The sequence below is a fragment of the Rhea pennata genome, chromosome 2 (assembly GCF_028389875.1).
Source record: "Rhea pennata isolate bPtePen1 chromosome 2, bPtePen1.pri, whole genome shotgun sequence".
Lineage (NCBI taxonomy): Eukaryota > Metazoa > Chordata > Aves > Rheiformes > Rheidae > Rhea > Rhea pennata.
In genome coordinates this window covers 141,311,825-141,383,019 of record NC_084664.1, presented here as the reverse complement: position 1 = coordinate 141,383,019, position 71,195 = coordinate 141,311,825, and the positions used below count along the sequence as shown (strand labels likewise).

General features: G+C 41.8%; 2 protein-coding genes across 5 annotated transcripts; both read left to right on the top strand.

Moving 5' to 3' along the window:
* Positions 1-14,095: 14,095 nt before the first annotated feature.
* On the top strand, positions 14,096-28,973 carry NDUFAF6 (NADH:ubiquinone oxidoreductase complex assembly factor 6). The gene is made up of 8 exons (XM_062568346.1): positions 14,096-14,185; positions 15,088-15,210; positions 19,060-19,116; positions 20,629-20,731; positions 23,415-23,548; positions 24,525-24,626; positions 28,251-28,307; positions 28,821-28,973. The coding sequence occupies exons 2-8, from the start codon at positions 15,124-15,126 to the stop codon at positions 28,947-28,949; spliced, it is 669 nt and encodes a 222-aa protein (XP_062424330.1). The 5' UTR covers positions 14,096-14,185; positions 15,088-15,123; the 3' UTR covers positions 28,950-28,973.
* An 11,258-nt stretch (positions 28,974-40,231) lies between these two features.
* Positions 40,232-59,257, top strand: PLEKHF2 (pleckstrin homology and FYVE domain containing 2). 4 transcript variants are annotated; one of them, XM_062568341.1, is made up of 2 exons: positions 40,232-40,327; positions 56,946-59,257. In XM_062568341.1, the coding sequence occupies exon 2, from the start codon at positions 56,960-56,962 to the stop codon at positions 57,707-57,709; it is 750 nt and encodes a 249-aa protein (XP_062424325.1). In that variant the 5' UTR covers positions 40,232-40,327; positions 56,946-56,959; the 3' UTR covers positions 57,710-59,257. The 4 variants fall into 4 exon arrangements, with proteins under 4 accessions (XP_062424325.1, XP_062424329.1, XP_062424327.1 ...); XM_062568345.1 differs by lacking the exon at positions 40,232-40,327 and adding an exon at positions 40,930-40,991; XM_062568343.1 differs by lacking the exon at positions 40,232-40,327 and adding an exon at positions 55,539-55,603.
* The last annotated feature ends 11,938 nt before the right edge of the window (positions 59,258-71,195 follow it).

The following is a 71,195-nucleotide window of genomic DNA, read 5'->3' as shown; positions in this document are numbered from 1 at the left end:
GGGCCATAAAGTAACTTTCTAACTTTAGAATAAAATAAGAATCACCAAACTCACAGTAACTGATTTTTATCTTTGCATCAGGCTGCCTAATGCTCAAGTATTTGCTTGGGAATTAGACTGTGGAGCTGAATACTTAATATGGGAAATCACAACACCAAAGTGCACTAGCTTCCTTTTGTTAAAGAGAGGGTGAGGGAGAGGCAATGTGGGGGCAGGAGCCAACAAGAAGTTCCCCAGCCTAGCATTTCCAGTCTGAGCATTGACCTGCATTGACCTGCCTCCCAAAACTGAAACTCTGCCATACTGATGCAGAAAGGATTACTTCCCCATGGTTTTAGTCGTCAATCTTCCAACCTAAAGCTCTTTCTCCTTTAAGGTTCTCAATAATTCTTCTGTTTCAGCAACCAGAGAATCACCATAAATCACCTTTCTACATCAGCACTTTTCCCCCTTCTGTGCTCTCTAAGGGTGTTTTGTCATTGATCTCATTTGCCCTGCAACTCTTTTCACTATTTTAGCTGCATTTAATTAGCAAGACCATTTGTAATGCTCAGAATTGAACTCTGCATTGTTTGCAGATTTGAAAACACTTGGTTGCAAAAGGTGTTTTAGAAATGCTTTAGGATGCCACATCACCAGAAAAAATGGGTAAGTGAAAAGTAGGGCAGTAGCTAGGCATCTCATTTTTCTAGCAAATGATGTACATAACTAGTTATTATGGTTGGCTCATAGGAGGCACTTTCAGAGTGGAATGTTTCTACCTGCCACTGTATATTTCAGTATTAAAATTCTCATGTACATTTATACCCTGAAGTCCTCCAAGATCCTTCCGTTTCCTGCCCAAGTGTGTCCCCTCTCCTAGGCCCCCTGGATTTGACAGATTGCTTTGGCCAACCAGAGCTGGGAGGGATTTGCTTCAAGAAGTAAGAATGCTACCCGTAATCAGAAAGGATGGTAACTGCTGAATGATGTGAAGTTTCCCTGCCTGTGATGGCTCAGCTCTGCGCCTTCCTCATGTGCTCAGGGCCAAAATAATCTTGAAACTTGAAAATCAATTCTGCATTATTCCATGGCTATGCAAGTATTGTACTATTTGTCCGCTTCCCTTAAGTACTTCATAAGTTACTTCAACTGTGTCCACAGTCAAAACGTCAGCTTCTTTGTTTCCTCTGCTGCTTTGCACAGTACTTTACATTTCTACTACGTACTACATATTCTGCCCAAAGATACTCAATTGCTTTCTATCAGCCCATTGAGGACAGACACTATGATTTACAACTTTCACAGAATCACAGAATGGTTGAGGTTGGAAGGGGCCTCTGGAAATCATCTAGTCTAATCCCCTACTCAAAGCAGGGTCAGCTAGAGCAGGTTGCCGAGGGTTGTGTCCAGGCAGGTTTTGAGTATCTTCAAGGACTGAGACTCCACAACCTGTCTGGACAACCTGTGCCAGGGTTTGACTGTTCTCACAGGAAAAAAAAAAATCTTTTACTTAAATGGAACTTCCTATATTTCAGTTTGTGCCCATTGCCTCTTGGACTGCCACTGGACACCACTGGAAAGAGTCTGACTCCATCTTCCTTTCTCCCTTGATCAGTTATTTGTATAGATTGATCAGATTTCCCCGTCCCCCCTCAAGCCTCCAGGCAGAACAGTTCCAGCTCTGTGTCTTCCCTTGTACAGCAGATGCTCCAGACCTTTCACCTTTGTGGCCCTTTGCTGGACTTGCTCCAGTATATTCACACCTTCCTTGCCTTGGGGAGCACTGGTGAGCCTAGCTCTGAACCCAGACTCCAGATGTATCTCACCAGGGCAGAGAGAGCTGAGGGGACCACCTCCCTCGACCTGCTGGCAATGCTCTTCCTAATGCAGCCCAGCTGCCCTTCTTTGCCACAAGGGTGCATTGCTGGCTTATACTCAGCTTGCTGTAGCCCCAGAAAAACTGAACCTCAGGGAGGTAAAGGCCCTTGTCCATGTCCACAGTGACTGTTACCATCTCCTAGATTCTGGCTAATATAACCTATATTAATATTATGGCTCTTATTTCTGGCAATGGCATTTACAAGTTAAACTTTTTACTGCATGTGTATATACCACAGATGCTAACTCTGATACTCAAAGTACTGCAGAATATAGTGTAGAGGCACCCACGCAGGCTCCTGAAACACTGTAGCACTTGCTCTAGTCATGAGCACTTTGAAAAGATTGTTGAGAGAGTATAGGGTTTCCTGGGGTTGGTCCCTGAGATGGGCAAGAGATACTAATGTGCGGGAGATGCTACAACTTCCAGCCGTACCACAATAATGGCACCCATAGCTACACACAGAAACAATATCTTGGGTATGTTTTTCCTCACAAAATCTTGGGCACTTACAGCCCCTCAGGTCAGCAAGCAGGGCCTGACTGTTCCATTAAACTTGGCTGCCTGTTTGCTACCCAGTCTTTACTTTAGGCAACGATATTTCTTTCTGAAACTTGGCTCAGTTCCTCATAGGTCACACAAGGTGTTTCTAGCCTATCACATTAGTCTGTCCTGTCTCACACCACGATCCTGTTCTTTCAACCATATACATGGGCATCATGATTGCATCTGTTATGCTCAAAGTGAGGAAAGGAAACCCAGGCACAAGGTAGAGAACAGCATGTCCTCTTGTCCTCTCCCTACATTGTTCCTGGTCTGAACTGTACAAAATTGCCTATTTTTTCAAGGATATTCCAGCTGGGTTGGCTGCCTTGCACCCTTCTACACCTCCCTGCCAATTCCCAGTTTCACATATCCCACCCCTGGCAGCAGAAATACATCTCTTGGCAGAAATGTAAGTAGTCAGCAACAGGTCTAAGCTGTCTTTGTAAGAAGAGGTGAACAGTGTTGGTTCAGACTCGGAAAACTGAAAGGCTGCTCTGTAACAGCTGCTGTGCAGTGCTTTCCTCCAGTTCATCCCCAAGAACAAGGTCAGCAAAGGAATTGTCATAGTTTGGGCATCTACTTATCGAAATAATCAAGTTTGGTGTTGGGATGCAAGTACCTCAGTATGTTGGGACCAGCCAATAGCACAGCATACGCTGCGTTCTCAGATGTTACCAAGAACTGCTTGGCTTGCTCTCTTTGCATGAATGATGCTTCTTGAGGCAATCTGATGTGGACTTTGTTAAGCAGGAGACCCAGAAAAGGGAGTGGGACAAACTGCTATACCTCTGCTTCCTGAAGCCACCTGCCTCTAAAGACTAAGGAATCAAGGAGCAGGCTGCACCCACACACCATAGCTTAGGCTATGAGTGCCATGGCTGGAGGTAGAAACACTTTTTCAGAGTATATATATATTTATACATATATTTATGCATATAAATATAAACAAAAATTTACTTGACATATTTGTTTAGGCTTTTGTTTGAAAAACATAAAAGGTATGTAAAGTCAAAGTGCTGTGCTCTCTTTCAGAAAGAAACTTTTAGGGTTTGGGGCATTCTCCTGCTAAGCAGCTAAGACCTGCTCTGCCTGGAACTACCTGATACTTGCATGAGGGAGGGGGATGAAGAAAGAGGAGAGAGGAGAAGGGGTTAATTTCATACTATGAGCAGGAAAAGGGGCTGCCACAGAGAGGCAAAGAACAAAAGACAAGGTAGAATCCATGTCTGTGCCCTTGAAGATCTATAACTTTTAGACAGGTTGCTGCTAGCCTTTGGTTATATATAGGTTTCCAAAGTATTGTCTCATCCCCAGAGACTGGCACACTGCCTGGCTGTGAGAAGGTGGCTGAAACACCCAAGGAATCTCCATTGTACAAGGAAATATTTTTCTGAGTCTTTTCACAAGCTGTTCAAGGGCCTTGGAGGCAGCAACAGTGCTTGGGATGCTGTGTTACTGCTAGTAAATCAGCAATGTTTTGGTCAGCTGCCTGGCAGCACACTCAGCCCTGCAGGAGTTTGGAGCTTGGTTCAAGTTCCTGGACAGGTCAGGAGCTAGGCTGCATTGACCATAATGATGATGGTTCCCTTCAGGCCACCATTTTTTTAAATTGCAGAAGAAAGAGGTTCTTAGCTTGTTTCTAGTGGAATATATCCAAGTGCCAAAAACATGGCCATCATGGACTCTGCCAGAGCAACCAGTGTATGAATTATCCTCAGTGATTGACAGGGCTCAAGCAGTTCAGGGTGCAGTATCCCTCTCAGTTCTTATAGATACAGACCATATATGGCACAAAGAATACAGGAATACGTGTCCTGTCTGCGTCTCTTCCTTTGATAAAATGGCATTGGGTGAACTCCCTTACAGCTCAAGGTCCAGGACAAGTGAGAGATTTATGATGCCAAGCTCTACCCTTTACCTTGCTCTAACACACAAAGCAGTAAGCTGGAGCATGCCTGTGCAGGGCGAGCAAGGCAGCGCAGTACAGAGAGCGCCTATACCAGGCGATACCGAGCACTGCTGGTCTCATCCCCTCTGCCTCAAGTAGCCACAGCACAAGCAGGCCTGGTGGGACAGGTTCACACTATCTTGTGTCCCCAATAATAATCAGTATTGATGTGTCCTGCACACACCAACTGCCTTGAGATTTGAACACTACAGATGCAAATCAGTTAAAAAGAAGTGTCAATCACTCTCAGATGCGACTATCACAGACAGTATGTATGTTGCCACAGGGACTTAGTGACATGGACAGGGACGAGACTTTAGAATCCAAGCTTCTAGCTTTGTGCTGTAGTTACTCAATAGTGCTCCCTCTTGCAAGTTCCTAAAAAAGCACGGGAAAATGTAGAGATCTTGGTAAAACATAACAAGCTCCTGGAATAAGTTGTTCTCCTTTACTATTGCCTCTCCACTGAAATACCTCAGACGCTTACCTTGTCATATCTGCTATGTTATTTCTTTCCAAACTTCTCAGGGACAGGTCATAGTGAGGTAATTTCCCATTATTCACCTTTTCTCTCTCCAGCTGGTACTAGCCTGGTTTGCAGGAGTACAAGCAAAAACATGTACATAAAAGCAGCATTCACAACAAACATATCTGCCTCCAACACAGCAGTCACAATATTTATCTCTATTTTGGCTCTGGTTAAAAAAAAAATGTGGATTCCATTGAAATGCTTGTTATATTTGCAACTGACTTCATCTGTGTGCCAAAAAAGAGTTTGTACACCTCCAGCCTCCTCTCTCTCTCATCTCCAACAACTTCACAAGAATTTCAAATAGGAAAAGGTTGGCAACTTGTTGAAAGAACACAAAGACCTTGTCCTTGTTAGCCAGAGAAGCAGCAGTGGTACCTGTTCATCAAGAACCTGTGGCTTTTCAGTTTGCTTGGTTTTTTTCTAATAGTGTTTATCCAGGTAGCACAGGTGGGGCATATCGTTTGGCAAACTCACCTGTAAGCTTTTTACAACAAAGATGATAACAGGTGCAAGATAAGGGACACATATAAAAACAGAGTTTATTACAAATACATTTGCATCCAGAGTAGCAGCAGAAGGACTTAGCTCTGCTTTATCTTAAAAGCATATGCTTTCTGAATTCCATTCAAATACTTACTGTATTTGCATCTGATACTGTATGCGTGTCACCCCAGGCGACAAAATGGAACCAAAGCAGTGTTTGCGTGGGCCTGTGCTTCTGCACAAGGGCAGCCAGATAAGTGATCCCCTCTCACGACAACATTGAGTTTTCAGGATGACTCTTGAAAAACTAGGACCAAAATTTTGTAGCAAGTTCATTGTCCCCACAGAGAGTTGGATTTTCAAATAAATTCTTTGGAGAAGGTGTCTTAATTATGAAAATCTCATTTTGATGTCAAAGTGGAAGCTAGGCAGTTAAGCTATGGTTAAGCCCTTGAAAATTTGGCCCAGAATCTGCTTCTGACTGTTCCTGTGTTCTGGGAATGTGGCAAAGCTGTGGAGAAGTGCCTGGTCAGAGAGAGTCAGTAGTCTTCAAGTAGTAGAGAAACTTAGGTTAATTAGGGTGATACAAGGGCTGACATTACATCTTTACTTTGAATTACTCTCTGCAAAAGTCCTATTTTACTCCTCTAGCTAAGAAGAAATAAGAGACTATCCTAAAACATTAGGTAATAAAAATTGCATGACCTGAATACCCACCATTTCACTAGCAAGTTTCCAGTCTGAATCACGAATGACTGAAAGTTGATAATATCTGCCCTTTACTTGATGGCCTATGTGAAGTGAATTGACAGACCTCTCATTTTACTGGGGGTAAAGCTCAACCTCACATAAAATCACATAAGGCTTGAGAACACCTCAAGAGCAGCAATTCCTGTTGAGTGCAATGGCGGGTGCTCACAGCTGGCAAAGGTGTCAGTGGATATGGAAGAAAGAGCTGTATCCTTTCACTCTAAGGACAGTCACTCCAGTTCAGCCTGGCAGCACACAGCCAAGGAAGCACATTGGCATCCTCATGCTTCACAAATCACTGAGACCTTTGCCTTTCTATTGCCATTAGGATAGCACTTTTTACAACTATGTATGCTTGAAATTGGGGAGTGAAAGAGTAAAACAGTAATAAGAAATAAAGGAAAGCATTTGAGCATTTACAGTCAAAACTAGAAAAAAAAAAAGAAAACCAACAAATGCAGCAGCAATGAAGATGAAACCCCTGCTCTGCAACATCCTTTTGGAACTTTCTATCTACTTTGTAATTAAAGACCTAGATGTCTAAACCACGTAAAATGGGAAAACTGTGCTTTAAAGTATCCCAGTGCTTGTTACCACATGCATTAATGTATTATTTGTGGCCAGAAGTGAAACTACTGCAGTTAGTCATGTTTTGTTACTGTACACTTTTTAACAAAAATTTTTGGTTTAATATTTTTAGGAGTCAGGTAAAAATAACTGCATATGCCTGTATATTTTGGAATGGAACTGGGCAGGAAATACTATTGTTACTACACAAAGGTATTTTCTTAATTTTTTCATCCTGGAATGAATCCAGAATTATTCAGAAGATAAAAATGAGAGAGGAAGACAGAATATATCTTGCCCATATGAGTATAGCCGGTAGACCTATCAGATAGATCATGGTCCAAATTTCTCCCCTTGCCATCACAGATCAGGCATGCTGCTGTCAGTCTCCCTCTCCCAATGAATACCTTATCCTCCAGCCTATTGGTATCCTAAGGTGAATCTCTCTTTTTCTCTCCTGTTCTCTTCTGAAATTTTTGAGGGGCAAGGATTTGAATAGAAATAAACCTATATTCCAGCCTTTGTGTTTGGCTATCACGGGATAGCTGAGGGTCTCTTTTTCTCATTTATATGTTGACAAGAAATATCACCTGGTCAAAACTAGACTAGGTGTTTTTACAAGGGTTGGCTATATTTTCTGACAGAAAACACATCCCCCCCCCAGAAATTCTGTGTTAGAACAATTGTTACTGAAATATTCCTCCTGAAACCAGCCATTGCAGTCGCTAGAATTTCAGCCCCAGGAATTAGGCTTTATCTGAGGAGCGAGATTGACAAAATACTTTAGAAAGAAGAATCAGAGACAATTATCTTTCAGCTTTTGAGAGCGAGATTGGAAGAGGTGATGAAATTAGCTCTTTAACACAATGATACACTAAAAAAAGAGTTTGTAGAAGCATCTAACTAAGCTTAAATATTCATGTACAGTGTTAAAGACAACTCAGTAAAGCATTAAATCAAATCACCATTTTCGCTACAGTGACAAAAGGCTAGCTTACTAGAATCAATACAGACTTGAAGAAGCTTTTTCAAATATTATACATATGTGAAGTATTTGTTTAAAGAAAAAATGTAATTTAATGAGAACATTAAAGGTACAAAATAATAAGAAACAAATGTCAGTGCACTGAGAAAGAGGTCAGGACTGTTGTTTTTATGCAACATCTAGTTTATTCTTTTCTTACTAAGGGTTTAAATCAGTTTAACACAATTTTGGTTCATTCTGAGATTAACAAAAGTTAATATTTTATAAGATTTATTTATAATACTCTTGAGGTTTAGAGTATGTTTATGTAACCCTTCTGCCAGGAATTGGCAGCAGCTGAAAGACCTGGATTCATTTATCTAGGGGTTCTCTGTGAAAACCTAAACAACTGCAGTTTCAGCCTCCACCCAGAAATCTGCCAAAGCTAAATGACCTCCTTTGGGTGTCCTGACAAACAATCAATCCTGCTCAGGGCATAGCAAGGCTTAAAATAAGGTCCAGAGTTTTAAGACAAAGAGCACTTTAGAGACGAGAGAAAGGGAAGAAGAAAAACCTCAGGATAAATAACACTTAAGTGATATTCCTAACCTTCCTCATCTCCTTTTTTCTGAGTTGTCTTGGCATGGTACAACATAAAGGATTGCTCTCATTTCCAAACAGATGTCTTACAACTTGACTGTTGCTCCCCACTCAAAACTTCCCCTGTATTTACCATGTGGCTTCACCTTACAGCTAGGCTGATGAACACATACTTACCACTGTCCACAAACAGGAGGCTCCTGCTGTCTCTGCAGCTCATGGCCTTGCTCGTGCCTGCTGCTACCTCTGATGCTCCTTGGCCCACACAGTGAACTAATTCAGAGTACCCAACTGTCAGGAAAATAACTCAGGAAAATTGAAAGAGAACATTGATTTTTTTTTCTGGTTTAACTCCCTGAATCTATTCACCATGCTATAACACGAAGGTCAGAGCTGGCACCAAGAAGGAGAACGGCAAGGCTAGGGATAGAAAGATAAGCCAGACTGCTGCTTTTGGTAATAACTAGCCAATAAGTTGGGCTTAGCATTAAAATTAAACAGCTCTTAAGCATGGTGGTACTTTTACATTAACTTGTATCCTCATGAAGGCCAGACTCTGAGGGAGTACAGCTCAGAGTACAGCTACTCAACAAAACTAACGTAACCCTTCTGCAGTGCACATATAAGTTAATTTTGCTTCTATCCTACAAACATTCCCATACCTTTCCAAAATTTCCCTGAAGCACCTGGAAATAACAGACTTTTTCCAGCGATCACTGGAAAAAGAGTCAATAAAATGAATCAGTTCGCTGCAGTAAACAAGCTCCCAAAGAGAAGTGTTAGGTGTACTCACAGGTGAGAGTGTGAATCTGGGCACAGCGGCTCAGACGTGCCTTCTGCAGCGTGGGCGCTTTCTGCTGATCTAACCCAGCTTGACTCGAACTTCCTCTGCTGAAGGCTGTTTGCAGTAAGGGTCCAGAAAGGATGAGAGGAAGTGGTCTGCAGAGCGTATCAGGCGTGTGCTCAGGAGGCCCTGGTAGCTGACTGCAGCCACTTCCCACAGCTGCGTCCCCTAGCGTGTGCCTCCCAGCTTGTAAGATTTTTCCAACCATCCCAGTTGGCTAACCGAGAACGTTAGCTCTCCCTTCAAACCTTGCCTCTTATACTCCTGTGTCACAATGGCTTAGGCCTTACTGCTGCATTATATCCTCTGCAGCGGGTTCCCTTGCTGAACAGTGCTGTACGCGAGACTTTTGCTGTGCTCTTAATAAGAGCGAGTTCGGGACTGCTGCCTTAGGACACCAACTCCTGCAGAGAGTTCTCTAAATAAACTCCAGTCGGGTTATATGGCATGAAGAGCCTCTCATCCAAGATGAGGAACTGGGGATCATCTGCTGCAAAACTGAAACGCCCCGTGGAACAGGGAGACTTGAGGGCAGCTGCGAGGCGTTGCACGTGCGGCAGCAAACCTGCCCCAAGCCGCGGAGCTGCCGAGCTGCAGCCCCAGCCCGCGGCCTGCTCCCGTAACCCACCCGCCCCATGCGGCCAGAAAGATGCTGTCATTCCGGCTCCTCAGACTTCTAGGGGTGCCCAGTTCAAAATCCTAACACCTGATTTCAGCAGAGCAGAGGACTTCAGCTCAAAATGGTGATGACTGTGCCTAGCTGGGTAAACTGAGGCAGAGGGTCGGCAAAGGAAGCCATTTGCAGGACAACAAAAGGCTTCATGGCTTCTCCAAAACGCCGGCTCTAAATCACGTATTCTTGAGTGCCATCTACTGGTATTTCTGTCCACTGGAGGAGGCCGTGTCCCTGGGCCGGGCCGGGCCAAGCCCAGGGCTGCAGCTGGGCACCTGTGCGCCAAAAGCGCGGGAAATTTGGCCAACTCAACCCCGCAAGAAGGAGAAGAAAATGAATAAATAAATAAAAAATAAAGCCCCCAAAGGTGGCCCCTGCTCCTCTCACCCTGAGGAAGGGCTGTTTTGAAGCCTCCCTGACCTCCCCCTCACCAGGCAGCGTGGATAACACTGCTCATGTGAGGTGAGGCGAGGCTAGTAAAGGGTATTTTCCCTAAAGAAGCATATCCCAGAAGGGCCGTTTTCCCGACAGGAGAAAGGGAAAAGAGGCAGTGGAGGGAGCCCGCGTCAGGCAGCTGTGCCGCGCCGCAGCCCCGGCGGGCGCGGGAAGTGGCCGCCCCGCTCGGCCGCCGCTGACTGACGCGAGGGCGGAGCGCAACATGGCGGCCGCCGCCATGGCGCTGGGCGGCGCGCGGCGCGCGGGGCCCTGCGGCCACCTGGCCCGGGCGGCCGCCGCCCGCGGCGGGTTCCTGCGGCCGCGGCTCGGCGGCGGCGGCGGCCGGGCGGCGGCGGCCGGGAGCCGGCCGAGGCCCGGAGGGGAAGTGCAGTATTGCGCCGAGCTGCTGCGGTGAGTGCCCGCGGGGGAGGTTCCGCCGCCGGTTTGCGCGTTCGCTCGCGGGGGGCGGGCGGCGTGGCTGTGCGGTGCCTCGCGTGGATTTTCCCCTCCCTTGAGGAGAGGCTGCCGAGATCCCGGGAAAACCTGGGCTCCCCTCGGCCTGGCTCCCTCGCCACCGAGCTAAGGCACAGAATAGCCGATAGGGTTGCTTCTGGAAAAGTCTCCTCTGTTTTTTTTTTTTTTTTTTTTTTTTTGGGGGGGGGGGGGAAGCAGTGGAAACTGTTAGGTAAATATTTTAAATATTTTAACCCCTAGGGTAACTTAACCTGTACAAACAGCAGGGTTTTTTTTCTCCCTTCTTTCCCAGCTGCTTTCTGAAGCATTGAAATACTGCTGAAGTAGTGCATGCCTCTGTTCACTGGCTCTCCTTTTGCAAGGAGCGCTGTTGAGTAGCAACCTTTGAAAAATAGTGGGTATCACCAGGCCTTCTTGGCTACTGGGAAGTAGCCAAGTTTTCCAAGTATCTCTTGGCAAAACGATCAAAAGCAGAGGAGATCCAGCAGCTGGGCAGGCGGACGGCCTGGGTAACCTGCCGGACCCGAATGCTGGAGCGAGAGGAGCACTGCGTGTTTCCAGGAGCCGCCGTTGGTGGTCGAACCCAGAACGGCCCAAGGGGAGCGGGGCCGCGGCTCCGGGGCGGCGGACGTGCCCCCGCGCCTCTGGGAGCCGTGAGCGCGGCGCGACGCCTGCCAGTTGGTGTCTGGTCCACACGAGTTAAGTGGCACAAAGGAAAAGCGAGACAAGGTCTCCATAAAGGCAGAAATAGTTTCTTCATGGACCCGGTTGTCTCAGATTGCTGGCGAGAGCAGGGAGAAGGCTTTGGAGCACGTACATATGTGGAGCACAATAATCTTATTTCTCCAAACTAACATTTGCAGAAGATATATATGGTGAGCAGCCATGGTTGAAGAGTAAAAACTGATAGGAAAAATGTGAAAATCTTAACTTTACTGTGAAGCATCAAGCAGCAGACCTTCTCAGATGCATAACCAGTTTGCATTTTAGTTTTACAAAACTTCAGATTATGGCTGTAATTTTCCTGGTTACTCTGCCTGGGATTCAGCTCTTACTTAGGAGATAAGAGACCGTGTGTGTAATTAATGTACACAGTTAAAATGGTTTCAGTAACAGATGACTGAAAATGATTGCAAGGTTTGCAAGGTACGGAAGCTAAGATGATTGGGTTTAAACAATTTTTGTTATTTTTGTTAAAACATATTTTATAGAAAAAGACTAGTTAGCAAACATAGACAAGCATTCAAAATAATAAATGAAGAATGCTTTTGGAATTGTTTTATTATTTAATTGGAGCTACATGGTAACTCATATGATGCATGGAAGTTATAGAACACTTAAAAACTATAAGATGGAGGAGTTAATATTTAAACAGAAACAAATCACTTTAGGTTGTGCAAGCATCAGCAACTCTTGAGTCCTGAGTAGGAGTATACCACAAAACACAGGAAGAACAGCAGAACTGACTGACTTGAGCTTTAATGATGTAAATTTTTGCAACTTCTTGCAATACGCAGGGTGTTCTTTGCATGTTTTTCTTTTTCCTCTTAAATAACTCTCTTAAAGATAATTTAAAGCTGTTTCATTAAAAATGATTTTTTTTCCTTGTGGTTGTGTTTTTTGTCTCTTGCCTTTTTACGATGAGAGCAGATTCTGAAAGACAAGCTTCTGATTTGATGATATGTGGATTTATAATATGGAAGAAATTCTCTTTAAGAATCTTTACATTTTTCATTATTTTGGAAACCCGGTAATGGTGCTAACCACATTTTCTTACCCCTGTGGGCAGGGAAAGGGAAGGAAACCATTGAAATATTCAATAACAGACTTAAGTTTTCTTTTATCCTTTCTTCATTCTTCACCTTAACACATGAAGAGAGTTGAGGTAGAACGTGATCTACAGCAATAAGAATTTTATTTTACAGACTGTGGGTTAACTGAAGGTTCCAGAACATTAATTTGCTTCTCTACTGTTATGCCCAAGGGGGCACTGTCAGCATAAAATTCCTGGGTTTTTTTTTCTTTCTTTTTTTTTAAGGTTCGTTTTTGCTACACCTAATTTATAAGCTTAGGTCACCAGAAAAAATTACTAGAGGGAAGAAAAATCTTTCTGTTGTATTGTTTGGTTTGTGCAGTTTGCCTCAGCTTTGTTTCCTTTCTGTAGGTAGGTGTGTTTCTTTGTTGTGTGAACAGCCCAGTCAAAGTGAGTAGCTAGGAAAATATGACTAATCCTGAGAATTCTGCTCATGATGGGCCAATATTGAATACTATTACAATCCACCTTGAGAAAAAATACTAGGTTTTGCATTGCTAGTACTTTTCTAAAAGTGTCTGAATTGAGAGTTAACACATCTGATTTTTGTTACTAATGTGCCTTTTAAAGCCTACTAAAATCCACAAACATCATTTGCTATATGTGCTTCTGAATTTGCATCAGGCTTTACAAGAGGTTTCACAACAGTTGTGAAAACTCAAAGCATTTGCTAGTTAGCAGCTGCTGTGTTTTGTGGGGTAAAAACCCCTTAAATCTGTTTTCTTTTTTGTTGGGTGCTAAAAATAGCAACTCTAATAGTAACCCTTGGTTTGTTTTTGTTATTCCAAGCTTCTGCTCAAAAGAAATACGAGGGCCTGTAAGAATGGCAAAATTCATGAATATGAATAAATATGTTATCTTAACACCCTGCTTCTTGACTCTTGAGGCTGAATTTGGAATCGCTGGTTTTCTTATTACAAAGAATCAAGTTACAGGCCTATCAGAAAGTACATGAAAATACTATTCAAAGAAAGCAGCTTAACTTTTCGTAGGTGACCAAATGTTTTTCATAGTTACAGTTATGTAGGATTTTGCAGTTTATAATCATTGGATTGTGATTGTTTTTAACTTAATGGCACACCCCAGTGGCCAAATAAAGGTATATCACTCTAGATTGGCAGCAGGTTACCTGCAGCAAAACTGCCACTACGAAGAGCATTTATGCTTTGGATATAATTGCCAGTAAACAAAAACTTACTGGTTAAGCAAGTGGTGTTCTGCCGAGCTCTAAAGCACAATCTCTTTAAGCAATGTGGTTTTATGTTTAGAAAAGAAGTCTGGAAGTCAGACAATCTGAGTTCTATTTGCAGTGCTGCCACAGACTTGTTCCATGCCTTTAGCCAAATAACTTGAGATCTGAATTTGAGAGGTGGATATTTTCCTTCTAATGCTCTGAGAGTTCAGACTGCTTCCCCCCCCCTCTGTAAGAGTTTGCCTTATTTTAAAATAGGCTTAAAAGCTACTATTTTCGTGAAGTTAAAGTTGAACTATAGCATACTGCTATTGTATCAGGAGTTAAGTGCTAAGCAATAGCGTGCCCAGTTTACATCAAGCTGTACATAAAATATAGTTTTTGTTTGTCCTTTTATAGAAAACGTGACTATGAAGGATTTCTGTCTTCTCTACTCTTGCCTGCAGAATCCCGAACTTCTGCTTTTGCCTTGAGAGCTTTCAACGTGGAACTGGCTCAGGCAGGTATTAAAATACATTTCCAGAGTTTGCAAATATAAAGTAACAATTTCAGGATTATAAATTATTTTAGTAGGTGGTATTTTGCTGAGATTAACATTTCATACTATAAAGGGCAACGAGTAAGTAATCCACTATAAGCCTCTGGTTTTGAATGGCTCTTGGGATGTAGCCAGCCTCCTAGAGTTTATTTTGTTTATGCATGTAGTTTTTCTCTTTTATGTTGTGCATTTCGAAAGTAAATGATAACAAAGAGGATGTGGTCCTTGACACTGTTACGTGATTGCATCTGTGTCCGGTTCTCAAATGCAAGAGCTGAATCTGAAAAGTGCAGCTAAATCCTATCTGTAGAAGGTCGTTTAAAAAGTTGGGTGATATAATTGGTCCCAGGTCTTTGTTGGCAGAAGCTAGGTAATAGGAAAGCTGCCAGGAGGGAACTGTGCAATTAGATGTGAGAGGGGAGCAGCAGCAGTCTCTCCCTTTTGGTAGGTGGTCAGAAACTGCCACTGTAACCACAAAAGTTGGAAACATTCACTGGAAAGGAGCAATCTGAGAGATGTGCTGACCCAGCAAAACCTCTTAAGCAGCTTCTGTTGGCAGTGCTTCCAGCAACCCTTACTGCTGCCCTCCCTTACCACTGTTACTATGGCTTCTTATCCTTCTGGAAAGAAAGAGGAGGTGAGAGTCACCCAGGCCTTAATTTCCATGGCTTTCAAATACAGGTTCTGATGAAGATTTCCACACATGCACCCCTTCATTCCATAGTGTATAAATACTTTATGAAGAATAGATGTAAATTCAGAACTGAGCACTTTCCCTTTTGAGTTCAGTTGTGTCTGTCTTCTCAGCGTAGATAGACTAACTGTCTTAAGGAGACTGTAATTTCACTCCATATACATCCTTTTCAGATTAAAGATTCCATAACTCAGAAGGGCACAGGTTTGATGCGAATGCAGTTCTGGAGGGATGCTGTGGAAGATATATACTGTGATAAGCCACCACATCAACCGGTTGCTATAGAGCTGTGGAAGGTGAAGTATATTTTTATTGTCCTAAAGTTAACTTGGCTAAAATACAGCTATGAGAAATAAAATCATTATTTCATTAATGTTATGTTACATTGTTGACTGCACTATTTGTGATAAATCATATGATGTGAAGGGTGGCATGTGTGATACTGTAAGTAACCTAAAACCAAAGAGCAGAGTTGGAGAGGACTTGCTTGGAGGGTCAGGCTTCTGTGAACAAAGTGCTTTTTTCTCTTCTCCTCAGGTGAAGGACAGAGTAAGTTCTGGCAAGCTGTAAATTGATAGCAAGTGAAGTGTGTAAGTAAATTTTCCTGAGCCTGTTCTAGTCCTGTCTAAGAAGATTAAGCACTACAAGAAGGATAGAACACTAAGCACAGGGGCTGATCTAGCAAATAGTGTGAGGAAAAGCCCAAGACTTTCATACCTAATTACAGTAGAAAATAGGGGGAATCTTCATAGAGTCTTTTTCCTTACTAGAGATTTACTTGATTACTTTTATATATTACATCTTTTGCACAGAGTATAGATCCTCTTGTGTGTATTGAGTAACAGGGAAGGTACCTTTAGTGTATTTTTATCAAGATGTCTGTTTGCGAGTTCAGGCAGGCACTAGAATGTCACAGGTAAAATATGCCTACAGACCTGCACCTCTGCTGGATATGGCTGAAGAAGTAGAGGCTTTTTTATAACAAAATTTTTTTTTTGTTTCTAGTTAGAGCTCCCATTGACCTGTTGAAGGGATGAGTGAAGGCAGTATAAATAGATTTTTCCATTGGTGCTGATATACAATCGTAGTGTAAGTTGGAGGGGACCACAAGATGTCCTTTTATCCAGCTCGCCACTCAGAGCAGGGCTAACTTCAGGTCATATCCATCTGAATTTCGAGCGTCTTTAGGGATGGAAATCCCACACGGTTTCTACAGCTTGGCATCTTTGGGCCACAGGCCACAAGTCTTCGAACCTTCAAAAGGAGCATTGCTTTAAGGCCTCTGCTCTATAAAACTAGAGTTTGTGTTTAAGCTAAGAGTTTGTGAGCGCCTGGACAAGAAAAACTGCAGTCTGCCTAGAATTAAACAGCTGAATAATGTTCAACCAAACTACCAATGGGATTTAAGTTATGGACCTGCTGAAAAACGGGCAGTCAAATGTGGAGTCTTCATCTGGGTGTTCATCTGCATTACCCCTGTTAAAATCCCAGAAAAGGAAGGATGCCCACTGAAACAGTGGGCTAAAATAATGCAGTTCCTGTGGGTTTAGAGCATTTAATTAGTTGCCCTCTTGGTTTCACATCCACTGTCTGTTGGACCTTTGAGACCACAAATCTGAATTCTTTCCAAATCCCATTTGAATGATCTTTGGCAGTGCTGAAAGCGTGGTCTCTCCCTGACTCTTCCTCCTTCAAATATGAAACGAAGTACAAGTGAGCGTTTGTTCCCGTCTATCAATGCTCATATTTAAGTTAAAATTTAAATTAAACAAAATACCTTTTAGCTAAGAGAAAACACAGGCAAAACCGAGAAGTAAAATAAAAACCTGTATCTATTAGTCAGTTACAGGAGGACCAGAGCTATTCATAGGTGTATCCAACTGGCATAAATTGTGGCTGTAGCCACAACAAAATGGCTGAGTGGAATTAAAGCTGAATTTAAGGTAGATGTTTTAACACACGTTTTAGTCTATTGGTACCTTTGCTTTTTATATCCTTTGTCTCTCTTTTAGCATATGGTGAACTGCCCAGGAACAAGATAGTCTAAATGTGTTTGTCTCCTTACCAAGGAGGAACTTGCTTTAGTAGCTTTACTTATTTTTGTTTCCAAAGATACCTTCTCATGCAGTTGCCTGAATAACTTAGATACAAATTAGTTTTGGATATGATTGTATATATGCTGTTCACCACTTTTCATTTCATGCTGCTTGTGTGCTTGCATATGTGGGGCAGAAATGTTTACAAGCAGATGAGAAACTTGTAACAAACATCATTCAGGTATAAACAACAGATATAAATTACACACCCTTTCAATGGATAAGATTGCCAGTCATACTCTCTTTTTCCAAACAAAAAAGTGATTTTTGAAGTGGAAGAAAGAGTTGGTCTATCCGTGTGGTAAGATTTGACCTTACATCTGATTGGTCTGATGAAAGACCAATATGAGACAATCCAAAAAGAACCGGTTGTGAAATAAGCTATTGAGAAATAATTCGAAAAATATTTCTGGGAGCTCTGATAGCTCTGAACGCTGCGGAGTACTGAATTGAACAAACAGCACAGTCTGTCCTGGTGACCTGTGCTCTCAGGATGTGATTTTATTTCTACATGTCAGTAAATACCCCAAGAATGACCTATCTGAGGAGTGTAGCTTCACAGATAATCAATAATATCATTGTAATTCTTAAAAAGAAGAGTTTGGAAAGAGACATCTGAATTTATAAATGCAGCAGAGCTGTTAATAGAGTTAACATGTCTTCTGCACAGCATATCATATGTATACTCTGTTCTCGCTGTTGAGTTTGTATGAAGAGCAATTTCAGTTTTCCAGAAAAAGTATTAATTTGTCGAGCTAAATATGTTCCAAATATTTTATATATTCCAGAATATTCAAATTTGGATTTCCAAAGTTTTCTGCAGTAGTTCACCTCTAAAGTATGTAAATAGCTTGTAATTTTATTATTTCTAGACTCTTAATAGCTCAACTCTCAGTGACTTTAGTAAGAATTTAGATGGCAACTGTACAACACCTGTTCTTACTTATCTGTCATTTCAACATATAAAAAGTGAGGCCTAAACCTCTACTCATTTCTGTGGAAGAAGTCGAGCTTCAAAATTTTTCGAAAATGAGAACCTCTTTGTTTAAAGGTAGATCAAAATAGATATATAAAATGTGTACTTTAGCAGAACTCTGTTTGGTACTTAATTCTTTGGCTTCTGTGGGATTTTTTCAAGGACTGTATTTACAAAGCAATGTTTAAGTTTAGCAAGTGAGAAGGAAAACTGACATCTGTATCTCTAACGTTAGAATTTGTGAAATCTTTTTTTCACACACCAAATAGTTACTCAAGCAGAATTTGTTGAATCAACAAGATCTGTTCTTGTAAAGTATGAAAAAATATTTACAAATGTAATGGATATAAAGAGAAAGTAGAAAGTGAGTTATAAAAGTTAAGACTTTGAGAAGTCTGCTGCATAGATTTTGTTGTCAAAATCACACAACTGAAATGTGTGATTGTAGCCTTGCTGATAGTCTGATCTGCAAAATTCAAGGTGTCTTTGAGAGGTGTATGTGTGTGTGTAAGAGGACTGAAGTTAAGTTGAATGAAGTGGTGAAGGAAGGAAGTCAAATATGAGTCAAAATACACATGAATATGAGATACTATAGGATACCTTCTCTTTTTTAACAAAATCATTCATTATTTTGTTAGAATGCTGTTTTTACAGTGTATATTGGTACAATTTATAGTTGTTCTCTTGAAAATTTACAAGATGAATCTTTCTTTTCATTGCTTAGCTTTGGAGGAAACCGTTCTCTTTGTAAAGCAGAGTGATTTGAAAACATTTTGTGGGAAAGCGTGACTCCATGATAAAATAAATTGCTTTCAAAATATTTTTAAATAAATGTTTGTTTAAATGGCTTGATGTTCAGGTTTTCATTTTTTGTCTGCAACAACTTTTAGCAAATACAAAAAAAAGAATTCTTGAACTGGAAGGAGATTCTATTTTTCCACTGATGTGCCACTTTGATTTAACCCAATGAACACAACCCTTGTAAGAAAAGGATTATGTAAAATATATTTAAGCCTTCAGAATGCAGCACTGCCATTGTTTTGTAAGCAGTAACATGGATGTTTAATTTTCAGGCTGTCAAGAGACATAATCTGACTAAAATGTGGATCATGAAGATTATTGATGAAAGAGTATGTATTGGCCATTCAAAATGTGGTGTTATTTTTTTGTCATACTTGATTCTTTCCCTTAATTTTATGTGTTTGTGTGTAGAACTAAAGGTTAAGTAATTCATGTTTTTCAGTCAGTAGTATTTCTCTTTAAGAATGTTATTGTTATATTTCCTTTTAGTTCTCTGTTGATGATTTAGTGCCTCTTTTTGGCCCAGATAGCAAGTAGAATACTTTTGTTTATTTTTGCTTTAAAAGGGATGTAGTTTGGCAGTCTGTATCTTCTTTGTTCCCTGCTGTGGTAACCAATATATCGGTGTGCGTATTTTCTGTTGCTGGCCTTTATTCCTGATGTGAAATGGTTACCTCTAGAGGTAATCCATTTTGAGTTATACTTAGGCATCTTTCTATGTTTATGTGAGAGAAGTTTCATCCTATGTGATTAAATAGAAGGTCTGCATATGCAACTGCTTTTCAGTTAATAATTTTGGAAAAATGCGTTTTATTAGAAATAGAAATTAAGTTGTGCAACTACCACATACTCTCATACATACAAAACTCATACTCTCTTTTTCTGCCATACCATCTATTTACATCATTTTACTCTTCCTCATGTTTTTCTATTACCATGCCAATTTTGCACCTAAATATTCTTCTGTTGTGGTGAGTAATGAACATAAAATCTCAAAAATGAACCCTGCCTGGACCTTTCTGCCACACTTTGCTGCTGCTCCCTGTTGTGGCTGTGAAGTTCTTTCTAAGCAGTACTGCAAACCACAGCATTAAAATGACATGAGTTTTAAAATATCTACACTCTCTTGGGGAAAAATAAGAGGAAGCATTTCACTTCTACACTTATGCTGCTACTGACTGTGACACAAGGGCAAGAATGAGCAGCCAAGGGCCAGGAACTTCAGCTAGCTTTCCTGCTACAGTAGCATCTCACAAATTTGTCTGATGTGTAATTGCTGTCAAAGACTGTTCAGAGTTTTTAATCTTGGGACTGATATATTTTAACCATGAAACCCATTAGGGCAGGAAGAATGATAGAGGGTATTACATTTTTGCAGATATCGGCATATGACTTCAAACCCCATATGTATATTTGATAAATAGATTTTAGTGCATATTTTGAAAATATATTATTGATTATCAAAGTTTCTCCCTGCTTCTGTTGCTAACTAAATATTAGAATTGGCAACCCAGTAGCATAAGAATACCATACAATGTTTTGTTTTGCTGTATCTTTTTTTTTTTTTTTGTTTTCTGGAGAATTCTGGTTTCTTGTTATTGCTAAAAGTAAAAATTAATATAGTAACTGGACTTGGTTGCAGTTGCATGTAGTTGTTTGGTTATGCTAGACATGCTAACAAAGTTTTAATGACTGTTTGTGTATATATTCTCTTCCTATCTTACCTTAATTTTGTTCTGTTTTAATAATGAGTTAGGCTAATCTGATTATAATAATAAATTTACGCAATTATACTTGCTTTTTGCTAGAAGTTTTGCTGCAGTTCTGTGTTCAAATTGCAGGAGAAAAATTTGGATGAGAGAGCATACAGTAACATCCAGGAACTTGAAGCATATGCTGAGAACACTCAGAGTGCTCTCTTGTACCTTACCTTGGAAATGCTTGGTAGGTGGTTTCCCCTTTTTTTATTTTGCTGATGACTTATTAATACTAGTATGATGTTTTTTAATGTGAGGGTTTAAAAAAAAATCACCCACTTCTTCCACTGAAGTTTAATGTCAGTAGAAGTTGTCTTGGGTAATATTCAAATACCTTCTTGAACATTCAATCAGAAATCTGGAATCTTACTAGCTGTGCTAGAAGTACTGTAGTGGAAAGTTCATGATTTCCTACTGCTCTGTTTTTTGTCTCTTAATGATCAATCTTCTCTTTTCTTGCTCCTGTTACACAGTATGGTAAATTCAGCTCTTCTGTGTCTTTTCTGAGTACTGTGCTCAGCAGGACCACAATGTCCTGTAGCTACTCTGCAGCTATTGTTTTATATTACAGTAATACTCACTTGTTATCTTGCAACAGCTGGTTTCTCAAGCTATGAACTTCCCCTTAGTGATGTTGCAAATTTGGGTCTGAAACCTCTTCCCTTCCTAAAAATAGTTAACTATCAACAATTCAGCAGTAACAAAAAAAGGCAACAAAGATAATATGATCTTTGTGGTTTAGAATTAGTGTGTGTGTTGTGTCTAATGTAACAGTCACGGATTGGGAATGAATTCTTCATTTACAGTGAAGAAAAGGGTAACTCTTTTAGGGGTGTGTTGCATCACGGACGTATTCCCTGTGTTAGTTCAGGTATAAAAGAAGAATGGGAATTATTATTAAGTAGTATACTAGTAGTATTTAATTGCAATATTATTTAGTAGTAGTATTTTCCTTTTGCTTTTCAGAGTAGTCTCATGGAGGCTAGTGTTGAGGCTAAACACTAAAAACATTGTGAAGAAAGATACGTGCTGAGTACATTCTTCTTAGCAAGAAATGAGGAAGGGAACCTGCTATAGTATCTGATGTTTACTTTCCCAGTAGGAATTGGTAAAATGTTTCAGTGTCTTTCTGAATGTCTAGTTGTAGAAATGTAGGACTGTAAGAAATACCTAGCTGTATTTCATTCTGAAAAATACCATCAATTCTGAGAAAGATCAATTCTGCTTGGGTCATTCCTGATACAAATCAGATCATTTTCTTGAAAATATGTTATAGAGACTCCAGATTTTGTATGCAGTCTACTGTCATGCTAAACTTTTCTTAAATATGCAAGTTTAAATATCTAAGCAAAAGTCTGCTTCACTGCATGTTAAACATAACTTCTGTGTTTTCTTTCACAAATACTGTGAAATTAATTCAACACAGCCATCTTACTGATGTTCCCTATCAGTAGTCTTCTCTGGACTAAATGGACCTAATTACATCATAGGTCATGATCGCTAAACCTCTTATGCTTTTTAGCTTCTTTACACACAAACTGGAGACAGATTAGGAGCACCTTTCCTTTAAAAAAAAAAAAAAAAAAAAAAAAAAAAAAAAAAAGCAGTGCAGCTTCATTCTTACTGATTTCAGGGTACTTCTCTAATTTGTCAAGCTTATTTTGACTTCCAGTCTTGCCTTCCAGTTTACTGGCACTTTCTCCCAGCTGCTGTCATTTAATAATATGTGCTCTGATTCATTGTATAAGTAGTTATCCTGAGTCTGGTATTACTCAATGTTTTTGTTAGACCTTTGCAGAACCTAACTTTTGGGATGGCTCTGATGGTGAGTTTGTGTCATTGCTAACTGTTATTCCTTAGGCTTTGTTTTTTTCTTTTTTTTTATATATATCAAAAGCATATATACTGCCCAGACAATATCCGTAAGTTATATCTTGTCTTTCATCCAAGCCACAACCTGCTGTCTGCTGTTATTGCCAAAATAAGTCCATGTTGGCTGCCTCTAGCCACTCTTTCCCAAAAGTTTGAGATTCGTGCAAGACTTGGGCAGACCTGTGTAGTGAATGGGTCTGTAATTTTTTGTAAAAGGCTACTTTTAGAGACGTTAGTGAATTGAAGAGATCTCCCTTAAAGTTTAATTTTGTCCTATGTCAGTCCTGTGACAAAACATTATGGCTTTCAGATCAGCCTAAGATAATCATACATGGTCATGCCATGAAGAGGCGTGTTGCTGCTCTGCCCCACACATCTTCATCTTGTTTCAGTTTTAATAGTTGTGTGGCCATGCAGAGATCAGAGTTAGTTTTCCGTTGTGCTAGTGATCTGATGCAGTTTTCTGCGCTGCTATCTGATTGCAGGTGACAGCACAAGGGAGGTGGTAGAAATCTGAGAGAAGAGTAGGACTGTTCTGTTTGGCTTCAGTGCACTGCTAAATCAGCTGCAGCTGATCATGAAACCATGCTGTAAGCGTTATTGCATGTGAGGAATCTCACACTTGAATGACTTCTCTAGCAGGAAAACAGTTCTTGGAATACTGTTATCCTGGGACAAGACATGCCAATGAAAATGAGTTTGTGTAGTGACGTATTGTGTCTGAATAGGTGGTGCTTCACTGCTTGTATGTACACCTTTTGCAGAAATTGGAACTAACTAAAAGGCATCTCACTCCTGAATGTGGCATGAATTTGCCTGCTGCTTTGCACCTCTGAGATGAGATCCCAAGCCAATTTTTGAACATATGCCCTTCTAGAAATATAGTCTTCCCTGATGTCTATCACAGCTGTATTTAAGGAAAGCTAAGAATTATATGAAACCATGACAGAACCAGTTGAGAATACGTGTTTCTAAACCTATTATTTCTGAAATTTTAGGTGTGAGGGACATCCATGCAGACCATGCAGCCAGTCACATTGGGAAAGCGCAAGGCATAGTTACCTGTTTAAGAGCAACTCCATATCATAGCACAAGACGAAAGGTCCTTCTTCCCATCGATATTTGTATGTTGGTAAGAGAAAAATTGTCTGGATTTGAACAGTATAGTGTTTTTAACTGCCTCCCAGCACTAGATATGAGATCATACTTTATTAGACCAAAGAGAGAACTTTTTATTTACTCTTATAACTGTTTCTGCTGCTGCCCAGTGATGCTGCCATTGTCACAGTTTTAATGTTTTATATCTCTTGGGAGATGAGTGATCTGTGTAAAGCTTTAGAGATTTTTCTTTTTTTTCTCTTTATTCTTTGTTTTTACATTATATCTAGTAATATTTTATCTTTCAGGAATGTTTCCATTAGTATGTAGATTGCACACACATGAAATAGGGAATTTCTTTTTCCTTTTTGCCGTAAGGAAGCACCACGAGAAATTTTAATTATGAATAAGCTTCTCAGGTTTTTCTTCACTACCTTTCCATAATGTTCTAGCCTTTTCTTTTACATCTGATAGCTGTAAGCCTATGTTCACATGTTGCTGAAGGAGATGCAATTCTGAATATACCATACCCTCTTCTACACTCGTCACTATCAAAAAAACCAATGCTCTTTGCAAGCTTAGTGGAACTGGGTAGTGTGCACCAGTCCTGTGGTAATGGCTTATTTAGTAAGCTAGCATGGCTCCTTTTTTAATCATTGTTAACTTCATTCTGCTTAATCTCAGCACTTGGATTATATTTTTAAAAATCAGGCATCTGTGTAAACTGATCTAAATTGCCAGAATTTTAAAATCTGACTCAATTAATCCAACTGACCACAAAGCCTTCTGAGAGCCAGTGCATGCAAAGATAGTCACTACAAATAATTCTTCTAAATTTGTTTCCAACTGACTGGTTTAAACAGGGGGCAAAAACTGCTTGGGCTATTTCAGTCTTGTCAGCAGTTTGCTTGCTAGGACAGGTGTTTGAGTTTTCTTGTCTTTTGCAAAGCTAGAATGGAAACTTGATGTTTGTTGAGGGTTTTTGTTTTGTTTTTCTTTTTTGTGTCTAGCATGGAGCTTCACAGGAGGATTTCATAAGATGCAAGCAAGAGAAAAATGTGAGAGATGTAATTTACGATATTGCCAGCCAGGCACATATTCATCTAGAACATGTGAGATTCCTTCTTCTCTCTCTCTCTTTTTGTTCTTTTTAAAGAAATTGGTATTAATCTTTATGGAGAATTGTGATGCTATGTTATTAGAAGACTTGTAAGTTCTCTCTCTATTTCAAATATTTTACCTTTACCTTTTATTACTTTTAGAGATAGTTTAAAATTCAAAAAGAGCCACAGAACCTTTAAATATTTTATAGTTACTTCTCCATGAATATTGTATTTATCTGTATGTACAGGAGGCAGTTTACCCGTAGCCAGATCCAGTTGCTTGTATACAAATACTGCATGTGTGGTTTATTATCAGGAGAGAAACTTGAAGCAGACTTGTATGAGTGCAAGAATATGCCAGCATAGAATTGAAACCACAGAGAGTACCTCTGCATATGGTACTTCACAGCACAGTTGAGTGGCTACCAGGGAAGCGGAGGATTTTGCCTTTAACTGACAGAAACGTACGTGGAAAGGAGGATTCCTTTCCCAGCACAGCCAACCATGCTCAAAGCTATATTGGGAAAGGGTGGGTTTTTTGGTTTGTTACTTTTCTGGCACATGGCCAGGTGAATTAGGAAAGACTTTACTTGGAACAGATAAAGAATCTGGAAGATCTCCATGGTTCTATTCTTTTTCCTTTATGCTGTTATGTTAGCTTTACTTTGCATTGCTTGTTGGTATATAGTACAGAAGCAGAAGTATGTTTCTTCAGCAATGTTATACATATCTTCATTTGGAAAAATAAAACACACAAAAAGCACTGTAAACAGGTGTTGCTGTCAGTGTGTCCGCAAGTACATGTATGTGTACTTTGAGGATTGCACCCAATACTTTTATTAAAAGTAGTTGGAAAAGATGAAACCACTGGAGAAGCGAAACCACTTCCAAGTAATGACAAAATTATCTCTGCATACATGCCATTAATATCTGTATATATCTGTATCTCAATTACAGTATTATGCATGATCACACAGTATTTTCTGCAGTATAGTTAGATAAGCCCATCTTCATTTTTCTGAAGAAAAATGCATTCCTTTGGTGTTCATGTTGTTTTACCTGCTGTTTCTGAGTTTTGTTGACACATGTCCAAGCAGGAGAATGTGTATCCCATTTGAGAGCTAGGGAACAGAAACAAAGAGAATGCAAGGTCAGAATTGATCACTCTTTCTTTGATGTTCAAGCTGCAATCTTGTTTTTTGTTTCTTTTTCCCTTTCTTTTTTCTTTTTTTCTTTTCTTTTTTTTTTTTTTTTTTTGTCCTCACCCCTCTTTTTGCAATCACGTGTACAAAACTATTGATTTTGGTTGCAGTTGTGGTTTACAAAAATACCAAATGCCTGACCTAAAATGTCTCATATCAGGGTGGTAGGCACAGAAAATGAGTAATGTGTATTTATTGTCCTGCTGTTTAAAATTTCATTGCCTGTGTTGCATGGAAAATTTTGGACAGAAGTAGAGAGAGAATTCAGTTCTTCGGGGCTTCTCAGATAATTTGCTCCTGAGACCATTCTTAACCCTACAGTCCCCTGACTCCCTACAAGTCAACCAGCTTCTGAAGAGAAAAGGCAGAATCCTCCTTAGCCCTTTTTCTTCCCACTGCATTTCTAGAGCCTTGCCCATGCTATGTGCTGGGAGGGTCCTATGGAAAACATGAAATGTCATCACATAATTGGACACTATGCAGAAAAGCATAAGTACAAGGAGACCAGGTTATGGTGACATTAGCATTTTATTCAGCTTGAATGTTGAATTTGGCACTTAGTTTTTTTTTTTTTTTTTTTCCTTTCAATGGGTGCTCCTTTGGCTGCTGTATTATCTTCTTTTAAAAACAAGAAAAAAAATATTCTGAAGAACCATGCTGGCTTCCTACCTCCATCATTACCAGTAAAGAATACTGGATAGTGGAGGATCTCTGTAGGGGTTCAGACCACTTGAACTGGCAGTAAATGGCAATAATAGCAGGGTGTTAGCCTCCTTAATAATCAGATGGTCTTTTTAATGCAAGGATATAGATACTTCTCTTTTTCCATAATAGATGGAATAGTAATTTGGTGGCAACAAAAGACTTTAGATATTGCAAACTTTTAGATGAATGTAATGGACCTATGCTATTAGCTACATCTGTTATATTGTCTAAAATCTCCATATTATTTTGCCTGAGGACAGAGGATAACAACCCTCACCCCTACTTCATAGTCAGAAGAAACCTAACCCCATAATTAAGTCCGAGGGATATTATGTGAAGCCTTTTGTACTAATATGACACTTAATCTTGGAAGAAAAGTTTCTGAAGTGTGGTCAACTCTTCCTGCTCCTCTGGCTTATGACCAGCAGAGGGCAAAGTAAGGTAAAGATTGCAGTTTTTCTTTAGGGATTTTGTATTTTTTGAGAATAAAAGCATATAACAAAAAGTGCTGTGTCAGTCCTCCAGTGATCCCTTTGAAAGCCTTCCAACCCATTTACTTGTTCTCCTCTTTCTATAGTTTCCTCCCTTCTTTAAAACGATGGTCTTTTGATTTTTTTCCCCCATCTATCTCATTCTGTTTACAATGAGATACAAGGCAAAACAGCATGCTTTCTACATGACATTCATGCAAACCCATTCTGAGTTAATCTTGCTTGACCTTCTTATTTCCAGTCTTGTGTCTCACAACTAATGGTAGTAAGCCAGAGCAGAATTTTTCTTTTTGTGTATAATTTATTTCATCTCAAAGTTTTAAAATAACCTGTCCTCTGAAAGTTTTTTTTTTTTCCTGATAAAGTTTCAACCTGATTTCCTCAGTTATGTGGAAAGATCCATAGAAAGGAAATAAACTTATGCATACTCATAAATACGCTTAAAGGTTTTGTCTTGTGTTGTGTGGGGTTTTTTTTGTTTGTTTAACCTTTAAGAAAAAGCAATACAAAGGCAGTTTCTGTGTTTATTAATAAGCATTACAGGAAGCTTTGCTTCAATTCTATATTAGATGCAGTTGAATTGTACCTGCATTTAAAGATCTGCTTCCACTGTGGTTTAGACTCTGTTTATGCATAGATTCTGAGTATATGTGGCACTGACACCCTTTCAGAGTCTTATAAATATAAATGGAGGATGATTGGATTTTTGAGTCTGAGAGTAAGACTGGAACAAAAAGATCAGTTCAAGAGGAATGCATTTCTGGTCTTCCATGATTTCTGGCTCTTGGGGTGCAAAGAATTATTTGATATTTTAAAAAAAGTTAAATCATGTTTATTAAATCAGATGCAACTTGGAGCTTTGCAGGGATAAGGGATACCAATTTACCAAATTTTATTATTATGTAAGTTGTAAGATTGCTAAAAGTTGTAAGAATTTTAGCAGGTATCTCCCAGTATTATATCCTTTCTATTCCATACAGTGAGGAACAGGAAGTATATATAAGTGCTGGCCTATATATAATTAAAATAGCCTATAATGACCTATAATTAAAAATTATAGTTTCAGTATGTCAGAGTTTAGAGGAGGGGAAAAAAGTCTGAAACCTGTAGTATATTCTGTCGTGTGTGTGTGTGTGAAACGTATAATGTGAAATGCTGAATCGTCCTTTATATGTATATATATATATATATATGTATATTTATATTTTCTCCCACCTCATCCCGTTTACTTCCAGGCTAGATCTTTCAGTAAGAAAGTTCCCGTGAAGGCATATCCTGCTTTTTTCTGTACGGTGAGTGTGGTATCTTGCAGTCTGTAAATGACAAACTCATCTCTGTGCTGACATGTTTGTGAAGAGCAGAGCATCAAATTAAGCGTTGTTAAGTAGAGCTTGATGTATCTATTTTGTTGGAGGATGTAATACCTGAAACTTCTCAAAATCATAATGCTGTTCAGATGTGTATCAGACTGTAAAATCTTAAAGTTTCTGATAAACACTTCTAATCCTTCTTCTTTAACTATGCAACTTCTACAAAGATGTCTGCATATTCGTAAATCATCTTTCTAGTGCAAAATCCTGTCTATTTTATCATTTGTTGGTTAGTTTAGTAAAAAGTAGTACTTCTCTTCACAAACCTTTCCTTGTCTGTGTCTTTAGAAAGTGAAGGTTACTCCTCCGCTTATTACAACAGGCAAATTGTCAGACTATTTTGCAGTCCATAATTCAGTTTCATATATTACTCTCTGGCATAATGTCCAGTTATTTGTGCGTACCATATGGACTAACCATTTTTTTCTTTTCTAGGTTGCTTTAGAGGATTATTTATGTAATATACGAAAAGTGGACTTTAATATATTTCATCCAAGCTTACAGAAGAAAAGTACATTATTACCATTGTATTTGTATATTAGATCTTGGAAAAAAACATATTAAAATATTCTTAATATGAGGTTCAAATTGGTGATTTTTTTTCTTTAGTGTCTCAACTCGATAGAATTGTGAAATATCTAACTTCATACTGCTTCCAACTGCTGTCCATGGGAAACAGATCTGCATGAACTGTAGCTGTCAGCTTGCTGACAGTAAAGTTTGTTCTTGGTATGTTCAGCTGACATCTCTGCTTCGTATCTGCCAAGTCGTATGTCCTCTTCTGAGATTACTTTTCCTGTCTTTCCTGTAATAACAGCAATGTGATAGAAGTTTTCTTGGACAAGTTCTATGCCAGTGGATACATTCTCCTGATCGTTTCCACAATCCTGACAAAAGTGAACGCTTTGTCCCCGCACGAAAGCAGTCACAGTCAATACTTTGCAAATCAGCCAAGCCATTCTGTTTTGTGCAAGGTGCAAACTTCTTCCAAGAACTAATGATGTTTTTGTAGTTGAAAGAATGATTGTATACATTTGGTTACTCTATCTAGTGTTTATATAATACTCCAAAATAGTGACATAGATCTGTAGTATAAAAATTATTTAACTGAGTGTTGAGATCAAGCTTTGAAGTGACTCTGTATGATGGGAGAATAGCTTGACAAACAAGGACAGAGAGTCCTTATACTTTTTTTTTAATCTCCAGCACAGCCACAACACTTTGCCACTCTGCTCTTAGCTTGGCATTATCTTTCTTCTGCCCCAAGAGACATCTCATCTCTATATTCTTGCCCACAGCTGTCATTGCGATGTGGGTTGGCAGTGCACCTATGTTGATTTTTCTCCCTGTCTCTCAGGATACCTTCCTGTGTGGCTTTTCTGATTTTTTTTTTCTTCAATACTTTTAAATCCATTTCTGAATGTTCCAGGTCATTTTAGTCTCCTCTCTCTGCAAAGTTATGGCTGTTTTTTTGGTGGGAAATTACTGAGATGAATGAGGTTTGAACGTGAAATATTTTTAATTGTGTTGTTATTTGGTAAAAGAATAGTTCCTAACATCCAACTTGATTCTATTGCACAAATCCAGTAGTTTACTCTGCCATCATCAGTTTTCTGTTAAACAGCTTTTTCTTCCCAGACTTTTTTTTTTTTTTAAATCAGAGTTAATCTCCTCAGATGCTTGATTGTATAACAACATCCTGTATTTTATTATACAGTGCTACATAATGAATTTCTGAGAACAAGATTTGTGGCTTTTTTAATCACTGAATCTCTCAGGACTGAGGAAATCTTAGGAACCCAACATTAAATTCTACATTCAGTGAGTTAGCTTTATATGTTTGAAGTTGGTTTGGTGATATAGATCTTAGTTAATTCTGCAGTCTTCTAGTTCCAAGTAAGACATTTTTCTTTGTGTAACTCAGGATCTTGGATTCTGTATTATTAGAGGTGTAATAATTGAGGTTGATATGAAACTAGAGAATTATGTGCATAATACTGCTGTGTAGGAGTGTACTGGATATTTTGTGGAAGTAAAATCTTGCAGGCTAGGTCCGTTTCTCGAGGCAGCTGCTAGATCTCATGACTAGTGTTCTTGAAACTGGCGGAGAGATCTGGGGAAAAGAAAATATTTCCTTCCTATACAGGCACAGCAGCTCCTCCTGCCAAAGTAAGAGCAAAGGCTTAAGCTCTGCTGCTGCTACCAGGCCAGCTGCACTATCCCTCTGTTTATTTTATGTTCTGGAGAAGGCATTACAGTGTCTCTTTCTGCAGTTGTCCCAGCCTTGTTCCTAGCATGCTGAGTCAGGACAATAGAGGCAGCCCTGGCTTTCCTCCTAAAAGGAATTACTCTCCTGTAAAGTCAACTTTTGGCAGGAACTTAGCACAGCAACATGAAAGAGGAGGAAAAGAAGGAAAACCATGTAGTATAACCTGGCCATGGAGTTGCTACAGTGATACTTTGCTTCCAGCCCAAAGGCCACAAGGCCGAAGCTTTGCTGCGGGGTTGAAGTGGCCCAAGTCTTGACGATGTGCTTACAAAGGAATCGATGGAAGGGCTGATTTGTTCTAATGTAGAAAAGAAACCATGTGATGCTGTGATGGTTAGCATGGTGAGATTTACAAATTGTCATTGAATTAGTAAACAGGATATGGAATAAATAAATTCAGGTTATGACTTTGGTCATGTGAGTTTAGAGTGACCTCAGAAAGCAAAGCAGCACTTTGAATTGCAAATGACAGGAGGCTGTTTGAATAAGTGGTGTATGTCGCCTTTGTATCCGTCATGCCTGATCTTGCCTTAGGAAGTGCTGTGGATGGAGCTAGAAAATATGTTCTGCTTAAACACCTTTCAAACAAGGTACAATCTTAGTTTGTATGCTTTGAATAGTGTTAGTCCTTTTATGGCACTTAATGCTGTATAAGGAACTCAGTTAATTCCAATAATTTACAATCCCACACCCTATAAAAATTCACGTGATTTCTTTTTTCTTTTTTTCTTTTTGGATCTGACAAAATATTTTCTCATATTGATGCTAACCTAAAGGTGATTTTTGTCAGCAAGCAAATCTGTTGCTAGCTGCAAATTGCCCTTCTGAAAATCATTTCCATTGTCTAGTGAGTCTACACAGGAAAAAAATAAAAATGTGCTTGCATAAAGTTTGCGTTTGACTGTGATAGTGAATTGTACCAAAACACCAAGCTACCCTGTTCATTGGCTGCAAAAGCTAATCTGTTATTCATGTAAGAAAGTTCAATCTTACAAGACACAGCAGCAGGTGCCAAAAAGATAGCTGTACTGAGTGATACAAATGTTTTAGAATAAGACTTTTTTTTCATGTTATACCTGGAACTTTTGCTTTATTTTCTGTTCAGAAAGCAAACATTAATGCATTCAGTGTTCTAAGCTCGTCTGTCCTTGGCTCTTCATTCAAAGGAGAAATGTTGGAGAATACTCATTTAGTTAAAGAGAGAAAATTCTGCAACTGTGTCCTGTGCCCAGCCTGCCCACGTGTTCCTGAGTTACTTGTCAATATTAGCCCCCTACAGTAGGTCTTACTAACAGGCACTTGTTAGTCTATGTAAAAGCAGACCAGGGCAGCCTGGTGATGTTACATGTTTTGTTCATTTATTTGATCTTTTGTTTTCTTGTGGTTAGATGTAGAATTGTAGCTCCTGTCTTTCTCTTTAGAGTAGTTCACTGGAGTCTTGCAGAGTTTCTTTTTGTGTTTCCAAGCTTAAATCTGGAACTTTAAGGGATCTCATTTTGTCTCAGTGATATGCAACTACACTGGCAGTGTGGGGTCAAAGTGCTGAGCAAACTGACATCAAGCATCACTTGAACAGAGGTCTTGCAGTGTAATTGGTTCCCCACTAAACCATCTAATAATCTGAGTCAAAACAAGATTAATTTTCAAGATAAAATGCTTAAAATTTCAGTCATCTCATTTAAGAAATATCTACTCCCACTTCCTTCAGAACCTATCATCTAATAGTTGCATCTTACTTTGATGCTCCCAACTGTCACAATGCTCAGTAGTACCGTAAAATGCTTTCCAACCGTTAGCATGAGAATCACTGTACTACGAAAGGGGAGTGCCGTGCGGTTCAGTCTCTTGTTCTATTACATTTGTTTTCATGTTTTTCAATGAAGATACGAGAACATCCATTTAGGTAACTACATTTATGCCAAATGCTTATCAGAACCTGTTTTCCATCGAATTTGCTGATGGCAGCTGTGCATTCTCAAATGTTATACTTGCCTTTTTTTCCCATCTCGGACATCTCCATCATTTTTCAGCATTTAAGAATCTCATTGTAAGTCTATGGACACATTTTTTTTAAACTGCTTTGAATCCATTGAAGTTGAGCCTATTGTAGACAATTGTGACAAGTAACTTTCACAGATGCATAAAACAGGACAAAATATGTAAGCAACTGATTATGCTTCAGGCTATACATTGATTGGCATTTGCCTTTATAGACAAATTGATAACCATTCACTGATTCATGTTCTCATCATGTTTAGCATCTGGCTCCAACAGAAGCAAACTAAATACACAAGAGATTTATCTTCTGAGGATATTTTTATATTCACTGTTCTGGGATGGGACTCTGCATGTCTGCATAAAGTGAAATGCAGGATAAATCTGCATTGCTGTTTCACAGATAAAGATATATGAGTCTCTAAAGAAAGATCCTGCTTTTCTCTCTTCCTACTAGAAAGGGGATTTCTGAAACCTTTAACTGCTCAATAGTAAGCTGTTGAGTGTTTTGTGCAAGCCGGTGGCAGAGGAAGGCAAATTTTAAGTTGCAGCTACACTTGTATAACCTGCTGTGAAGTCTAGAAGCAGGTACCATTTACTGCAGTCTATAGGTGAGGATCACTTTGGCCTGTGCATTTTACTCTGAGACCACTCCCTTCTTATTCAGGCTCTTGGAAGTTTTGAGGGTATTTGTATTAGTTTGAAGAGTGCAAAGGAATTAAAAAAAATATTTCAAGTGCTAATTTTCAGTCACTGTCCAGAACGTTGGAATTTGCCTATAAATAGAAATTTTGTTTTTGTACATAACACTCAAAATCCGTATCTTATTTCAAGTTCCAGGTAGGCAGTGTGTGACAACTCAGGGCATTAAATTTAACTCTGATTGATTTGTTCTTTTATTAAATTATCTCAGTCATACTTTGTCAGCCTGCACATAAATAGCCTTTTTTTTCCTTTTTTTTTTTCCCTGTAAGCACCTAATGAATCCGTCTGCCCACTTAATCTTCATCCTCTTTGGCAACTTCCTCTAATATGTCATAAGATTTCTTTTCTTAAATAGCCACAAATGCATGTTGTATGCTTGCTTTTCCCTATTTGCAATGTCTTACTAGGAACAAATCAGGGCAGTTGGGCATACAGTTCTGTTATGCAAACATTTTGATGATTATTTCCCCTGGGTATTCAGTACAGAATTGCAGAAAGAGGGCTGAAAGGGACCTTGGGAAGTAATGAAAGTCTCAGCCCATCTATAGACAAAATCCACTATAGCTGTAACATTCAGTTACAGAAACACGGAGTGGTTGAGATTGGAAAGGACCTCCGGAGATCATCTAGTCCAACCTCCCTGCTCAGCAGGGTCACCAACAGCATGTTAGACAGGGTTGCATCCAGGTGGGCCTTGAATATATCCAGAGAAGGAGACTCCACAACCTCTCCGGGCAACCTGCTCCAGTGCTCCGTCACTCTCACAGGGAAGAAATCCCCCCTCACGGTCAGGCAGAACTTCCTGTGCTTCAATTTCTGCCTGTTGCCTCTTGTCCTGTCACACAGGGCAACTGAAAAGAGTTTGTCCCCGTCCCCTTGACACCCTCCCTGCAGGTACTCGTACACATTGATCAGATCCCCCCTCAGTCTTCTCTTCCCCAGGCTGAAGAGGCCCAGCTCTCGCAGCCGTTCCTCATGGGGCAGGTGCTCCAGCCCTCTGATCATCTTTGTAGCCCTACGCTGGACTCCCTCCAGTAGCTCCATGTCTCTCTTGTCCTGGGAAGCCCAGAACTGGACACAGTACTTGAGGCCTCACCAGGGCTGAGTAGAGGGGCAGGATCACCTCCCTCGACCTGCTGGCAACAGTCTTCCGAATGCACCCCATTATTTAACGCATGGTTACCCATGTTGCAGATATAGGGGGTGACAAGAAGATACATTTATATTATTATTTTTTACTGCCAGAGATTTGGAATTTATAACTTTCTATATCTTAGGAAGATGGTAGGAATGACTCGTAACTAATTTTTGCTTTTAGTTTTGGATTTAAAGCTATTCTCTATGATTTTTAAAGCAACCTAAAGGATGGTTTAAATTATATTAAGTTGTCAGTGAAGCAAGAATGACAATACATCCACAGTCATATCATCGTGTTTGCTGCTTACTACTACCTTGGCATCTAATCTGTGCTGTAATAGGGATGGGAAATTTTGTATGTGGATGAATCTTTCATTACCTCCTACATCAGAATCACAAGGTATTCTGGAGAATCTGCACCAAAATGTTGGGGCCAAGGTGGCAAGATCGTTTAGATGACTTCTATTCCATGCTTTAAGAAAACAAAAACAAAAAACAGAAAAAACACTTAAAAGTTCAGAGTGCATGGCCAGTTTTGCCAGAGTGTATGCAGATACTGTTTCTTGGAATATTACTGCGTAAAATCAGTTAAGGTTGAAGTGTGAAAGCTAAAATTTTAGAATTCAGAAATTTTAGAATTTCACATCTTTATGTACTCCTGGCAGAGCAAAACATTGCAGGCATCCATGCCTATTTAGATTGTCATGCTTAAATGAGCATAAAATGAAATGAGGGGGAAGGAAAAACTATTTAAGTAAAAATATTGGGCTACTTAAGTGTCAGAAAGACCACATTTCTTTACCAAAGTGTTTGCACATGATGTTCTAGTTTATAAATCTATTCTCTAATTTAATCAAAACAGCCCCAGTGGAGGCTGTCTGCTGTTTGCACTCTACACAAATCTACAAGATTTCCAGATTTGTATTCAGGCTTTCCCTGAGATTTCCACCCTAACTAGAGATAAGAATGTTCCATAGGAGGGCTGGACCAAAGGTGGAAATGTGTGAAGGACTTAATAACAATGTGGTTTTTCAGAAGTGAAAGGTCTGAACTGTAGTTCCAGAAATTGTGAGAGGTCTGCTTGCCTGCAAATACTGCTTTTCTTTGTAGTGTAAGTGAAAGACAGAATCAGCTAATGTGAGATAGAGGAGGAATTTAGCCCCAAAATCTAAAATCATATTGCTAGTAACCCAGCTGCCTTTACCAGATTCCAGAGGCCACTAAGCTTTGCAAATACCTGTGTTTAAAGATCTTGAGGAGCCTAAGCTGTGTCTGTGGGCAGGTACAGAGCCATCCTGGTAGCTCCAGAAATGTAGTGTCCTCCTACCTAGGCCTCTTGAGAGTTCCTCAGCAAGCCCAGGACGTGCCAGCACGACTGGCCTTTCACAGGTTACAGCTGTGGCCCTTCACGAGCATCTTGGGACTGGAGAGGTCCTGCCCTGACTTGCTTCTTAGCTTGTGGCATTCTCAAACCCACAGGAGTGCCCCATCTGGCAGGAGGTGCATCTCCTGGAGATGTAAACAGGCGATGCTTCGTGTGGCTGTGTGGCTCAGCTTTTCCCGCGAGAGTTGCTCCACGATACAGCAAAGGGTTCATGATTCATCTGGAAAGAGGGGAGGCTGCAGCCCTAGTGTTGTATTTGTCCCCTCCAAGAGGAGAGCACTAAACTCTGCTGTCCTCTTCTGAGACTGGGAATTAGGTGTTTATGTGCCTTTGAGGTGTGGATCTGGGCCACTGTCTGTCAGAGAGCTTTAATGCAAACTGTTCCTGGAGGAATGGAGGTCTGAAACCGTTTTCCTGCCAATCCACAGTCAGATGCTATTATCATTGCTTAACACCCCCCCCCCCCCCAATATTCAAATATAGCACAACATCTGTTTGCCTCCTTCTAATGTCAGGAGATGTAAAAGCATGATAAAGATCTGTTCATCCATATTTTCTTGAGTTATTGCTCATTTCTGTCCCAGCTAAATGCAAAAAGGTGTTCATCCTCTTAAACCACAGCTTAGAATAGGACAGTTTAAGGGTGGAAATCCTTGAAAAGATTTCAGCTTATGGTTTATTTGGAAATATATCCTTGGAACTCAGTTCCTTCAGTGTTTTTTCGAACACCAGGTTCATGACAAATTAATAGGATTTGTATTATTACAAGTACTATGGTCTAAACTTTTAGTAATATGCTCTGGACTGCAAATATGCTATGCTTTTCTAACTCTTGGAAAGTGAAAAGTGCAAAACTTAGGACCTATTGAAATTTTTCCCTTAAAAAAATCTTAGATTAATTTCTAATAAGGGAAGGAAGAACATCTTTTCCTTTCAGTAGAGGAAGTTTAGAATTGGGCATTACAGATTATTAAGTGAGAACTAAATTTTAAAAATAACACAAATGTTTGCAGGGAGAGTAAGATACACCTTTTGAAATTCGTGATGTTCCTCTGTGCCATTTCTCTGACATGTTGAAGTCCCTCTGGCATCACAACCATCTCGTTTATCAACATTTCTCCTGATTTTGTATTGTCTGCAAACTTGTTGAGTGTGCGCTCTGTTCCATCATCCAGGTCACTAATGAAGATGTTAGACAGTACTGGACCCAGGGGAGACCCCTGAGGGACTCCACTGGTGACTGGCCTCCAGCTAGACTTCATGCTGATAACAATCCTCTGAGCCCAGCAGCCCACCTCCCTGTCCACCTATCTAGCCCAGACTTCATGCATCCATCTGAATTCAAATTTGTGGCTTGGGGCTGACTTTACAAACTACATTTAAGCAATCTTAGCTCAGGGAGGGGGAAATCAATCTCGGATCTTGATTCTGAATCCCCAGGTTTATTTTCTACTATAGATATGCAGATATTGGTTCTCATGATATATACCAGCGCAGGTTCTTCACTAAGCAACAGCAGTTTATGCAACTTTAAAGCAACTTCCAAAGCTTTTGCAACAATATATTTTAAGCATATCTAACAGACACAGAAATTCATGGTATAAATACAGGCTTGGCAAAGTATTTTAAAATAATATAAAGTTACAGACAATCTTGTTGTAATGGACATGTTGTTTATAATATATGAAGTAGATAAGTGTTGTTCTTATCCCTGCAAAAAAATACATGCCCGTACATATGAATATTGTTAATATATTTTAAAAAGGAAAAGTTAAAAATCAATTACATCTTCAGATATTAGAAAAAATTTCCTTTGACTGCCTCTTCTTAATGTTACATGCAAAATCACTGTAAGAATAACTGTTCTGTGAATGTTAAATCCAATTCCATGAAAATGGCATGAGAATCCATATTTGTCATTCAGCTATTTCCATTGTATTGTGGTCGATTTGTTATTGAAAACATTTTTTTCTTATGTTGAGAGTAAAACTCTAATCCCACCTTGTCCCTGCTGAAGTTAAAGCATGCATTGACCTGAATCCTACTCAGAGAATCACGGTGTTCAAAAATCATTAACAGTAAATTTCATTAGTACAGATTAGGCCCTATTTAGGTAGTTAATTGGCTTCTGTGGATTCACCAAGAAGTAAGTGATCAAATGTTAGCAAACAGTGATAATCATGTTTCAGAAGCATATGAACAATACGTGTGCTGACTTCTATAGAATGCATAGAAATAGAAATGAGCAAAAATTTAGTGAATTATATTTATACATAATATAAACACATTAATTGCTTATATATCATACTATATAATACCAGTATAATAATTTATATTTTAATGAATTTTTACAAAATCCAATGACCCTTGATGTCATAGAGGTGAAGAAAAAGAATTAGATATATTTAATTCATTCATTATCAGTTGGTGAAAATTAAACATAGTTTTGATTCCAACCTTTAGAACATGATGCCCACTTCTCCTCCTCCTCCAAAAAAAGACTACTGGAAGCTCAGTTAATGAAATAAATTTTTAATTGCTCTATTTTTGTGTTTTTTTTCCTAAGCCCCCACCAGTGGTCACTGTTGGAGACAGGGCACTAAGTTAACTGGACTTCAGATACGACCCATTTAAGTTAAGTTTGAAGAACAGAGTGGTCTGTTTTGAGCATTATGGACTTTTTATTTATTTATTTTCAGTTTTGTTTTTTTACTTCATCAAAGTGAAGAAACGCAAAAAGGAGTGTGGAAATGATAGGCGCAGAAACAAACAGTCCCATAGTTTGCAGAAAAATTACAGAAAAGAAAACTGTCATGGACAGGCTATACAGCTCTCTATCAGAGTTTGAAAAGCTGCCACAATATAATCTGGGTTTGGAGAGAAAAAAGAAATGGCATTAGTAAAAAGAAGTTTTTCATGCACTTTTGGTTTTGTAGCTGTTACTTTTCACGTGGACTCCTAGTGGCTGTTCTGGGTTTCCCGCTGAAGTGGGAGATTTGCTCTCTGACAGCAGGAGGCCTTTCTGCTTCTCACAGTTTGTCGACTCTATCAGGTATCCGCTGAAGGGGGTCGAATTTGGTACTTGCGTTAGGGATTGGGGTTCGCTACTCCTGCCCGCTTGGGTTCTGCAGGAAATGCACTCGCGGAGCTGGGACTGCACCTGAACGACGCCGGTGGCGTGAGCGCGGGCCTGTTTTCCATCCGTCCCTGCCGTGCGGCGCGCCTCCGTGCGGCAGCTTTGGCACGCGCCCCGCTTCCAGAAGGGACGTCGGTGACGACAAAACGCGAGCGCAGCTCTCGGCTCCCGTGAGCTGATAGATCCTCAGGGCAGCGTTCGGCTCGGGCGCAGTGCAGAGCGCGCTCGGGAGGAGAAGCAGCCGCGCGGCCGGCGGCAAGCGTGGCAGAAGGAGAAGGACGGCCGGGTCCCCCGCACGGGCGGCTCCGTCGCTGCGGGCTCCCACGTGCAGCCGCCCTCACGGCCCTCTCCCAGCGCGAGGTCCGAATGCCTCCGAACGCCACGTTAGAAAAACGCCGCTGCCAGAAATTCCACGAGTTCGCTTTTAACTGCACCTTTGCAGAGGCAATCAGCTCTACCTTATGAGCTGGAACCAAATTCAGAAACCTTAGAGGGCTCGTTACTACCACTGGAAAGCCCCATTTCCCCTCTGGAGAAGCCAGCCACGGTATTGCCCAATAAACCAGCTGAACTGAGATCTGGAAAATGAAACCCCGCCGCACGCCGCCACAGCGGAGCTTCCTCACGGAGCTTCCTCACGAGGGCTCCGGGCCGGCCTGGACACCGCGGCGCAACGCCGCACGCTGCCCTGCGGGGCTCATAAGCTGCCCAAACGGCCTGGAGACCCTCCCGCCCTGCCTGAATTACCCGATAAAACCCCGTGAGCCTCTTGAAAACTTAGGACGAGTACCAGGGTACTTGCCAACCAAACGACGAGGTTTGAAAAACACCTTTCCGCAACAGCTACTCAAACGGAAACGGGTCGGCACCGCCCTTAAAGGGGCTATAAAGGGCGCGTGTACGCAGACAGGCAGATGTTTTTGCGAGAAATGTGATAAAACCCACGATCCGCTCCTGGCAGCGCACGCCTGCAGCGGGGCAGGCAAACGGCCGGGCGGCGGGAGCGGCAGGTCTCCGTCCTGCCGGGCGGGGCGCGCAGCGCCCGGGAGCCGGGGGGAGCCGGCGGCAGCGCGGAGCCGCGGGCAGCCGGGGCGCGGGCGGAGCCGCTGAGGCGACGAGGCGCCGCCCCGGCCCTTCCCGCCGGGCCTGGCCCCGCCCAACATGGCGGCGCCCCGCCCCGCGCGGGCGGTGCCCGGAGCCCGTCCGGCGGCGGCGGGCAGAGGGCGGGAGGCGGCGGCGGCGCGGGGGGGAGCTGGCGTCGGCAGCAGCAGTTAGCGGCCGGAGCGGAGGGAGCTGCGAGCGCCGGGCGGCGCGGGGTGAGGAGCGCGGCGCGGCCGCCGGGGTCCGGGGCCGGGCGGGGAGCGAGAGGAAACTTTTCTGGCGGAGCGCGTCCCCGCCGGGGCTCCGGCCGCCCTTCCGCGGCCATGTTGGGAGCCGGGGGCTGCCTGGCGGGCGGCGGCGCTGCCCCGCGGCGGCGGCGGGAGGGAGGCGGCGGCGGCGGCGGCGGGGCGCTGCCGGCTCCCCTGGGCGGGGCCGTGCGGTGCCGCCCGCCCGCCGGCGCGGCGCTGCGGCCCCGGCCGGGCGCGGGGGCCCGGGGCAGCCGCGGGCGGCGGCCGGGGCAGCCGCGGGCGGCGGCGGGCGCTCCTCCCTGCCGCGAGGACCCGGCGGAGTCTCGGGCTCTCTGAGGCGAGTTCGTCTTTAAAAGGAGGGCGAAAGGCCCGACCCGAGCCGCGGCCGTTACATAAGTGCGCGGAGCGCCGCGACCCGTGACGGGCGGCCGGGCCGGGCCGGGCCGGGGGCGGCGGTGGCGGCCCGGGGAGCCGCGTAAGGGCGGATATTTGAAGTCTGTGCGCGGCGCTGCTTGCACAGCCGCCGCGCAGTGCGTTGAGGAGGGCAGCAGCGCGCAGGCTTCCTCGTAGTTTTAAGCTCCTCGACGTTTTCCCGAACAAGCGAAGAGGCTGCCTGGCCTGGACACTCCGGGTGCTGTGGCTTTTTTTTTTTTTTTTTAAATATATGTATAGAAGTGTGGATAGTGCATCTGTCAGCAGAAAACTTGTTACTTTGCTGTTAAATTTACCCCTTTTGGAGTGGAATGAGTCTGATCTGCGTAAAAGGCGCGGTGCGGAGCGCCGAGGGCGCCGTGCCCGGCGCGGCTGCTCCGCGGGGCGAAGCCGTTCCCGCAAACCGGACCCCTCGGGCGCAGCGTGCCTGGCTGCTACGGTTACACCAGGCTGACACCAGGCGAAGCCAAAAAAACTGGAATCAAACGCAGAACTGAGATTATTTATTGCTTTTCTTTTCCCAAAGTGAAGAGAGAGCTTAACACGCTATTCTCAGAATGTGCAGGCCGAGTATTTTTGATTTATTTTCAGGAGTGGCCTTCTGAAAGAAGGAAAGCATTTACAGACTGCGGTGTAATCAGTGTTGAGCTCCTGCAGATGATTTGTTTTATTTGCACACATCAGCATGAGAAAGGGATCAAGTCTTTAGCAATGAATGCAGGGTGTTTTTTTTTTTTCTTTTGAAATGTGCAATCTAAATATTGTTGACTAATCAAGTGAGGCATGAGAATCCTTATATAGTTATAATGGGATGTATATCAGCTCAGCTTGTTAAATAATACTTTCCTGGGGATGTTAAGGCAGCATTGCTTATGTTCAAAACTTCGTCCTAGCTAAGCATCCAAAATGCAGTGAAAGTAAAGCCTTGTAAGCATTACCCCCAAATTCTTCTTTCTAAATGCGAACAGACCATGTGGCTTTTGGAGTGATTAGGAGGTTTGTTCTGTGTAGAAAGCTGCACAGAGGAAGTCCCTTAAATGCTGAATGAAGACTGCTGAGTAGAAATTTGGAACTGGGGAAGTAGGATCAGTTTCCTCCTTCCTATCATTTAGAATTAATGAAAGTAATATGTTTTCATCTAGAAGCAAATTCTCATTAAAAGCAGGGATTAAATCGTTCTTTAGCAAGTGCTGCATTCTGTTTTCCTTAAATTATGGCCTGAGATTTTAAGTTAGTACTACATACTCCTCTGCATTAACAGAGAACCTTCCATTAACCTCCTGAAGCCCATAGCTTACAAAAAGTCATCACCAGTGAAATGGTTATTGTGTTCAGATGGTGTTGTGACTTTTTGGGGTTTCCCCCCAAACTGTAGTGCAATTGTAGTTTTAAATGGGCCATGATATGGCAGAATTTAGCATATCTAATTTACCCTGCCAGGAGGAGCTGAGTGAGTGCAGCAAAGGCAAAGTGCTGTGTTTTTTGTTTGTTTGTATGTTTGTTTTTTAAATTATCGATAAGTAAAACTTTAGAAGTTTTGCTCAAGCAAACAAACAGCATGCAAGTTTTTTTTTAAAGAACACTTATTATGAGTAACATCAAATGAGGAACTCTAGCGTTAACCATGGGTAAGTTTATTAGATGTTGGTAGGTAAGAAAGTTAGTTAAGTTAGTGTTCTTGGGTTTTATATTAAGTTTATTCTGTACTTTAAGTTCTAAAGATATGCTTTTGCCTTGTTCTAAGCTCTGTTAATAGTCAGGATTATTTTTCAATTTAGCTTGTGTGATTTTTTTTTTTAATGATTGATGTCTGTATATGTATGTTTTACTACTTTAATAGATTAATTCAGTAATTTGATGGAAATGTGATAATTTGGGGATTGCTATGAAAGAGAATAAGGTGCAAAAATATGCTTTTGGAATAGAACCATATATTTAATTTTTGTCCTATAAAGCAAATACAAAACTTTAGAATACCTTTTGTTTTATGGTGTAGTGGAGGACTTTTCACAGTTGAGAGAGCAAGAAAAGCTACCCTATAGAGAGGTGTGGTAGAACATATTTATCATACTAAAGTTTATTTTAATGTTGCCATAAATTATAGGATGTGATGACAACTCTATTAGCGAGTAGTCCTGCAAATTCTTAACCATATGAGTAGTTGTGTTGAAATAAATGGGTCTGCTTGAGAAGTTGCTTAACAGAGTTATAGGACAGAGTCCCTCTTAATGAAAAGAAACATGACTGTGCCTAAGAGTTTTTTGAAAGGAATAGTACTTTGTTTTTCAGCCTGACACTGTAGTACTATTTAGTCAAAAATGCACTGATGTATTTATTTTTGTTTTCTAAAGTTGCATAAGTTGGTAAAAGTGCTACTGCCTTGGATTTAATGGTACATTTTCTTTACCTACCTATGATAAAATAGGTAAATTTGAGAATAATTTAAAAAATTATTTTGAACATAATGGCTTCCTCCTCTTCTTGCATCATGAAGTTTTACAGTGCTTAGCACATTATGTTTGTGATAAAGCGGAATTTTGGCATTTTGTATAAATGCAAAAGAAGAAAAAAATGTCTCAAATCTCTTTTGTTCATTACATGCTGATGTACAAGCAGTTAGTTTACTGTGTTGAGATGCAATACATTGGGAAACTTTATTAGTTCAAGCAGGTGTTTGTATACAGAGAGAGTTGCTTGCTAGCAGTGTCTGATTTTCCTATCTAGCTTTACCTTTCACTACACACTTCTCATACCTCAAGTCTAGAGGTTACTTGTTTTGCTTCTAACTACTTAATATGCCTTCTGCAAATGAAAAGTTGCAGTTTGTTCTTTGGTGTGTGCTTTTCCGCAATATATGCGTACTTTGTTAATGCAAATTAATATTAAAGGCATGTACTGCGCCCAGTGTCTTTGAACTTGCCAGATAGCATCTTCCTTAGAACAGTGAACAGTGCAGCTGTTAACTTCAATGCAAATGTTTGTGCGGTTTCCAAAGTTTCTTCTAGCTCCTGTTATCTTTGGGGCAATAATAATGGGCCTAAATCTTACATTACAGTGAAGGAAAATGTCCTGTTGGATGATGGGCCTGTGGACTGGGGGACCCTGTAATTTTCCGGACGCTGTTTATTGCACTCAGAGGACTGGGTTGCGCTGAGTGCTTTAATGCCTGTGCTCCAAGTGCTTTCCATACCACTTTAAAATGCATCAAGCAGATTTGACAAGCGGTAGAAAGGGAGGGGTTGAGTGCCTTTCTTGGGAAGGACACCTACAGTAAGCTGTTGTGATTACAGGCTTCTTTTGGGAACTGACTCTTCTCGCTTTTTTTTTCTTCCTTCTTTAAATTTCTTCTGACTTAGCTGTCAGTAGTTGACAGAATGAATTTTTGAGCCTATTTTTCCATGTACTTCTGTTCTGAAAACTGTACCGAAAAGTGATTTTGTAACTTCCGATATGGATGAGGAGCAGGGTGAATGAAATGCCCTTTTAACACACAGGTTATAATACCTTGAGGAATTTGAGAGATTTTTCCAGCATCATTGGTAAATCTTGGTGAAGAAAGAGCAGTGCAATGTAAGTTATGTAATTTATGATATTGCTGAAAGGGTGACTGACATATCAATGATTGCGATTGATTGCAATTTTAATGTCATCAAACCTTCTGAAGTAAAGGGATGCATGGCTGTGCGATGTGGTTTGACTCGAACCACCTGTGAACCCCTCGTTTGTGCTGATGGTGCTTCCTGGGGGATTGGTGGTTGCAGCCCTCCTGAGTGCACAATTACTGTGACTTGAGCTGTTTTTACAACTAATTTAAGTGACTTCTTTCTGTTGGTTTAAAGTGGTAATAAAAAGGTTCCCTGTGGCTATTCATACTTACCGTAGTCTGTTCTTGGTGAACTAACAATAGAAATGATAATTGTGTCTGTGTGGTTTTTTGTAGTCCTTTTTTCACACAGCAGTGTGGCTGTTAATGCTACTTGATTGAAATAGTTTAAGAAACTAAGTATGTCTGAATGTTCTGATTTCCATCTGATAATATTGAAAATACGCTGCACTGGTACTGCATGAGCTAACCTTGCAGGGTGATGGCCAGCTACGTGGCCTTCTGAACGTATTTCCACAGTATAATACTAGAGTTGTCACCCAAAGTGGAGATTTCTTAATTTGCTTAAGACAAGAGCAACACAACAAGAAGTTAAGGTGCTTTCACCTGGTCAGAGAAGGAAGCTGAGTATTGTTGTTTGGCTTATGTCTCGTTTAGCTCTGAAGATGCTTAGAAATACAGAGGTTTCTTTTAAGCAGATCTGTATCGTACAACTTTGCTTTCTCAGTAGAATATCTGAATTTTTAAAGGACATGTGCATGTGAAAATAATGAATACTGATATAAAAAATGAAGTGGAAATGATGTGACGCTGATGCTGTGCTTATGAATTGTGGGACTGCAAGGGAAGACTTTGTGTTAAAACATGGCTGGTGAAAAGTCCTTTTGTGTTGCAGTTATTAGTAAGAAGTTCATGGCTCTTACCTAGTTTTGACCTTTCAACTGCTTTAATTCTTTGTATAGCCTGGTCATGCTGTAATCAATTACTTATAGTCTGGTCCTTACTAGAGTGTTAATAAGGTTCAGTAACTTCTCTGATAAAAGTAATTTTTTTTCTGTTTCACATTGCTACGTACAGGTACTTAAAACAGCCAAAGAGACATAGTTCACTGACTTAAGTTGGGTGTCAGTGCGAGATGCGTGCCTCTGCAGGAAGGAAAAACAAAATTCTGTTAACTTGCAAAAACTTGCTTGAATGGAGATGTTTAGTAGCTCAAGCACGTGCTCTGGAACCTGAGGAGATGCCCTTTCTAGTGTGCACCTGCAAAGGTGCCACCGATGATCCTTCTGTAAGTACGCTGCACGTGCAGACTGCAGGCGCTGGGCTTGCTTCGAGAAGCCTGCTGCCAAATAGCGTTTATGTTGGTCACTGAAGACTGAGTCCTCTTTTTTCATGCTGATTGTGAGAGAGTTCAGCTAGCTTTTAGCCAGTTTGTGGCCTGAAGTATGTGGTTAAAATCTTATGGGCTTTTATACCGCGTGTGACGTGCGTGGAGAGGAGAGATGTCCACATGTATGACTCAACACAGTTTAGAGTCTAATTAACGTGTACCAGTTTCTGTTACGTAACCAATCCGATTTCGCTTGCAAAATGGATTTGGCCGCATTTCTTGTAGATCTAGATACGACAGTTCTATTTTTTCGATACTGATGATTCTCTGTATGTGTTCCCCCCCCCCCCCCGAGAGTATCTAAATAAGGCCATTCATCTCAAGATTTAAAAGGTACATGGAGGCTGCAGATTCGCTTTGTTGTGCTGTGCTAGCGAAACTTAAGGCATGTTGTAGCTTGCACTGACATTGGTCAGAGCCTTTCCATTGGTTTTCGTTGCCCTCATCCCATGTCCATTTGATGCTGAGTGTGGTGGCGTTTGTAAGCATCAAGCCCAAATGTTTGGGGTTGGAACTGTGCTGCAAGTCTGGGTCCCATCGGTGTTGGGCTCCCAGCACATGGGACTCGTGTTTTGTAACTTGCCAGGCCTAAGCAGCATCTCGGGCTCCCTCTCTCCTGTCATGTTGGTCCATTTTCTGCTGTTCCTTCTGATCCCTCTCAGCGACTCGGGGTTTCAGGGAGCCTTGCTAGCGTATGATGTAGAAGGAGCTAGAACTAGATCTTAAAATCTGTGGAAACTCTTTGTGAAGCAGAATTTGGGTATATGTTCCTGATGCTTTGGTTAAGATAAAAGATGCAATTTGCAGGCACCAGGTTCTAAGCTAACCACTACTAATGCTCTTAAATACATGAAAATGGAAAATTAAAATAGTAGATTATTTTCCCAAGACTTAGTCTGAATACTGTATTTTCTTTTCTCTCCCAGTTGTTTGTTCAATTCAGTTATTTAAAGGGGAAATCTCTACATATTCAGCTGTTTCATTTCCAAGCTTCTTTTACCAATTTCAATATGTTGGCAGCTGCAAATACTTGATATGTCTTCAATTTTCTGAATGTTGCCTTCTGACCTTTGACGGATCAATTTGCTGGTGTCAGCTTGGCAGTATTGTTCACGGTGGATTACGCCTGCTTGTCTAAGCTTATTGTTATTATTCCAGCCTTTACCTGTTTTGCAGATGCAAATGCTGGTTACCTCCTGGTTATGTCTTGAAAGGCGTTAGGAATTTTGCAATGTAAGTGGTAGAGGCTTGGCTAGCAGTACCGGGTTTCGCAAGGGCTGTTTCAAGCCTTGTAAAACTGTGTTGTTGCCTGGGGAAGGGCTTGCTTGTCGGCAGCAACCTACAGCTGGGAGGTGCTCTGGAAAAGCCAGGCAAAACGTAGAAACAGTGAGTTTAGGAAGTTACTCCCTGTGCTGCTCCAACCCTTGGCTACCAGAAATGGGTATTTCTTTGCAGCAGCGGCCCTGTATCTATTATGCCAGGGGACAAAGCTAGTATCGGCTGCCGTGGCTTACTGTAAATAGAGCTGGACAGTAAGAATAGCAGCTGATTGCATTAAAAAAAAAAAAAAAAAGAAAGAAAGATGTTGCTCCTGCGCTTCAGCAGTGGGGTCTCCTCACCCTTGTCTAATAATTCAGATGCTTTTTTCAAATGAATTTCTGAGGTGGAGGGGCAGGATGCAGCCACTTCTACTTGCACTGGGTATGGATGAAATCTCTTCTGCACTGTTTTCTGCTGTAATAAGTTGGTGTGACCAACCTTTAGCATGGTTTGCTTTCCCATAGGTGCTATTTTCCCTGGTGACTCGGTGGGCTGCTGTGCTTTTCCCAACTATCTACTCTGTTTTCTCTTTAGTAACCTCTTTGGTTTCCTGGAGGAGCAGGATTTATTTATTTTTTCTTGGTGACCGAAACATGCTGATAAATAGTCCTGGGAGCTGTGCTGAGATGACCGCTGTGATTGAGCGGGTGAAAGTACAGGGAGCAGCTAACAGGCTTTACTGCTTTTATTGGGACTGCTCAGTTCTGAATTTGTGTTTCTTTTTAGTGGGAGCAGGCCTTTCCATTTACGACGAGGTTTAATGGGTGCTCCCTTTCCTGATGAGATTTACCATGTTAAGTACCGAACCTCAGGAGAAACTGATGTCCGGAATCCAGTCTTAGAGCATCAAATTTGGTGGCTGTTTTTGCCTGTGTGCAACAGGTCTGGGGATGCACAGGCTCACAGCTCCTCCGGTTGGCCTGGGCAGTCAGTGTTGCTCTGCTACTCCAGTTCGCTCACCATGGTAAGACACACACTCTTAGCCAAACAGTCTTTTGCTGAAAATAGCTTCCTGTACCCAAACTAGCTTTGGAGTGGTTTGGGGAAAGGGGGAGATAATGTGATTAGACCGATATAAGGTCATATTTTAAGAGGACTACCTAGAAACAGTCTCAGTCTTCAAAATACAACTGGGCTTTCTATGCCTTCTCAGCTCTGTCAGGTAATGGCCCTTTCAAATTTTAAGGATAATGCACTTATCTTGCAGGTTTGACAATGCATAATATTTGTTTTTGTTTTTCATTTAGAATTGTTTATATACTATGAGCAGTTTTTATGCAACTACTGAATTAAAACAGCAGACCTTCTTTGTAAGCTGTAAATTAGTGTAGTAAAATTAACTGCAACTTACTGAAAGACTTACTGAACTGTAAGATGTTAGGTAATTTAAATAGGGACTGTGGTGCCCTGTACAGTCAAGAGGAGTTTTGCAGTAAGACTAGACTTGTGACAGTCATTTGCAGGAGTGCTTGAAAAACACAGACCTGTTTGGGTGATCGTGGCGATTACAAGATCACATCCAACTAGATAAATGAAGGATTTTGTCTTTAGTGCTGTATTTGGATATTGTTGAACACTAAACTGAGAAATACTGGAGTAGTGAAAGGATTTTTGAAGAGTGTTAGTTAATATTGAAAGTTCTAAAATATTAGAGAGCGGAGTATTCGCAAGCTGTGCGGTAGGCAGTAATGTGCTTGCTGTTCCCAAATGATTTCTGCAAGTTTGTGGCCTGTCGGAGAGCTGCTGCCAGCAGGTTGAGACAAGTCAAGGGTTAGGCGTGCTGGCTCGTACCTGTAATGGAGTCGGCTCATCTGCGGTTCCTTGCAGCGTGGTTATTCGGCAGGCTTGTGCAATGCAGGAAGCGATGCGCTCAGAGTGGAAAAATTGCATTCACGTGGAAAACATTACTGTGAGAATAATAGAAATGAGGTGGATGAAGGCCACAGGATCGTCTATGCCATTTTTCCTGCTAGTGTAATGCTGATTGATGCTTGTAGTATGTTTTCTCTGTAGTATTGGGATTAAAATGCTGTACGCATTGAGGCTTTCATTACTTCCTTGGAGAGCGATCCAAAGCTGCTGTGGTATTGCCACTTCTTCCAGCGTTTTATCTCTTGTGGCTTTGTTAGACTCTGCTCTTCCTTCTTTACACCATTTTTTTTCACACTTTTACCACTTAGCATTCCCACCCTCCAAATATCGATAACACTTTTTGATAAATACTGATAAGCTGCTTCCTTATCTGAAGTATCTACTAGATTTGTGTTTGGTGTGTCAAGAGAGACTTAGATATTTCTCTGCTGTTCCTCACAAATTGGTGGTGCCAGTAGACTCTTAACACTTTGCTTGACTTCCAGTTTGCCTTGCTGGCGATGAGGGAAATGCAGAATTGATTGCTTTGTCCAGAAACCTGTTCCCTAAATTCTGAAACAACTAAGACTATTAAAAGAAAATGAGATGGCAGTTGTCATGAAGGGAGATTGCAGGAAATGAAGTGAGCCATAAATAAAAAGTTTGCTGAAACCAAGTGTCTGCCCAGCCACCAGTGCCCTTCTGATTGCTGTAGCCCTTGCTCGTTATTGTACCAGATTAGTGGAAAGCAATTCTGGATAAAGGATATGACTCAGAAGTTCAGGGGGGTCTTTCTGCCTCTGTTTCTGCTGCCATCCCCTCCTTGACTTAATCTCTTAATTTGTTCCTTCTTATTTTGCTGCAGTGTCATAATGTAGCTTTCCTTACTCTTGATATTCACGTCTTTCCAATATCAGCAGGCTGTCTGCCGTATTCTTACCTGCTTGTCCTACCTGTATTTAACAAACTGTCCACTTTCACAACAGTTTCCAGAATGTTTTGTTGGACAAAATTAGAGAAGAGCTGCTTAGAAGGCTGTATTTCTCAAAGCAGCAGTCATTGTCGTATGTTTTAAATAGGATCCAGTACAGCTAGCTCCAACATTAGTGCAGGCTTTTACTTGCTACTGTCATGGAAGTTTTTATCAGTGTTAAAAAACCTTCAGAAAGCAGTTCATGTCATACTCATGTGTTTTCTACTTCTCTGAATGTAGTATTTTTTGGTACAGTTTCTTACTAAGTCTGACTTCCATATTGTTGTAGCAGTCTTTTTTTTTCCTGTTTTATAAAAAGCAAGTGCAGAATCTTTGAAAAATGTACTTAAACTGCAGTTAATTGTTATAGATGTATAGAAGTAACTAAAATATAGAATGAAATATTAGTGAGATTGTACATGGCTTAATGGGTACTTAAAACTTAATTTTCTTCAGTATTTTATTCTACATACTGAATTATAAAAATATCAGGAAAAAGGACTTGATTAAGCTTCTATAAAATTGATAAGTTTCTATATCACCGATAATTGAGCTCTGTTACCTGGGTGGTTCTTGACAGCTGTGGCTGATTTGAGCATGAGCGGTTGGATGCTGGTTACAGATAGTAAGCTCTACGTGCACAGCAAACATCACTGCCAGCAGAGCAGGACACAATGCAACATTTGTCAACTACATCATGTCAACTACAAAGGTGGTAGTAGAAAACTTTCTGATAGTGTTGAGCTACCTGTAGCCGTGTGTGTCAGCCAACATTTTTTTTTGACTCATCTGTCTTTAACTATAGTCGCTTTTTAGTTTAGTCTAGGCTCCAACAGTAGAAGAGCTAGCATGTAAAATGTACAGATCTTATTTAACAGAGGAGAACGTACAAGTATTGAGTTTGGGGAGATCACCAGTATACAGTGGCAAAGAGAAACAACTATGTAGAAAGCAACTTGTTAGCATGCAGTGGCTCCAAACAGCACTGTTCTACTGTTGCAGTAGTCAGCAGAGTCTTATATGTACTGAAGTTCTTAACTTTCTGAATAAGATAATTCTTATTGCTAATATGATACAAAGGTAAAACAGAAGTAGAGAGGTGAGAAGATCTTGGTATATTGCTCTATCTGCAGAAGCTTCTTGTGAGTAAAAATAGGAATAATTTGATGTGAAAGGCAATTTTGCATACAGGAGTAGAATTGAGACTTTCTGTATGATGAAATAAATTCTCTTTTAAATTGTACATTATGTTACAGTAATGAAAGCCTTGGTCCAGCATCTTCATCTAGAAGTAGGCTTAGTGAGAGCATGTATGTGTGAGAATGAAGACAGACTAAAGGCAATTCTGTTACAGCATTTTGATAACCAGGATTTATTTATTCAGAAAGCCAATACACCAAGAAGCTGGAGCCAATAAATTATTCAGTTAATGCTCTTAAGTCAATTTTACTTTTTTCAATGTATCTTATGAATCCAGAGTTACCATTTGCAAGCAACTTCAAGAATTATCCGCTTCACTGAAAGAGCGTTCAGGGTGTGTACAGGGGGAGTTTTGAAATATGCAAAATTTGTAGCCTGTTATTTTGTGGAGTAGATCTATAAGCTTCAGTAAAGCTCATCCTAGAAGTGTTTTAAACTTCTGGGAAATGCCATGAACCTTCTGTGTTGTAGGGATGACTTAGCGTTTTTTAAAGAACAACACTATTAAAGCTGTTAAAGCACACTATGCCAAAAACCAGGTCAAGCTTCAGAATAATGTTCAGGTTCCTTAACTGTTGTCATCATCAGAGGTGGGTCTACACACATGAGCTGCTTGGACATCGGTCCTGAACTGTTGTTGCTTGGTGCCGCTGTGTGCAGTCATGGCATCATGCATCTCCATCAGCTTGTGGTGCAGCTAGGTTTGGCTGAGTAGTGCATTTTTTGTAGAAGGTGATCAGGTTATTTCTGTGTTGTGCTGACTAACAGCATGTGCTGCATTGCAATCGATACGCAGAAAATGAATCTCATGGCCGAGTTAAACTCTTCTTTTGGGCTTGGGGACTCCTGGGTGTTTGTACGCAGAGTCGAGCGTTACAAAAGCATGAACAGCTAGGTTTGTGGGTTTTGACTGTTACAGTAGCCATAAGCAGAAATGATGTCTAAAACACTCCCCTTTCGCCTTTCCTGGAGGTGTCTGACCTGTCCTGTTTGAAGCTCATGGCTGTATTTTGTTCTCACTTGTTTTGGGGAGGACTTAGGGTATGTTCCCAGCAGTTTACTATAGCTCAGAAATTGCAGGATCTCAAGACATTCAACACTATCTTGAGGACAGTAATCTAGTGTCTGCTTCTCATAGTGGCCAGTGCTAGGACTTTCAGCAGAAAGTTAAAATAAATAAATAAATAAATAAATAAAATCAGCACATAGTTGGCAGATAGGATACTGTATAAAAATGCCAGCAAATAGTTGGCAAGTAGGAGGATATTGCCACCCAGTTCCAGGACATACTCTGGTATCTTTCACAATATATCTGAATACACTTTAAGAAGAGATTGCTGTGATTTTTTTAAAAGACTGATTATAGATAACCACATATAGCTTTGGAAACTGTGACATCTTGGAATCAAAGTTCCATTGTGTTATATTGCATATCAGAAGTGTAGAAGAAGTCTAGACATTTATTTAATATCTTCTCCTTTTATGTGCTCATAGGAAGAAGAGGTGTACCTTGTTTTCTTTTGTATTCTTGTGAACTTGGGATGTCTCCTTTCATATTCCTAATTTTTCCAAATTCAGTTATTCTAGTCTTTACAATCAAGAGACTCTTCTGGCAATTTCTCATTGTCATTACCTATTTCTGAACTCCCCTCCTTTCTGGAAAAAAAAGTCACTAAAAGTGAGTGAGCATTACTGCACAGGATTTCAGATTAATTCTTAATTTTAAATTCTTAAAGAACTTAAGCACTCTGACATTTTTCTCTGTATTGTTTTAAAAATAAAAAAAAATCTAAGCTCTTAGTATGGAAAAATACAATTCATGTCATGTAAGAAGATGGAAATGATTTATCAATAGTCTAGTGGCTCTCATTACTTCAGTTGAGACTGGTAGGTAATTGTTTGTTGAACATTATAGACTAAAAATTAAATGCAGAAAAGAGGTGATCGTCTTGTCTTCCTTCCTAAATAGTCCTTAACTTGCCCCAAATTCTTGCCTGAGTCCAGCAAGTGGTCATTTCAAAAAGGTGAAAGTAGTCTTCAGCACAAGCTCTAGGATCATGCATCTTGGTTTTAAATCATGATGAGTATTAAATGATCTTGGTTAAAATAATTTTTTGTAAGGTTGTCCTAGAAAGTATATGACTAAAACCTGTTGCCTTTTTTCTCTCTCTCTCTCTTTTTTTTTTTTTGCCTGCCTTTTCTTCCTTCCCCTCTCCAGTGACTTGTATTTTGAAAACCTCTGGTGACCATGAGCTGTACATGGAGCTGTAGAACAGTGAGTGATTCTTACAGACCGGTGCAACTTCTTTAGACCAAGAGTTTGTTTCAGTGAAGCTTGTCAGCATGATTGCTTTTTTTCCTGTGGACTAGCAAAATCTTGTGATTTTTATCTATGAATTACAGTTGGTTATAACAGTTGGTTATAAAAATGCAAGATTAGAAGTGATGCATATTGATTTGGATCAGCAGAAAACCGTATTCCTGTTCTCTATTCTTTGCACTCTCCTGACTGTATTCCTTCCCAATGTTGCAGGGAACATGGGGGATATGCAATGAACCCTTATAAAACTCTGTTCTTCAGTAGTCAGTTATCTGTGTGTGCTCTTGCAGCCTAGGGCAATGGCAAATAAGCTAGAAAGCGTCTTGGTGTGTATGCTGATTTACGTTCCCTCTTTGGTACTTTCTCCTTGGTTGCCCCAACTATTACCATTCCATCTACCAACATTTCTGCTAACTAGCACTTGTATGTTCATAGGCATTGAAGCTGACCTCTTTAAAAATTCTTTCAGAATTTCTCCCAGTGCTAGTGCTTTGCCTGCTGGAAAAAAGGTGATAAGAGATACCTGGAAGGTGAAGACTTAAAACATCATCCCCCTCTCCTCCCAAGCTTTTGAGACTAGAGCTTATTGTTGAGTAAAACAGGTAAAGATAGGTAGTGTAATTCCCCAGGCATGTAATTTAGAATTGGGACTTGGAATGCTTAAAAGAAATGAAGCGTCTATTGAAAGGTATATTTTGGATATGCCTGAATAATCATTCATTTTAAAAATAATGAAACAGACTGATGTAATCATCTGTTGTTTGCTGTTCTCAAAAAAAATGTAACTGATTATTTACTGTAATCTTCTGTTTTACATTGTTGCATACTGAAAAGTATTTTCTATGTGGGGAACTGTCTCACTAATTTCCTATTTATCTCCCTATCACTCTCCCCTCCCAATCCTAGCCCTAAAAGTTTCAGTTTTGTTCTAATCCTGATGATCTGCCCTCTGATAATACCATACAGTTCTTGTAATGGCATAAATCAGCATGGCTGGAGATGCACACTTAAAAGATGTGATTTGGCTTTATCTGCTGCTGCAGAAGGGTTCAAGGACTGCTGTGTCCACTTATGGACATCTCTTATAAAGGAATTTATAGACAGAGCTTCCAAAGCCTATAGAAGAGAAACAGGTATAACTAGTTCAGAAATACGTGACTGGTGGAGGAGATTGAAATAACTCACTTTTTTTCTTCCACCTGGACACATAGTTTTCTCTTCCCTAGAAATAACAGTACTATTCTAGTACTCAGAAGTTCTTTTTGAAGAAGATAGAGGCAGTTCTTCTCACTGAAGAACACAAAGAAATGAGTGTAATTTGCAGAAAAGATGAAAATTGCCTAGTGCATACCTCCCCTCAACTTGATCAAGTAAGGGAGGAGGTGAGCTGCTGGTTTAGGTTAGGCTGTTGTTTGGTGCATGCACCCTGTGTAGGTGTGCTTGCTTTGGCCTCAATGCCACGCAATTAGATGTCGTGAGGAACCTTTCTATCAGTTGATTTCTGTGTTTTACCTTGACCTTCTGTAGATCAAAATAATGTCAGCTTTGGTGGCTTTGTAGCTCTACCATCAATAAATACAAAACTGTTTATCACATTACTTAAATATCATAACTAATGCTTAGGCATGTAATGAACATCCGGAGGAAGTACTGGAGGATACCCTTTATTAATAGATTCTTCTGCCTTCAGTGTCAAACTCTGTTGAAACAAGATGATGTAGCATGCATAGCTAAAAAAAAAAAGTTTTAGTTGCATCTGAGTAAGCCCACTTGTGAAACAGTTTTAGTTGGCTAATTTCAATTATTTTTCACAAAACTAATTTGTCTTAAAGCAGTAAACTATAGTTTTTTTAAAATCACATTTAACCTTGGTAATGTGAATTTGTTTAATCAGATTAACTATATCATAGGTAAGGCCTGAAGAGAGACTTCTCTGCAACTGGACTTCTATGCAGAAGTTTAATCCGTCTTTTATAAGGAAATATCTGAGGTGTAGTGTATACTTTTTAAGTCAACGTTTTGCCAGCGTCTGAGAGTCTTTGAACAGAATCAAGGTTTTGTTTCAGCCTGGTTTGTTCTTCATTACAGGCTGATCCTGTACTGAAGGCAGGCGAAGTATATTTAGAAGAGAAGACAGGTGAATGGAGGGGACTGTAAGTAGGATCGTGTTGGGAAATGTGGGTTGTAGGTACTGGAATTGTGGCTTATATGCCCTCCTTCAAAAGAAGGGGAGTCCACTAATAGATGTCACAAACATCAACTTATCAGTAGGTAAAAAAGGAACAAGTAGGAGAGCTATCTCCTGGAAGTCTAGAGAAAGGTCTCTGCCTTTGGCCCCTTCTGAGGTGGCACGTCTCATTTGCCCTTGGCTCTAACGATGGCCTCGTGGTTTTATCAAGCGCGCAGTTCTCAGAAGTCCCGGTTGTCCTTGCAAGGATCTCGGTAGCAGATTTGGAGCTGACTGACATGAGTTTCCTTTTACAATCTTCTGCCCGGAAAGCTCTGGATAAGAGAGATACTAAACAGCTGCTTACAGAAGTATGTATTGCTATAGTTTGTTTTCAGTTCACCTTTGAATAATGTAAGCTCTTGCTCTTACTTGCAATTTGGGAAGGAACAAGGGGTGATTTTAATGCAAAATTGAAATGGAAGTACTGTGTTGTTTATCAGCACTGCTTGAAATACAAGGGCTTCCTGTCTGAACTTATAATCAGTGCAGGTTACTTATGTGTTTTCATGAGCAGATGAGAGGTGCGTGACAGGACCTTGGGGCGGGAGGGAGGTCCATCTCTGTGTGTTGTGTAGTCACGATAGACAGAGGTACCGTTCAGGTCATGTGAGGGGAGAGGCAGTGGCAAGCAGACAGTGGGCTACCGACCTGTCGCTTATTCGCTGCCTGTATCTGAAGAGTTTGCCATGAAAGCAGGTGGTGGAGAGTGCAGACTGGCTAAAATACTTCTAGTAGATGGATTTATGGGTTTTGCACGTGATTTAAGGTTTATATTCTGGAAAAAAGCAATTCTGAGCCTACTGAGGATGGTGCCTTCCTATGTGAACATCATTTGTGTTTGTCCTGTTAATGTTGGCTGAGCAGCCTGGTGACTCAAGTTAAGTTAATGCTTCTGTCAGTGTTAGAATTCAGAATGGTGGGTGACGCTTTCTTTTATTACCCAGAGAGTGGGAACAGACAGACATAAGCACTAAACCAGCATGCATGAACCGTACTAGAGGGGGAAGCCTCCTAGTTTGTCTCAGAAGCTCTGCAAAGCAGTACCATAAGTGCCATCTGTGTGGTAAAGATAGCTGTCAGCTGGGAGCTGGATGGAACATTTTTGCTTCTGAAAAAGACTAATCGGTTGCTAAAAATTCCTAAGTGTTAATATTTATTTAAATCTAGCCCAAGTTAGTGTCTGTGAGCCAGCAGATACTTTCCTTGTAGATGGCTGTTGTTGAATCCATTTTGTTCTAATGACAAACCTTTCTTTCTAATCTTAGGATTCTTTTGAAAGATGGTGGATCGCTTGGCAAACAGTGAAGCAAACACAAGACGAATAAGTATAGTGGAAAACTGCTTTGGAGCAGCTGGTCAACCTTTGACTATTCCTGGTCGTGTCCTGATTGGAGAAGGAGTATTAACAAAGCTTTGTAGGAAGAAGCCCAAAGCAAGGCAGTTCTTCTTGTTCAATGACATTCTTGTTTATGGTAACATTGTCATCCAGAAGAAGAAATACAACAAACAGCACATAATTCCACTGGAAAACGTCACTATTGATTCCATCCAAGACGAGGGAGACTTACGGAACGGGTGGCTTATCAAAACACCAACGAAGTCTTTTGCAGTTTATGCTGCCACTGCTACAGAGAAATCTGAGTGGATGAACCACATAAATAAGTGTGTTTCTGATTTGCTTTCCAAAAGTGGGAAGACTCCTAGTAATGAACATGCAGCTGTTTGGGTACCAGACTCGGAAGCCACTGTGTGCATGCGCTGTCAGAAAGCAAAATTTACACCTGTCAACCGTCGTCACCACTGTCGCAAGTGTGGCTTTGTCGTGTGTGGGCCTTGCTCTGAAAAGAGATTTCTTCTGCCAAGTCAGTCTTCCAAGCCTGTGCGAATTTGCGACTTCTGCTATGATCTTCTTTCTACTGGGGAGATGACTGCTTGTCAGTCTGCTAGATCGGACTCCTACTGCCAGTCACCTAAATCCCCTTTAAATGATGTGTCTGATGATGATGATGATGAAGACAGTAGCGATTAAGGACCATTTTTTTTCCATGTTTTGCAATTGGTATTTCAAACCATATGGAGCTGCTTTTGCAGGATGCCTATAGTCAGGTTCCTCAGAAAAATTCTGTTTTAGCCATAACATATGCCTGAATATCTACAACTATGATGTGCCTCAATCTATGAATTCTCTAGACAACAGATTTTTCACTCCTCTGCAGGGATAGACTTTTGCTAATGTTATCAGATAATTTTCCAGCTTCTTATACTTGAGTTATGTCTAGGTTACACTTTCGTGGAAGATTGGAAAATATATTGTACTTTCTTAATTTAACAACCCATACCACCTTATGTTTTGTGTTGATATGTTATGTGGGTTTTCAGGATATAGGGAGGAAAAATGTAAGCATGTGTGAAAGTCAAGTATTTTCATGAATCCCATAAAACTGTATGTTCTGACGATGCTACATAGTGATAAATTGAAATGTGACCTAACTACAAACTTAAATGTCACAAAACTTGGGAATTGTCTTGTTCTGCTCTTATTTATGAATTCCAATACCAAGCAGTGCCTTGTAACAGTTGTGCTGATTCAGGAAGAAATGCATCTATTAGTATAAATATTATCTGTATTTACCTGATGCTGGTATGTGAGAGATTGTTGGTGCTATTGAAAATAACTGCTGTGTTCAAAATGGGATTTTGAGAAGATTGTATCTGTACACCCTCAGTGGATGACGAAGACCTAAATCACGTGTCCTCATCTGTACAGGCAGACCCAAAGACTCTGCAAATTCTTGCAGGCTTCAATGAGGTTTTCTTTGCAGGAGCTGCATTGCAACCCCCAAACTAGGGTTGCGATCTTGAGATAAGAAGCTTGGTGTGATTTTCACATGGGATATATACGTTTTCTTTACAAGATAGCTTATAAGTTTCAAATAGTAATTTGGCAAATGCATGCTGAAACTTCAATAGGATGGCGTAGCATTTTGCTGTGATAGCTTATATACTTCTGGAAATATTTCCCAAATGAACACTAACTTGTTTTTTTAAAAACATTAATGAGAGAGGTTTTTTGTCAGGAATTTATGTTGGCTTGTTTAAAAATAACCTCAAGTTTTAAACAAACAGCCTGCAAATATCCTTACGGAATTGGCTTTCCTTTTTACACAGCTGACCTCAGGATAAATGTGAGATGCAAGTTATTTCATTCTAAATGTATACCCAGGACCAAGAAAGATGTATCTAAGAACTATAAAATAGTCAGTGCAGAAAAAGTCTAGTATTCATTTTACTTTTAATAAGTTGTTGAATACAGAAGTGTCATGTTTCCTATATAAATGTTAAAAGTTAGATTTGTAAAGACTTGTTAAATCCTCAAATGCTATATTTCTATATTTTATAATAGTAGTCAATGCTGGAGAAAAACCTCTTTGAAATAATTGTATGGAAGTATAGTAGCAGCTGACTTTATAAAAAAAAATTGTTAAACTTTTGTAGATCTTTAAGTGACAATTTCTGCACTGTTTGCCTTTGGCAATAATTGGGTTAAATATTTATTAAATAAACAATCAATGCTGCATATTGCACTAGTCTCCCATTTTGTACAGTCAGTCATCTTTTTTCTTAAAAAAATAAAAAAAGCAAAGCACTTCAAAGTTTTAGCCTTCAGAGTTCTCTAGTAGCTGAAGATGCACTTAACATCTTTAGGAAGGCACTCTACATTAATAGTCTGCAATACATTGCTTCAGGTGAAAATCATGTTCATATGATGGGGCAATAAATTCCAAAATAATTTCTTTTAAAAGGAGTAAGGAGTACTTGATCTGCTTTGAAACAAACACATTAAAAAGGGAAAACACTTTGTGATAGAGATTAGGGACCAGGAAGACATTAAGATTTTTTTCAGATAAGCAATAAACAGTTGTATATACTCAAAGACTAGGTGAAGTAAGTAGTTATATGTACTCATTCCTTGAAAGGCAGAGAAATGATGACCTGCAGAGTGGGAATATAGGCTATTCTGAGAATCCATTTTCAAGTAGTAGTGCTTACGTTTTGTGCCTCTGTTTCTCAAAAACAATTTTTGTATTTCAGGAATGGAGACTAAACTTGTTAGCTTCATTTTTTTTCTACAGAGTTGCAATATGGACTTCCCATGTACATATGTTCTAATGACTAACAGTAATGTACATCCTGGTACAATTGCTTCCTCTTAAACTGTCAAATATTAACTTTTCTTGTTAAAGATTCCTTCTTTTTGTGTACTTTTCCCAGTGTTTCTGTATGTTGTGCTTGCTTTTCAGCACTTTGGGGGGATGGGGAAAAGATTGGAGAGAGTTGGAGCACATCCTATGTTTCTGCAGTTATGTTCTTGTACCTACTTCAAATATCTTTTGTTATCTGTGAATGACACTTGCACTGTGCTGCACTGATCCCTGAAGCTGTAACCAAACCAACGTTTGTGTGTGTGTGGGGGGAGCGTTTCATCCGAAAATGATGCATCTTGGCTCAAGCTTTTTGAGAAAGTATTAGGGGAAAAAAAAAAAACAAAAAAAAAACAAAAAAAAACTATGTTCTCTGGTAATACTCATATCCCTCTGTGGTATTTGCTGAAACTTTACAAAATGGACTTAACGTCAACTTCTCTTGTGTACTTCTCTTGAAAGGGCTCAGTTCATACTTTGTAATCTTGTTTTGTCAAATTATTTTTCTTTACAAATATATGGTGTAGCTTCAAGCTTATATGTGTTTAACTTTCTTTAACTGTGGGTCATTAAGGGTGACATTTTTTAAAATTCTAACAAGGATTTTAACAAGCTTATTAACTTTCAGGAAGTACTAGTAAACTGGGAGTAAATAATCATGAAGGATGAGACTTGAGACTGAGTTTGGAATAAACGTGGTTAGGAATTTGGACACAGCTGAATAGAGGAACAGTTTAAAACAAGATGGAAAACAAGCGTTTTGCAGAGACTGACTTTTTGTTGAACCAGAGCAGCAAAAGTTGAGCCCCTGAAAGAGAGGCTGGTGGAGTCAAAACTCCTTAATGCAGATGTCTGAGCAGCTGGGCCCCTGGGCTGGGATAGTGGAGGGTGGCTCCACTTGGAACAGAAGCTGGAAGTGACATTTTTGGTGTGAGACTGGAGAGCAATTTTATATTTTTCCCAGAGCTCTGGACTCTTCAGCTCTTAAAACAATTAATAATTATGGCCAGCCTCTCCACATATTTTATGTAAACTTTTTCCAGTTCTTTGTGGTAGATTTAATCTGCTCTTTCTGATTATATTTTGCAAATCAAATAGAAAAAGGAGGAAGTGGCATCTGCAGTATCTCTTTTGCAAGGCTTTGCAGTCAACTTCTGCTTTGTAGAATAGTCTATATTGATGAAATACATATTTGTTTGCTTTAGCTGAGTTCAGACTTTGCACACTCGAGCACCTTTCACAGGAGCCTGTATTTCGCAGTGCTGGAAATGTTAAAGGAAGAATTTATCGTCTCAAAGTTTTAGATGAAGCCAATTAAACTGCTGTAAGGTTGTTAATGTAAAGTTAATAAGACTGTTTTTCCTTCAGGTCTGATGCAGATAAACTTCCCTTAGCTAACGAGTAATCTGCAAGAGTTGAGCACTTGTGTCACTCGGTTCAAAATAAAGTTCCAAAATTAGCAAATGGATTTGCTGAAAGTTGAGTTTGCAACTGAGGTTCTTAAGGTCTCTTATCTAACAGGCAGATTATAATGACAAGCAAAAACATCCTGTCTGGGGAGGGGGTTTCCTGCCAGTGGGTAAACTTTAGCTAATCTCTTAATGCAAATGAAATAGTGGTTAGCGTAGTTATTGACTAATGGTCAAGTGGAAGCAGATCATGGATTGCATTACTGTGATTTTGCATTTACTTAAAATTGCCATAAATGGACAGAAGAATTCTTGGTTCTGGTAGCAGCAGATACAGCTGAAAAGAAGCGCAAATCTTGTAATGTCAAAGCAGGAGCAAATTATTGCAGTAAATCTTAGAAGTTAAACTGTTCATTATACCCCATTTGATGAAATTTGACCCGCTCGCTTGTGCCTGCGGTGTGCGCGTAGCCAGCGTGCCCTCCTGTGCATGACTCGGAGGGAAGCCGGGCTCTTCGTGTGAAGCAGCTCCGCTCGGCTCCCTTGATATGCGCGAGTTCAGAGCGGCTGCAGAGTGCCGCATGGGGACGAGTGGATCTGCTGCGCGTCCTTCTTGTTCTGTATGTGCATGAACTTGTTCTGAAGGTCAGTCAGGATTAAGGTGCCTGAATCAGTCTTCAGGTTGGAGATGTGGTGTTTTCTAAATTACTTTCTAGTTGTCCAATAAATACTACCTGCGCCCAGAGTAAAAATCAAAATACTTCAACTGGACTTTGATACATTTGGGGTGAGAACAAAGAACAATGTAAATTGATTGAATTGGCAGCAAAATAATCTGCTGAAGAGCAGGAGGCATTTTACGGTCACTGGGTGCATCTAAGGGTATTTTTTTTAGCCTGTGTAAGTAGAATAGTTTTTTCCATTGTGATAAAGTTTTATAAAAATTGCTTTTACTTGTATCTAGTATTTTAAGAAACTTTGTCTCAAGTTATTTTCTTGCAACATAAGAGGTTACCAGATAGCAGCAGCAGGCCTGTGTTGCAAATAGGACCTGGTTCCCCTGTCTGAGGTCGTTCTTACTTATGCAGAAGATTAACCAGATTAAAGAACGTATCTGAAAGAGACTGTCTTTATGAAGTCTCTTCCCCCAGACGATGCTCTCACTCCAGCTAGGCAGAGTTCAAGCAGACAGCAAGAGCCCATCTTATTCAGGTGCTTTGACACATAATGCTAATGAGTTCAAAAGCTTGACCTTTAAACAGTCAGGTCTTCAAGAGTGTCTGACTCTGACCTTAGATAGGTAGCCTTTTTTCTGATGAGAAGTGAGTAGATGTGGTGAACTTCATAACGTGTGAGTGACTTGCAAATAGTTCACTTCAGCTGCTGGCTAGACTTGATTTTTCTCTCAAAAAACTGTTGCCTGTATGCAGGTTTAGCTTAACATGTCATGCACTGTAATGAAAACTGGGATTTTGCCAGCTACTTCTTGTAGAAGTTGGTAGTGCTACCGAGCACTTCTAACCTGGGAAGTTGTAATGGATCTGAGAAGACTGTGCAGCCAGGAGGGAAGAGGATCTGCTGCTTCTGCTTTTAAGATCAGCCAGTTCTTTCTGTGGTGCTTGTTTGCGCCCATCTAGGTCTGTGCAATCCCTCCAGAGCTACTGCTCCAAACTGAGCTGGAACAGCTGCTTCATTTTCTATAGGTAGAACCTATAGACAGCTCTATAGTAGAAGAGCTTCTGCGTCCACCTTGCCTGCTTCGTATCTGCCTGGTCAGGATGTTACCATGGGAGGTGAGTTAAATATCTGAAGACGGAATGGGCCTCTCCTGCTTGCCTTGGGTGACATGAATGCTGTTCTGGTGTTACAACAGATGGTGAGACCTTTGAGACGGGTAAACGTGTGCCAGGCACAGGGAAGGCAACAGAGCTAACTGCTGTGCTGTTAAAGTGAATGCACTGGTAAACTAACATCTGAAAGGAAGAACCTGGGCTTTCAGTCTGTCATGAGCATGCAAAATGCTATGTAGTTTCTTGTCAAATGTAGAAGGAAAGGCAACAAAGTTCAGTAGCCTGCTCGGAGGCTTTTCTTCTGAAGCTGCTTTTTTTTTTTTTTTTTTTTTTTTTTTTTTTTTTTTTTTTTTTTTTTTTTTGTGCACCTGGTCTGACCCTTGTTGTATATAACTTGGCATTTTGAGTAGAGGTATCTCAAATGTTGGGAGGAAATACCAGCTTGGCTTTCAAACAAAGCTCTGTAGTTCTTTTACAGTGTGAAACAGTAGTGCTTGAGAAAAGAGGAATGTCGGAAAAAGCCAACTTTGGAATGAAATTCTCCATTTGGCTTTTAATGTTGGACATAGCCCCTCTTGTATGAGCTCTCCGGAAGCAGAGAAAAGTGTGCCCTCTCGCAGGACGTTTGCTTCCTCAGGCTTGCAGTGTGCGTGATGAAGAGAACTACCGAAAGATCATTGCCTCCGCTGATGGAAACTAAATGCGCAAGCCCGCGAAGGGTGACCCCAGCCTCCGTGGAGCAGAGCGGGGGAAGCGGGCGGCTTCAGCCTTTCACAGTCTATGTTTTCACAGGTAGCTAAATTACAACAGCAAAATGGCCATGGTCACCTTTTGTTCAGAGGACAGGAACAATTTAGGAAGGAATAACGGCTGACTATTGACTGTAGCTGGTTGGCGCACACAAACTAACGCTCCTCCTCACGTGAAAAGTGCAGTGCGTGAGCCTCAGTGGTCTCTGCGTAGCTCTTGGGACAGGTGACTTGGAGCAGTGCAGTGCTCCTTGCTTCTAGCACTGCCAGCCACCCAGCTCTGGGGCACTAAACACAAAACCGTGAGGGAGCCGTGCTTATTCTGGTGTGCCACGTGCCTCTCGGACCAAAATCTGGGGTGCCCTTTGGCAAAAATTTGTCTTACATGCAAGGCGAGGGTTGGAAGCCCTCTTTTTAGGAGGGTTAGGACTTGGTTGTGTGAAGTTAGGGCCTGTTTGGTCTTTATTGGGTCAGGCCCTGATTCAGCTTTCCAGGTCCTGCTGCAAGGTGTGATGATATAGGCTGAATTTTTCTTTTCTTTTTCTTCTTTTTCCCCCAAGAAGCACTTTCACTGAGTTGTAGAACGATGTTAAGATGTACTCTCCGTAGTCAGCTTTGCTTGTGAGCCGAGGCGGAGACGCCCAGGGTGCCGGGCTGTTCCCCAGCGCTGTCGCTTGCTTGGCAGAGGCTCCTCGCGCGCTGAGAGCTTCCTGCGGCGCGGGCCGGGCGGCGCGCGGCTGAGGAGGGGCCGCAACCCCGGGACGTAGACGGGTCTGGGCCAACTGTGAAGCTGGCTGGCAGAGCGAGCGCGGGCAGCGCAACCCGCGGCAAGCAGCCGCGTACGTCGCCCGGCCTCGCAGCGGGGCTCGGCAACAGGTAGCCGCCGCCGCGCGCCGCGAAGCTTCACGCGGTTCTCGTGTCGAGCCGGCGCGTCGGGGCGCTTCGCAGTTCGTTCTGTACTTCAGTTTTGTCCCCCCCCCCAACTTTTTTATTTTATTTTATTTTTTTTAATTAAAGGAGAAGCTTGAATTTTTACTATTGTGGGAGGATGGAGGGAGAGAGTCTAAAAGGTGCCGGTGTCTTTTTTTATTTGTACCCAGATTTTTCTCACACGCACGTTTCCATTTCTTTGCTGTCCTTGTCTCTGTCGTGCGCTCTCACGCTTGCCCATTTCTTTCCAGGTGGCAGAGCTGTGATCCAGCCTCTGAAATGCTTTTATTTTCTGCTTGCTGGTGGAGGTGCTGCTGGTCTGACTTGCTGCTGCCTTCAGCTGGTGCTCGGCGGCGCGCTGCTGCTCTGAGATTTGCAGGGCGCCAAGGGGCTTCTAGCCCTTTAGCTGCACTTTTTAAGGAAGGTGCTGCTTTTTTTTTTATTATTATTATTTTTTTTATGTCAAAAGCCCTTTGATGTGAGCAATCTGTTTGATGTGAGCAATCTGACATCTAATCTGACACTTAACCTCCTTAGTGAGGCTTACGGTGGCGTTGGGGCTCTCTGAACAAGTTACCATGGAACAAAACAGGATGGGGATTCGCTTTGGCTTAGCCTGACTCCAGGGAAAAAACGCGCGAGGGTGCAGGCGCAGGCTCGGCTCACCGTGCCGGAGCTCGCCGGCGTAGATGGCGCCTCCTGAGCTGCGCGGGCGCAGTCAGCTCAGCACGACTGCCCACCGTGGGAGTCCCCGTCCTCCGTCCTCCGAAGCGTGTGGTAATCCTCCCACTAGTCCGTAACGCTTTGGTGAGACAGTAACACGGTTGTAACAGAAACTGCTGTGTGTCCCCGCTGAGATAGGAGCTCTTTGGTGCTCCATCTTCCACGAATGTCTAAACCTGCTTTCAGTCACAAGTTAAAATGGGGGGGGAACAGCTCAAGGAGGAGGGGAGGTTGTCATCTTTGCTTCGGATGGGGACATGAGACGCAGAAACAAATGGTTCAAGGTAATGCAGGGGAAAGCCGGGGCAGGGTCTGCAGCTGCCGGCATTCCCCTGGTTCTCCCTTCCGCGGGAGGTGGTGACCATGCACCTCTGCCATCCTTCGTGGCAAGCTGACTGCGAGGCCCGATGTCACGCGTCTGGGTGAAGCGGTGTCCACGGCTGTCCCAGGGCGGCAGGGTGGTGGTGCTAGGTGTCCCCATGGGCATCTTGTCCTCCTGTGGTGTGCGTGAGCTACGGGGACACCTTGGCGGCTGCTCTGGTGGTGGGACACCATCAGTGTACTCACCTCCGTGAGGGCACGGGGGCACGTGACTGGTTGGATTTCCAGCTGTATTTCGTGGGTATTGGGTTGTGGGAAGAGTGCGTCTATGCTAGTGGCAGTTACTGAGACTTCTGTTTGTGGCTGTGCGATGGGGGCCCTGCTCGTGCGTGGAGGAGCTGAAGCAGGACGACACACGTTTCAACAGATCTCTGGTGTGGAGGTAGCTTCACCAAGTTTTTCTTCTAAAAAACTAAGTGCCTCTGCAGAAGGGGTTTTCATGTTGTAACCTGTGTAACAGCAACGAAAGGGAGGGGAGAAGCGGGGGAGCTAGAGGGTCTTGTGGCTGCGTCGTTCCCAGCCTGACCTGGCAGCTGTGTTTCTCCCCATGTTGCCCCTGCTCTGCTCTGCAGCAGCAGCCGGGCCTCTTCTAGCAGGTGGATGCAGGGTGCAGCTAATGCTCTGTAAAGCTCTAAATGGTCTAAATCCGCTATGCGTCAGAGCCCGCCTGTCCTGAAGCGCCATCTGTGCAGCCCTGGGCTCAGCCTGGAAGCGGCAGCATCCAGGTGCCAGAGCGCGTGCGGCTCCCAAACACGTGACTGGGGCTGAGCGAGCCTAGTGCAAAGTGCAGCGCAAGATGCATCCTTTAACTATGCTTTTTAATGCCTATGGAAACCCTCCCCCAACCCTTTTCCAAATCTTTAAGTCCCCTGCTTTACCGAGATTCATTCGTCCTGTCAAAGAAACCATTGATCCTTGCTTTCCCTTGCACATATTGAAATCCACTGAGCCGTCACCCTGAGCTGTGCACAGTAGACTCCCCATGCAGCTTGTCTTCAGAAAGAACAGGGGTAGCTTGTGCCGTGGGAGCGAGCGATGAGCTCGGGCTGCGCGCGCCTTGCTTCTGCTCTCGGCCAGGAGTAGACACAGAGGTGGGGTCTCAGCATGGGGTTTGTGCAGTGCCTCTTTCACAGCTTTGCTGTAGAGGAACAAGTGGGAAAAATGAACACAACTGTGGGAGAGAGGCGGCTCTTTGACCCCAGAAGGGCGACTGCAGAGGTAGACAAGGAAATGCGCTTGATATGAAGGACCGGGCTGCTTTCTGAGGGTGTTCACCGAGAAGCAAATGAGATAGAAAAGCGGCTGCTCTCTCCTGAGTGAGCTGCAGTGACAAGTGTGAAAAGGTGTGGGGAGAAGAGGAAAAGCCTCCGCCAGCCTGTGGGGCAGATAGCTCTGCGGTGGTGGCCCCATGGCCTGCGGCCTGCTGCCTTGTGTGTGATGGTGAAGCAGTGCTGAACGCTTCTGAACCTTGGACTCCACAGAGCTGCAGAGAGATGCTCCAGGCTCTGCGTTAAATCTCTCTCTCTCTCTCTCTCTCTCTCTCTCTCTCTCTCTCTCTCTCTCTCTCTCTCTGTCTCTCTCTCTCTCTGTCTCTGTCTCTGTCTCTCTCCTTTTTTATTTTTTTAGGCATCTGATACTGTCTGAGCAACTGAATGTCTTTGTGTTAAACTCTGATTTGCAAGCCACGTCTGGGAGCACGTGTTGCAGGAACTGCTCTTCTCTTGCCCCGGCTTAGGGAAGCGTGAACTGGTGTTCAGCTGGTGTGAAAAGGGGGCCCGTGTCATGGGAGGAAGGGTAAGCTCTTGTCCAGATCATCTGAAACTGGAAGAGCCCATACAAACGCTGCCTCTTAAACTTGTGTTTCTCTTCAGGTTTGAAATATAGGAAAAAAGGAAGAAAATAGGGAGATGTTCCTGGATTCACTTATGGGGGTAAGAGAATTACTTACAGGGTAAGAAGAAAAACTTTAGGTCCTGTAAGTTCTTACTAGAAATAGCATTTGCCTCTCTTAGAGGGAATCCATGTTCTCATGGGCCCAAGAGTAAATACAGCAGTGAAACTAATGTGAACACAGATTATTATTTACTTGAAACTGATAAATATGGGCTTCCACCCTTATAAAATGCTCAGGGGTAAGTGGTTACATTTGCTGTCCATTCTTTTGGGAAATCATTCAGTCTCCGGTGCTACAAGGAAGAACAAATATTGAGGTTTTAATGAGACAGTGCTGCGTTACTCCAGCACAGTAACAGACGGAGGAACAACTGCAGCAGTAACCAACGCTCAGGGGCCAGCCAAAGCAGTGCTTAAGCAGCGTGGGGTTAATTTTAGGTTTTTCCTCCGTGTCTCAAGTTTCATCTCTTCCCGTTCTTTAAAATGTTATTCCCAGCTTGGGTCAATGATTTGCTGCTTTGGCAATGAAGCACCACTCCAGACGAAGGCTTTTTGTTATTTCAGGGTGGTTGTCTGTCCGGCAACTCCGCCCCAGCTTGTATTAGCTGCATTTGTTATGATCAATGATAATTTTGCCTGGAGTTGAGCTGCAGAGCTTGACCCACAAAATCAGGAATTGTATCCAAGACTCCTTGCAGTTTTTGTTTTAAATACGGCAAGACAGAGCTTCAGGGGTCGCTCTTTGCTGGATTTTTCTCTGGGTAACTCTGGTAACCAACCAAGCCAGATACACAACGGCCCTAATTCTTTTTACTGTGAATTCACACCTTTTTTCCCCCCACCTTTTCTCCCTTGCATGACTTGCTGCGCTTCCTTTTCGCTACAAGCAACACCTGCGTGTTGCTCCCTCTTGGCCGCGTGTCCGAGCTGCGGCGCGTTGCTGTCCGCAGCCTGTGCCTGGGATTAGGCCCTGCTTTCCCCCTCCTTTCCTGCCTGGTACCTGTCGAGCGCTGCTTTGGCGTGTGCCCGCTGCGCGGCTCCCTAGCCTCAAACGCACGTCGTTCACGGGTTCGGTTTGTTAATGCCCCTCTGGGAGCCTCCAGACCAAGACAAGCGGGACTGTGCAACCATCCGGTGTTTTACACAGCGCGCCGGGTGTCGTTTTGCTTGGAGGGAAGGGGAGCGGCGCCTGGGAACGGACCCCTCTCTCAGTTGCGGTGATGATGCTTTGCCGAGGAACCGCGTCCTGTGACGGGCTCTGCGAGCGCAGCAGCCCCAGAGAGCGGCTGAGCCCCCTCGACGAGCGCCGTTGGCCTTGCCGTGCTGCCTCCGTACGGGTCGCTCATGGTCGAAGTGGGATGGCTCTGCCCGGGCGCGTGTGTGGCAGGGTGGTGGCCTCTTGCAGAAGCGTCTGCTTCTCAGTGGTCCTCTTGAGTAAATCCCGTCAGGAGGCCATCACCTGCTTTTTGCAGGAGCTAGAACCAGGAGAGATGATAGAGCTCGTGTCTCCTCTTTGCTCTGCTCTGTGCCTGTGCTCCGTAGCAGATCTGTAGTGTTTCTCATGAGGGTTCCTCTTTGGTCGGAGTTTGAACTGGTACAAACGCAGCCCCACTGCTCCAAGGAGGGGGCACGGGAGACAGCTCCTACCTGCTCTCTTACCAGAGGTGAGCTTGTTGCTGCCTTGGGATGAGAAGACCAGAGGATACACCTAGACAGCAACAGCAGGAGGGAAGCCACGCTTCTGAAGGCCTCAGATGCTTCCCCAGAAAATCACTACGGTATGCTGTGAAGCAGCTGACTCTCCTATTTTCTTGCAAAACAAAACTCATAGTTGATTATTTATCTGATGAGACGAGGGAAGTGCAAAGTGAGCAATCCTTTCCCCTGCAGGCAGCGCGTGGGGGTTTTGTTTTTAAGAGGGAAAGAAAAAAGATTTGAAGATACAGCAGATATTTGATCTGCAATCTAGCTCTCAGCTGGTTGAATATTTACTTTGTTGTTTATATGGTTAGTTATTAAAAGCCTTATCATGGAAGGAAATCAGAAAGAGGACTCATGATTCAAACCGAGTAGGCACCTAGACGTGAAGAACATCACAAGGAGACTGCTCTGTACGCAGAGAAATCTGAGTATTTATGAATCCCCAGTTACGTTGTTCTTTCCATGGAGAAATGTCAACTCAGCTGATCATCCTGCAAAACCATCGTGTCCCCTTGGGACCTTTCTGCATGTGCATTGAACCCTATACCTCAGTACATGTGTAGCAGGCATAAATTTGCAGTGCCAGAGGAGACTTTTGTGCCACTGACAAAGTTCCCATGTTGGACGGGGACTGTGCCGCAGGCACTTCTGAAGCACCGTAACTGTCCGTGTTGCAGCAGAAGGGAAAAGAAGGAGCCTGGAGGAGTAACTTGGATGAAAAGATGGGGAACCAGCATCAGCTCCGTGGCCGTGGGTGGCTTCTCAGGCACTGGAAGCGGCAGTGGAGCCAAGGGCCCACGGCCAAGGTGGTGACACCACGTGCTTGCTGGGGGCCCAGGCATCCAGGCGCATGCTCAGCTCTGGATGGGGGGAAGCTGGGACATGTCGTTTCAGGGGCTGCTTTCTTTAGTCTTTCAGGCTCTGAAAAGAGCCCTTCTGCCCACTCGGTGCAGTGGACCAGATGGTGTTCAGTACAAGAAAAATAAACTCGTGCTCAGCTCGGGGCTAGCTCCTTCCTGCTGCGCCCGGGCGTCCTTCTGCACGGCTTCAGCCTTGCCCTGTGGCTGCAACACAGAGAACCGGGTTTCGAATGCGATCTGCACCTGGGCAAGGGAATGATGTCCAGGTATGACTAGGGTGAAGGTAGCTGCAGCTTGGAGAAGGAATTTGGATGTTTACTAGCAAGTGGTACCTGCCCCTGTCCACTTTTAGACAAGCCAGTTGTGTTTGTGGTTTGTTTTTGTTTTCTTCTGATGCTGTTTCTGATGAGGTGAGAAGCATGTGGGCATTCAAAACTCGGTTTCAAGCATCCTGTCCTCCCTCAGTCACTTCGTGCCCGACCATGAGGTAGATACCAGGGCAGGCTGGTTTCTGTCCAAATACTGAGTAGCTTTAAGTTCACGGTGCCTCTGTGAGTGTCTGCAGCCCATTTTGCACAGCTTGGTTGGCCAGGATTTTGAACAGGGTTGTATCAAGCAAAGCACTTGCTTGAGGCCACAAAGCAGCCATCCTCTTGGGAGGCAAAGCTACGGGAGTGCTTTTTCCCCAGCAGTTCTCTGCCTGCTTATAATCTTCCTGAAGTTGCGAGGAAATTTGACTGTCTGGAATCATCCTGAATCCAAAAAGTAACACCTGATTTTAGAGTGTCTTCCAAAATGATGGAAAAAGCAAGGCACAGGCTTGGGCTGCCCCCGAGTGCTGCCCGGCTGCTGGCTGCCTGTGTATGGACTGGGCTGG

Excerpts from the sequence above, each read along its gene's own strand:
- NDUFAF6 (XM_062568346.1), top strand. The coding sequence starts at position 15,124 with ATGCGAATGCAGTTCTGGAGGGATGCTGTGGAAGATATATACTGTGAT. Across the intron at positions 19,117-20,628 it reads TGAAGATTATTGATGAAAGA|GAGAAAAATTTGGATGAGAG; the intron begins GTATGTATTGGC and ends TTCAAATTGCAG. Across the intron at positions 20,732-23,414 it reads CCTTACCTTGGAAATGCTTG|GTGTGAGGGACATCCATGCA; the intron begins GTAGGTGGTTTC and ends CTGAAATTTTAG.
- PLEKHF2 (XM_062568341.1), top strand. The coding sequence starts at position 56,960 with ATGGTGGATCGCTTGGCAAACAGTGAAGCAAACACAAGACGAATAAGT.